Source organism: Anoplopoma fimbria, chromosome 13 (genome assembly GCF_027596085.1).
Source record: "Anoplopoma fimbria isolate UVic2021 breed Golden Eagle Sablefish chromosome 13, Afim_UVic_2022, whole genome shotgun sequence".
Classification (NCBI taxonomy): Eukaryota; Metazoa; Chordata; class Actinopteri; order Perciformes; family Anoplopomatidae; genus Anoplopoma; species Anoplopoma fimbria.
This window is the reverse complement of record NC_072461.1, coordinates 28,081,178-28,135,903: the sequence shown is the minus strand read 5'-3', so window position 1 is coordinate 28,135,903 and position 54,726 is coordinate 28,081,178. Positions and strand designations below refer to the sequence as shown.

At 39.2% G+C, this 54,726-nt stretch overlaps 3 protein-coding genes and 3 non-coding genes across 7 annotated transcripts; 3 read left to right on the top strand and 3 right to left on the bottom strand.

Moving 5' to 3' along the window:
* Nucleotides 1-7,230: 7,230 nt before the first annotated feature.
* Nucleotides 7,231-10,023, bottom strand: LOC129100883 (GTPase IMAP family member 8-like). Its single transcript, XM_054610423.1, has 3 exons — nucleotides 10,005-10,023; nucleotides 9,850-9,909; nucleotides 7,231-9,599 (listed from the first exon to the last, which is right to left on the bottom strand). The coding sequence occupies exons 1-3, from the start codon at nucleotides 10,021-10,023 to the stop codon at nucleotides 7,231-7,233; spliced, it is 2,448 nt and encodes an 815-aa protein (XP_054466398.1).
* Nucleotides 10,024-15,079: 5,056 nt separating this feature from the next.
* Nucleotides 15,080-20,854, top strand: LOC129101541 (RING finger protein 223). 2 transcript variants are annotated; one of them, XM_054611394.1, is made up of 5 exons: nucleotides 15,080-15,167; nucleotides 15,242-15,380; nucleotides 17,925-18,741; nucleotides 19,362-19,607; nucleotides 19,685-20,854. In XM_054611394.1, the coding sequence occupies exons 3-5, from the start codon at nucleotides 18,230-18,232 to the stop codon at nucleotides 19,689-19,691; spliced, it is 765 nt and encodes a 254-aa protein (XP_054467369.1). In that variant the 5' UTR covers nucleotides 15,080-15,167; nucleotides 15,242-15,380; nucleotides 17,925-18,229; the 3' UTR covers nucleotides 19,692-20,854. The 2 variants fall into 2 exon arrangements, with proteins under 2 accessions (XP_054467369.1, XP_054467368.1); XM_054611393.1 differs by having other exon boundaries at nucleotides 15,084-15,380.
* Nucleotides 20,855-25,067: 4,213 nt separating this feature from the next.
* Nucleotides 25,068-39,148, bottom strand: LOC129100882 (cilia- and flagella-associated protein 157-like). The gene is made up of 10 exons (XM_054610422.1): nucleotides 39,138-39,148; nucleotides 31,626-31,730; nucleotides 30,374-30,645; nucleotides 29,451-29,613; nucleotides 29,118-29,364; nucleotides 26,921-27,021; nucleotides 26,536-26,686; nucleotides 26,011-26,156; nucleotides 25,256-25,396; nucleotides 25,068-25,148 (listed from the first exon to the last, which is right to left on the bottom strand). Exons 1-10 carry the CDS (start codon nucleotides 39,146-39,148, stop codon nucleotides 25,136-25,138), a joined length of 1,350 nt encoding a protein of 449 aa, XP_054466397.1. The 3' UTR covers nucleotides 25,068-25,135.
* On the top strand, nucleotides 26,732-26,803 carry trnac-gca (transfer RNA cysteine (anticodon GCA)). The gene has a single exon. It is a non-coding gene; the product is annotated as a tRNA-Cys (tRNA).
* On the top strand, nucleotides 27,407-27,478 carry trnac-gca (transfer RNA cysteine (anticodon GCA)). The gene has a single exon. It is a non-coding gene; the product is annotated as a tRNA-Cys (tRNA).
* trnac-gca (transfer RNA cysteine (anticodon GCA)) lies at nucleotides 27,922-27,993 on the bottom strand. Its single transcript has one exon. It is a non-coding gene; the product is annotated as a tRNA-Cys (tRNA).
* Nucleotides 39,149-54,726: the final 15,578 nt, after the last annotated feature.

Below are 54,726 nucleotides of genomic sequence, written 5' to 3'. Positions count from 1 at the left end.
CTGGGGCTCACAAACCCCTCCACCACGATAAGGTGGCGATTCATTGGGATGATGTTGATAAATAGAGATGAGACACCTCTTCTGGTCACGGTCATATTGACCTGCTCACTTAAAATCAAGTCATAAGGATTTTAATTGAAAGTAAACTCTATTTATGTTTATTTATAGTGTTAAGAAACATAAATTTACAAAAATGAACAAGAGATGAGCACAATGAGCGCGGTGTGTGTGTGTGTGTGTGTGTGTGTGTGTGTGTGTGTGTGTGTGTGTGTGTGTGTGTGTGTGTGTGTGTGTGTGTGTGTGTATGTCTGTGTATCTGTGTCTACGCAGCACACGAGTGACATGTCATCACGGTGTGCTTTGTGGAAATACATTTTGCATATGTTGCACATGTTGTGCTCGTCTCGATCTGTTTTTTTGAGTCCCTGCCCTCCTGGTGGGGCCTGGCACTGTTTATAATGTTTTTGGCAGACAGACTTTACTGACATGTTTTGGGTGAGGATGACCACTGTATTTAACCATTTGTTGACATTAATGTCTTGCTTGGAAGAATAGGAATATCAATTTCCTCATCTGATGGTTCATAATCAGTATCATCATAATCTGAATTGACCTCACGATGGTCCTTATCTTCAGACACATCCTCCTCTATTTCACTTCATGATCAAGGATGTGTTCAGAGGCTCCAGGGCTGTCATCCTTTAGTTTCTGTTGCTCATGTTGTCTTACAGTAAGCTGCTGTACTGTATGTAGCTGCAGAGTGTAATGTTGGTAGGACCCCCAAGCAACCCTTTTGTATGTTTCACCCCTCACCTGCTGAGTGTGGGCGGAGTTCTCCTGTGGGAAAATAAAAGGTTCCCGTCAAAGCCATAATAGTATCTGTATCTGTCGCACAGGTGAGGAAGTGAGAAAGAGAGTGTGTTAGATTGGGATGAAATATGGTGTTGCAAATACATGATATGAACCATTTTTTAGCATTGATAACACTAATTAAGGCAAGTAGAAGAAGTTTCATACTGAAAAGTACGGACAACCTGCAACATAACAGGAGGGTTAACAGAAATGCCAAATATATGTTTGGAGAAATTTAGGAACAGTGCCACTTTATTTCCAGAATCAGCTTTATTTACTAGCAACCATTTATATGTAAAGATTTCTTGTTGATTGTAGTAAGACGTATACACAGGGTTTGCTAGAATTTACCAACGCTGGTGAGTTACAACTACGCACCTGATCTGAACTAATGAGCAGATCTTGTTCAAATTTACCTCCAAGATCATCAACAGTTGTCTTCATCTGCTGCTACATTCTCTTCTCCCTGGTGCTACAAAGAACTGCTCTTTGAATATATAACATGTCCGACATTTTTTCCCAAACAATCAATATGATCACTAGCAATTGCAGTATTGGAGTACACTATTGTCCAAATTCTCAATCCTATAATAATAATAATAATAATAATTAAGCCTTTATTAGTCCCACAATGGGAATTTATTTCTCTGCATTTAACCCATCCCGGAGGAGCAGTGGGCTGCAATGAAGCACCCGGGGAGCAACTTGGGGTTAGGTGTCTTGCTCAAAGACACCTCAGCATGTTGCTGGTAGAGGGGTTTGAACCACCAACCTTGTGGTTACGGGACAAGCGCTCTACCTCATGTACCACAGCCGCACAGGAGATACTGTCATTTATAAGGAAAAATTAAATCAAAAAGCTAGTTGGTCATTTGACCAGAACTGAAACTTGCAGAAGAGTTCTTTATAAATAAGAGTATGCATGTCCAGCTGCACTAATAACATTCCTATTGAAAGTAAGTCACCTCTGTGGTGGAAATTAAACTTAATAATTAACCTGTGAGAAATACATGTGATGAGAATGATGTGGAACTTTATTGATTGTTAAACTTTTCTGATAGTTGAACTTTTATCATGAACAGTGAAACCACTGTGCGTACAGACTGTCCTCAGTGAAGTGAATGAGGGCTAACGCGCTGTGAATGCTGCTTTAAGGTGTTTTACTCTCAGACAGTCAGACTGTTAGTTACTGACAGCGCGGTGGGCAGTGTGGTCCGAGCTCTAATGACTGATGGACACATGTGGTGATGAAGATGGTGCAGCTGACCATCATCATCATCATCATCATCATCATCATCCTCCTCCTCCTCCTCCTCCTCCTCATCCTCATCCTCCTCCTCCTCCTCCTCATCATCATCATCATCATCATCATCATCATCCTCCTCCTCCTCCTCCTCCTCCTCCTCATCATCATCATCATCATCATCATCATCCTCCTCAGCTACAAAAAAAGAAAACTGACTGATAGACATCACATTACATCACATCACTAAAATAAATCAGTAATGATGACAAACATTTCCACTGTTCTGGTTAAAAGCTAAAACAGAACAACAGATTGATAGCAGGTTTATTATAATAATAACAGGTCAAAGTCTGGTAAATCATTTCCATCTGCCCACTCGACTGCAGATAACGTCTACTTTCACGTTGGACCTGAAGGCCATTAAACATGATGTTATCCTCATTTGAGACCTTGTCTCCTGCTGTAAACTGTCCTGATTTCATGGACTTAAAGTAGGTGACATCTTGTTGTTCCTCACATGGATTTGTTCTGGCCCCTTTCAGCACTTTAAAGGAAAACCAAAGACTAAATGCAACTCAAATAAAACCCTTTTTTTAAATGTACATCATAAATCAGTGGATGTCAACGTGATTTTCAAAAAGCTTAAAAAAAGAATCACGTAATGTTTGGGGAAAATAATAACTCTTTGATGTTTGGTACTCGTCCTTTTCTTTAAATTCCAAAACGATGCCCCGGTCATAAAAGATTTTTATGACTGTTTTATATTAAGAGTATTACGCAACAGATTGATACCAGGTTTTTATATTTTAGTAACAGGTCAAAGTCTTCATAACAATAAACTTTGTATTGCAGAGATCAAAACCTTCTCTACTTTCCCTCTGTAATCTAAACTCCTTTAGTCATTCTGTTACTGTCATGAGTTCTGAAATAAGGCCGACTGCTCTTCAGTTTTAGTTCATCTCACACTGTTTTTATTAGAATATGTATAAACCTGAAAGCAGATATGGTCGTCTCGTTCTTCATCTGAATCAGTTTGAACTTGTCTGGCAGCTTTAAGCACTCACTTGTAATAAGTAGAAGATAAGATAAGATAATCCTTTATTAGTCCCACAGGGGGAAATTTGCAGTAGAAGTAAAGAAGTAGCAAACAGGGTTTAGTGGGATAAAGTCTCCCTCTGTATTTATTTACCAAGTACTGTACGTGTACACTGAAGTCAGTACTGTGTACTAGCAATCATCCAAGCAACCATTCATATGTAAAGATTTCTTGTTGATTGTAGTAAGACGCATACACAGGGTTTGCTAGAATTTACCAACGCTGGTGAGTTACAACTACGCACCTGATCTGAACTAATGAGCAGATCTTGTTCAAATTTACCTCCAAGATCATCAACAGTTGTCTTCATCTGCTGCTACATTCTCTTCTCCCTGGTGCTACAAAGAACTGCTCTTTGAATATATAACATGTCTGACTTTTTTCCCCAAACAATCATTATGAAGCTAGTATGCATGTCCAGCTGCACTAATAACATTCCTATTGAAAGTAAGTCACCTCTGTGGTGGAAATTAAACTTAATGAACGTGATGAGAATGATGTTGAACTTTATGATTGTTGAACTTTTATCATAAACAGTTAAACTTGGTGTCACAGAAGTAGGTAACAGGAAGGTAAACCCCACTGTGCGTACAGACTGTCCTCAGTGAAGTGAATGTTGAATGCTGCTTTAAAACTGACTGGTTTTCCGTTAAAGTGCTGAAAGGGGCCAAAGTTGCAAAAATAAAAAACTTTTTTTAAATGTGTCACATTTTCAAAAAGAAAAAAAAAAAATCACGTAATGGTTCTTTGACTGTCATAAAAGATGATTGATATGAAGGTGATTTAACAGCACAGAGGTTAGGGAACAAGGTTTATATCAAGAGTATTACGCAACAGATTGATAGCAGGTTTGTTATTTCAGTAACAGGTCAACAACTGTCTGTGGTGGAACTTCATGATACACTTTGTATTGCAGGGATCAAAACTGTCATGAATCCTAAAATAAGGATGACTCATCACACACACTGTTTTTATAAGAATATGTATAAACCTGAAAGCAGATATGGTCGTGTCGTTCTTCATCTGAATCAGTTTGAACTTGTCTGGCAGCTTTAAGCACTCACTCATAGTAGGTTGAAGTAGCAGTGAAATAAATGTATTTTACATTTTTTTGTTAAAAAATTGCCAAGAAAGTCTTTAGAGTTTAGATGAATCTTATGAAATGGGAAAATCTTTCCACCAAAGACTTGTTTTTAATGGCAGAACAATGAACAATATGACAAAGTTCAGACACATGACATGTTTAAGTAAAGTTAGACTAAACCCACCGAGGAAAACATTTTAACAATTTAAATTTCTAATAAATAAAAATTTCCAAAAGAATGGAGGTTGTGACACAGCTGTCAACAAAACAATCTACTACTGTATCACTGAATGTTTTTACCAAACAGTGTTTAGGAGATAAAGTCTCCCTCTGCTGGTAGTCAGAGTCCTTAAAATATGACCACATAAAGACACAACTGTCTGGTTATCATATCCACGTCATACTCCTGCATGATTATGATTGGACGTCACTGAGCTCAGAGCGGTGAATGAACCAATGGTTGAAGAGGCATTCTGCAAACAGCTGATCCCAGTCAGCCTATGAGAGCACAACTTCAGAGCTCTGCCTGAACTAAAGCTATGAGTCATTATTGAATGCATTAAAAGGATTTGAACATTACAAAAAAATTGAATATCTCAAATAATTACTTCACATTTACACATTGGGACATTTCATTATAATCTGGATGATCAAATACTGTATTTATGAGCAAAATGCCACCTCAAATAATGAATTGAAAAGTTGTTTATTGTAAGTAGAAATGGCTCAAAGTCATTTAATCTCAGCAGTGAGGTACATTTACATGCTGTGGTTTCTGTATTTGTTTATTGGAAATGTAATAGTTATTTTGTGCAGTAGTCACCTGGTGGGATTTATTATGTATGAATACTATTTTATGAGTTATATTGCCTGATAGGTTAAGGTGTTCTTGTTTATTTGTCAAACCCAAGTTGTTGTCATTCACTTTAAATACATCTAAGTCGAAACAGGCCTTTTTTTCATTAAAGCACAGAACACCACATAACATAATTCATTCTGTCTCATAACAGGTTTTTTCTTAAAGAATCTTAGCTCTTGGTTTGCTGATTTCTGGTCTGATGTTAACCTCTAATAACGTTCTTAAGTGGTCTTTCCTTTCAACACTTTTCCCTAACTCTGGAAGACGATGCGACTGACTGAGACTGATCAATCCTTAGATTTGTCTCCACTGTATTTTAAGAAAACATTTTGCCACAAACAAGAACAGTAGATTTTGTCCTCCAAATATTGTATTATGACAGACGTGAGAAAATTCAAACCTTTCCTGTCGTACAATATTCATTAATACAATAAAAACACAAAGTCAGATCAGTTTTAAGAGGATTTACTGAATACAGATAGATAATACAGACATATTTATTTTAAAAATGGTAAATGTCAGAATCATGGTAGATGGAGCATGCTTAAACAGAACATGTTATAAATGCACACAGAAGCAAACAGGGAAATATTGATAGTTTGTCTAACAAGGTACATTTTTTTTTCTTTCAATGTTGTGCTGCACAAGTTAGTCACAGAATTACCGTTTATCTCCATACATTACATTCATTCAGGATACCTTTTTGTATATTGTTTATGTCCTTTCTATGTTTATTTACAGGCCTCTATCTGTTCTTGCTCTCCTCTTTCCATTTTGAATAATTTCTCATGACCTCCTCTGCCTCTTTGAGTTTTGAAGACCTGGTATCTCCCTTCAGTCATTCATCAGTTGTTTAACAAAGTCTTCACACTGTTCAGATGACTATTCTTGTGGAGGCTTTATTGGAGCAGAGCAGAGTAATTAAACATGTAATGTAAGTATTTCTGCTGTAGAGTTATGAGTAAATATGTACAAACTGTTTCAATTATTAAGTAATGAGTAATTGGTTACATTTAAAAGTAGTTTTCTGAACACTGCTCTTCAGTAGTGATGCTCTGATTGTGAAACTCTGGGTCGATGTTCAAAATATCAATTAAGCCGACACCCATGTCTTTGTTGTTGTGACTTTGTTTTTGCTGTTATTTATTACCCATTGTTTCCAGCAAAAGAGATATCTTAATACAAAACAACAAACTGATCTGTTTTATGCTCATTCAGCATTACAATCTTTAAATGAGCCAAAATTCAATCATATCAATTTATGAAACAACCTTTACTAAAACAACATTTTGCATGAATAAGATTTCTTAAAAAAAACATTAGAAAAAAACACTTCAAAAGCCCTTTAAGTTGCTGCCTACTCAAGCCCAACAAATGAAAATATAATTAAATATAAATGTAAAGGCGATAAGCAGCATAAGCAGTGTTTCCACATATAGACTTAACTTGGGCGGGCCGACCATATTAACGGCTGCATATGTATTTTAAGAGAACTATTTTAACTTTTTCCATTTTTTTTTCTCCTCCCTCCAAAAGACCATCTGCTGTTTACTAGTGGACTAGTAGCGGCAGAAAGCCTCCGGGAGGATGGAGAGCTCCTTGTTGCCTCAGCTGTTTGGGTGACAGACTGCAAGATATCTTTGTTTTTTCCAGACAAATTGTCACTGACAAAATCGAGCAGTAAAGCTACTGTGAGGGGTTTATAGTGCTGGAAATCCATTTAAAAAAAGGTTGGTTAAGTCAGAGTGGCTTACTGCTAAATGTCCTCGACTTCCTCATCATCACAGGGCTCACTGAAGAAGATGAACATCGATCGATACTGATGATATCGGTGCATCCCAAAACTTAAGCTCAAAACAGAATTAGATAATAGACCAACTGTTTTTAATGGGTCTGTATCCTGCATGATTTTAAAATCCAGCCATGGAATTTTAAAGTGTTGAATCACTTCCAGCCATTGGGGCAAACTAAAAACATGAAGACATCCATCTGTAAAGTCCATAAATGTAAACCTGCTTCTTCTATCAGCCTAGCAAGTTGTTAATCTATTCATGTGTGTTGTTTGGTCGCTGTGCTGTCTGTAGTGTGTCTGTCTACCTCAGAAAGATCAAACATAACAGAAACAATAGAACCAACAGCAGCACACCTAAACCATAAGTCAATTTTGTCTTTTGATGGAACTCTTCTTGGAGCTTCATGAAGCTCTTTTTCTCCTCCTCCAGGCTCCGTTTGTCCTCCTGACGTATTCGTTCCCAGGTGTCCTTTCTTTCTTTATCCCAGGCCTCTCGTTCTCTCTTCATCTCTTTTCTGAGCTGCTCCAGTTTATCTACAGCATTTTCCTTTTGCTCTCTTTCTGACTGAACTATTTTCACAGTAGCTTCCAGTTTTCTTTTCCCTTCCTGTCGCTGGGTTTCCTCTTGTTTTTTCCGTTTCCTCTCCTCTTCCTCCCGTTCTTTCTTCCTCACCTCACGCTCCTTGTTGACGTCCTCTAGATGTTTTGCCTTCAGCTTTCTCTCTTCTTCTTTGAATTTGCTTTTCAGTGATTTTAAATCTTCCTCATGTTTTCTCCGGAGGTCCTCATCTCTTCTCTTCATCTCGTCATCCTTCTCTTTCAAAATCCTCTCCACTTGTATTTGTGTGTATCCCTCTGTGTTGTCTAACATCTCAGTGTTGTAGCAGCCGCCATTTTCCTTCACCATGGTATCGATGTTGTTCATCAGCTCTCTGACTTGTGTGCGGTTTGTGTCATCTTTGTTATTGAAGACCTGGTATCTCCCTCCACAGTCCTTCATGAGTTCTTTGACAAAGTCATCACAGTCTTTGATATAACTCTCAAATGACTGGTCTTCCAGTGCATCTCCGCTGGTGAATATAATGATGATGAATCCTTCAGACTTCTTACCAAAATATCTCTTGATCAGCTCCACAGAGTCTTTTTCCTCTTGTGAAAAGTGGCCGATCTGCAGCACCAGTAAGATCACATGAGGTCCAGGAGACAACATGCTGATGCTTTTTTTAAACTCTTGTTGAGTTTCTTCATCAGACAGATTCGAGTCAAACAAGCCGGGCGTGTTGACCACAACGACAGGTCGTCCATCAATGTCTCCTGTTGCTTTCTGACAAGACTTCATCGGTGGCTTCGGGAGGATTCGGGGTTTGAAAAGCTTTTTGCCCAAAATGATGTTTGCTGTTGAACTCTTCCCGCTGCCAGCCTTCCCAATCAAGACAATCCTAAGCTCATCTCCCACCTCTGTCTTCTGTTTCACATCCTGCAGTTCAGCTTCAAGTCTTGAAACTTTCTCCATCTGAGCCTTGATGAACATCTTCATTGTGAAGCATCTGGATCCTTCAACCATCACCTTATCCACAGAATCCAACAGCTCTGGGATCTGCTGCTGGTCCTTGATGTTGAGAACAACATATCTTCCTCCACAGCTCTGACAGAGCTCCTGGATGCCGTTATCTTTTTTAAGATACTTAACAACAGCTGGAGCTTTAGGATCTGACTCCACAGTGAACAGAATGAAGGTGAAGTCATTGACTGCAGAGCTGAATGTGTTCTGGATGGTCTGTAACTCTTTCTTGTCTTCATCAGTGAGGGGACCCACAGGTAGGACCAGGATGAAGACATGGACGCCCTCAGGATCACAGAGGGAGATACACCTGAGAGATTCCTCCATCACTGCCTCCTGAGGTTTTCCACACAAGGCAGGCAGCTCCACCAGAGAAACCCAACGTCCACACACCTCTCCCTGATGTTTAACACACTCTGATGAGTTGGAGACTGAATGAAGCTCTGTCTGACCTAAAATGGCCTTGGCTGCTGAGGTCTTCCCTGATCCTGTCCTCCCACACAGAACCAGGTTTAAAGATGGTTTCATTTGGTCAGACTTTGGTGTCATGATCAAACCCTCATCCTCAAATACATCACACCTCAGATGTTCATTGTTCTCTTTTACAGTTTGACACAAACGTGTTAAAAGTTCTGGATGTTCAAGGTTCTTCTGCTTCAGATATCTGTATCTACTCATTCTGATCATGTCTTTTAAGGGCTGGTCTTTCTCCATGAAAGCTGAACTCTCCTCTCTGGGTGTTGATATCAGTATCAATGAATGATCAAATGATTGATCACTGAAGAGTTTCAGGACTCTGCAGAGCTTCTCTTTGAGTTCCTCAGTGAAGTCTTCAGGCTGTAGAACCAGCAGGAACACATGAGGTCCAGGATCAGAGAGTCTCTCACAGTTTTCTACATGTTCTCTTAGTTTGTCTTCAGAGATGTTGGGGAGCAGCAGATCTGGAGTGTTGATCAGAACTATTTCTTTCTCTTTCATCCGTCCACTGACTCTCAGACAGTGATCTGGTTCTTCCTCAGTGTTGAATGCAGTCACTTTCAGTATGAAGTTCCCCACTGAACTCCTCTCAGACCAGCTGTTCCCCAGCAGAACAACCTTCAGCTCAGACACTGAGAAGAAAAACTGAATTGGTCAAAAATGACTCTTCAAATTCAAGACTTGAATGAAAATGAAAACAATGAAACTAGATTCATAACCAACGAGGAAGTCACGGCTTTTTAAAGGTGGACTAGAGTGAATGTGTCAGCTGTTATCTTCAAACTTGAACATTTAGCAGTGAGCTTGCAAATATAAAAAAAAACAATTCATCAGATTATAATAAACAGAAGAATATTTATGACTGAGGTCAGTTAAACTCACTGTTAGGTGGCATCCATTCATTGCTGCTGCTCCTCTTCACAGGTTGGAGATCTTCTGACACTGTAAGAATACAGAACAATGATTAATTGACGTTTTGTCTTTAATAAAAGGGTATTTATCGTAATTGTATGGAATGTTGTCAAGACTGAACTCACCTTTTGCTTCAGTCGCCATGTTGTCACTCTGCTGGAAACTTCACACTGATTCAACTGGAAACCAACTGCTGAGTTTGAGAAGCTAAAGAGAGGATAGCATGAAATGTTCAATGGTTGTTTGTTAACTTGTGTTAGCTCATCTGCTGCTGTCTCATGTTGTATCGGTAACTCCCAACACACACTTACACACAATCACACTAAAGCTTTCAATGCAATGCTTATTTGTGTACTACTGTTTGACACAATAGGTTAATGTTAAACACCATAATAATTATTGGAAAAGTCCTGAGCCAAAGAACCGGCTCTTCGGTGGAGGGGGGGAAGTTTACCGGACAGCACATTTTCCAAAACAACCACATAGTCTTCATCCTTGCAGACTTTTGTCTGGCAACAGCTGATAACACCTTTTTGAAAATACAATAAAGTATTAATCTCTGCTTTACTTTGTTGTCAAAGTTTGATTTTGAAGGAGGCGCGTCACTGGAAAACAAGACACGGACGAAAAAGGGAGATTTATGTTTCAATGGAATTATTAGTTTAAGTGGTTGTTTGACAAATGTTCGCCAGGTTAACTTGCCCACCTGCATTACAGAGCAGCGTAGTGACTAGGGCTCAAACCCTTATCCCTGCGACTACTATGGATATGTAAAAAAAAAAAGAAAATCTTGTTATAAATGGATTTAAATGTCCTTTAAATTGCCTCAAATCCCTGTGTGTGTCAAACAACCTCCCCCGCTCCTGTAACAGTAGATGCCGCTGCCTATTGCCTGCCCAAAGCTAAGGCCATTGAGTCCCAGCCTGTCACATGACCCGGCCAATAACAAAATGGCGTCTCACAAGCGAGGGGCCGTACACTGAAGAGCGGCGCTATATGATCCTGGCTCATTCCTGCCGACATGTGATGTGTGAAGCAGTGTAGTGCCCAGGATCTACAAAGAGTTGACTAAACGTGTCTGAACATGGCTCCCCCTGCAGAGAGAGCAGCCCTGATGTCAGGTTTAGACGACCACATAGCACATAATGATCATTTTCAAATATATATTTTAAGTTTGAAGTTGGGTGAGCTATAAAAAGCATGCCATGTAATCCACCCCTGAAACATTTGTTTTATGGTAGCTTGTACTTTAATTGGTAGCAGTAGTACTAGTGTTGATAGCGGTAAAAAGTTAATGTTTTATCAACGCCGTCGTTTTACAGCTGCTGTAAGATTTATCAAAGAATGATTACATTTCCTATAATAAAAAGGCATCAATACATTTCTCAGAATAAGTGCACATTCTAGACACTGTAGAAAACTTAACAGGATTTAAAAGCAGAATCTTTAAAGAATTCACCCTAATTATGAAACAATTTATTCAAACTATGATTTCCGTGTCATCACTCAACCGTGGTGGCTGTTGCTGTTGTCGTTGGTTGACGGTCTCCCAATATGGATTTTTGGAGAAGTATATTTTAAGAATGAATATATTCTTTTTAGGTCAGGTCATGTGGTTAGTTTGGTAACAAACAGTGATTCTGTTCCAGCTAATCACCTGAACGGTCAGCAAACACCTGAGGATTAATAATCAGTTTTTACTCATCAAACTAGAATGTTGACTGTTTTACCGTTAAACATATATTAGTTTGTTTGAATTTATATTTCAGTTGTTTCTACTCACCAGGTGAGATCTTGTTTGCTTCCATCGGTGAAATTATAAATTCCAGACTGAAGCCAAACTCACCTGAGTCAACCTTTGCTCTCAAGAATGAACAGGACACACCTGACATCGCCTGATAACTTTACAGCTTAGTTAATGTTTAACAATCAGAGAAGCTAGAAAAGCCTGCTGCAGATCAGTATGTAACATGTCTACTCAAGTTAAGCATAGAACTACACCGTGTTCAATCTGACAATAACAACAAGTGATAATCATTTCAATTAAGAATGTCCCAAACCGAGTCTTTTTATATTGTATATCTAACAATGTCGGCCAGTTCTTACTGTAAATACTGCATTTACCTAAATAAGTAGCTGCCCAGTGAACACTCAAATCAGTGCCACCAGTCAAACTGTGAGATGGAAAGTTGAATAACATCACAGCTTTCTGCTTTCATTTAATTTCATCCCACTGATGAATATAAACTATCTATACACCCTGTTTAAAATCCCCTAACCTCGAAACTATGCTACCTACAACATTAAGCAACATTTGAAGGAGAGGATCAAATGTGTCCCAGACTTTCTTAATACAATACTCACGTAAATACATTTGGTTATTGGTGGTGCGGTAATTCTTCTTCTTCTTGTCCATACTGGTTATGATGAAATGTCTTCTTAACGCATGTTTGTCGTAAAAAGATGGGAGTCAAAAAAACGTCCGTCCCCAATCACATGAGGAAAAATCAAGTGTCTATCTTCTATTGCTATGGCAACGGTAGCGGATGTTCATGCTGTGGTCTATAGCTCCAGTGAATTACGCTACATTTCTGTCTTTTTTCTTCTTCTTTTTTTGTGTAAATCACAAATACATATGACAGAATACATTAATTGAACTGAACAGGAAGTGTTGGGTGTTTGACTTTGAGACGGTCAAAGTTGATGGACAATTATTCTTTTATGGGAAGATGTCGACCATATTATCTGCCCAGAGAATTGTTTTTGTTGCTGCCGTTTACATTCCTTAAAAACATTAAAAAAATACTACAGGAATGTAGACTTACCTTGTGAATCCTTGTGTTGCATAATGACAATAAAGTATTCTTGAATCCTTTTCTAAAGTTATTGTCTTTTCATTACTAAATTCCAACTTTTGAGTTTCCTTCCTTCCTGTCGTATGCATATTAGTAGGTGAAACAAACTTAAGGTGTACTGACAATATAATTCTGTGCAATATAAAAATATGTGCAATACAATAATTATTCTGTCTGTATATATGATATTTAAGTTATTGTGGATTTTTTAGCTTTTTTTACTTATTTAAATTCTTTACAGTGTTATTACTTATTTATGAAACTTGTTTTGATCTTGTTTTTTTACTATGTCTCTTGTTTGCAATACACTCTCTGCTGCTGTAATCCTGCAACTCCCCCCTGCGGGACTAATAAAGGATTATCTAATCTTATGTTATCTTATTTTAGTAATCCTACACAAGACAAGGACAAATGTTCAATTATTACTTTTGAATTCTGTAAAGGAAATAGGAAAGTGGGAAGATTATATTTGCAGACAGTTATAGTGTGACAGTGATTAATGTAACAGGTTGCTATGAGGTCGGTGAATATGACAGTGTAGTGTATACAACGTGCTGAGATTTATATTTCAACAGATATGCATGTTAAAATACAGTGTGTTTAAACAATAATAATAATATATATAATTTACAGGGAGAGTGGATGTTAAGCGTAACTGGGTTATTGCATGGGGATTTACATTTACTCATTTGGCATCAAGTTTTGTCCAAAGAGACCTAAAAATGAGGTACAATCCAAAAGAAGTGGTGTAATGTAACTAAGTATGAAGTATTTAATTTAGTATTTAAATTTTATGCCACTTTATACTTTTACTCCACCACATTTATTTGACACTTAGAGTTCCTGTTTACATAAAAAAAACATGATATGTGTTTATGATTTGACGCAGATACTTCTACGATAATCTAACCAGTAAAATAAAAAGTATCTACAACACTAACATTTACTTACATGGATCCATTGAGTGATGAAAACAGAATAATGTAATATTCTATAATAATATAACATTGTAAAAGGAGCCATTCTGCATAATGAGTACTACATTTAACCGATAACACTTCTGTAAGCAGGCATTTCACTTGCAGCTTGAGTAGTTTCACACTGTAGCATTGCTACTTTTACTTAAGTTTACTTAGTAAAAGTTCTGAGTACTGCACAAAGGTTGACAACTACTGTGCTGTAAAGTTTAATGTAACAGTTCTTTGTGATTTTTCTGCTTCCTGAATTGTAGTGAAATCACTTTAATATAAAAAGTGATTGAATTTCTCAGGTTATTTCTTTTTTTTAAACCCTCATTCTTTATTTAAACATGAATGTATTAGCACTTACTGTTTATATGATGGAAAACAATGACTAGAATAAGCTAGATACAATATAGAGTAATATCATTTCGGGGTCCATAAATGGATTTCTTCTCTGCCATCTTGGTATTAACGCATATTTTTGGTGTGGCAGTTGACATTTTTAGGCATTTTGTTGACAATTAAACAACAGTTGAAGCAAAAATGATAGTTAGGGACTGTAAAAAAATGAAATAAACAATAATATTTCAGTTATTGTGGATTTTTTTACTTTGCTTATTTGTAATACTTTTTATTTTCATTTTCTTTTATCTTGTTTTTCTTTTACTGTGTCTCTTGTTTGCACTTTACCCTATGCTGAGACCAGGGGCGCCGCTAGGGATTTTGGGCCCCATGAAAATAATCTTTACAGGGCCCCCAACACAGCGGCAAAATTTTTTGATGCTATTTTACATACAATTATGCATTTTAATGGTATTTTTGACTATCATTACCATATTTGTGAAAGAAGAACAGCATGACAGTTGACATGTACAGTAGGGGAAGAACTGAGCACTCTGAATACAATGGAATTCATTTTGAGTCATTTATTTGCTGCACCACTGATTCTTAAATTGGAAATAAACTCTTCCATGAAAAAATAGCAATTATAATCAGTGGAGAGAAAAAAATCTCAGCAAAAACAAAAACGCCATCAGAATACAAAATGGCCATATATGATTTCTCATCATTTAAGTAGAACTTAATATATGAAAGAATGGCAAATATATATATAATATAACGTTGCCGACTGAGTCAAGCTTCCTTTTGCAACCTTTCAATCACTGGTCCTTGCTCAACTCTTCTCACCAAAAGCTTTTTTCTGTATTATAATTTCATCATCATTAGGGGCCTCTCTGGGCCCCCCTCCATCATGGGCCCCTAGAATCCGTCTCCTTTACCCCCCCTTTTCGGCGCCCCTGGCTGAGACTAATGCAGGGTTACCTGATCTTACCTGATATTAAGGGGCTTAATTGGCGGTGGCTGGGCTTCAGGGTCATCAGTCTCTGGGGATCAGTCTCTGGGGATCAGTCTCTGGGGAGAAGGCCCAGCTTCTCTTCGGCTCCCCGTTAATCAGCATCACTTTCTTCAGGTGTGTTCATGCTGGAACGCAGCCAGGAGCACAACAGGTGAGTTGACTGATCCGTTTCCTCGTTTTTCTCCCAGCTACTCAAACGAGGCAAACTACCAGGCTGCCGGCGGGGAAAGAGAGACGTTGAGGCCGGGATACCAAGCACCGAACCCCGGGGTGATGATGTCTCAGAGTCGGGTGACAGGAGCCATCACTCACCGGTGGTTTTAAAAGGTAAGAGCAGGTTCTTCATCCACACTACTCCACCAGGACACGGGTTCCTCTGCCCATGCTGTGCTTATCTGTGACTCTTCTTTAAGTCAGTTCATGTATATATGTTCTCAAACATTGTTATACATGATGAGTTGTCTGAGTTTGGTGCCCCCCCCCCTCGAGAAATAGTTTATTCTTTGTAATTGCGCACATTTTAATAGTACCTGCTTTGAAAACAAACATATTTATGCTGATTTTAAACTTTTTCTTTTATGTTTTGAATCATTGACACTGGTGTTTCTACATTGGATTCCATAGAAAATGCATGGGGGTCATTTTTGACCCACTTATGGAAGCTTGGGGTAGTAAACAAAAAACTACAATTTCTTAAAATGTATAGAGGGTAAGTTAAAAATGTTAATGGCATTATATCAAAAACATGTTTTTTGAGGAATACCTGGAACATGAAATGATAACAATTTTTCATTACAAAGATATTTCAAGAAAACAACCTCACCGGGTCATTTTTGACCCACTTATGCATCTAAGGGGTATTTAGACGTTGAGCTTCAGTGACTCTTCATCTATTGGTATTTAAAGGGGTAATACTTACCACTTAATATTCTGGTCTGGTTGTGGTGCCCTCTTTAATGGTTAACTGATATAATATGACGGGAAGCAGGAACTAACAGGAGGTCAGCTGGTTGGATGTCATTTACATGAGGATGCAATACTGAATACCACACACATGACCTTTTATGTGCAGCCGTTAGTACTCTGATACCATTCTGACACTGTGAAATGCTTTAATAACGCCACACTTCTTGAGTTGTATCTCCTGTTTGACGTGGTAAAGGATGTCGTTGTCACATCTCCAGATTGGCTGGTTTTGTGCAGATTAATAAGGAAGCCCAGATGTTCAAGAACATCAGAAGAGCGCGTTTATCGGCCATCGGATGTAAAAGATACAGAAGCAAAATATACTTTATGGCAAATTTCATTAAATAGTTCTGATGATTTGGACTTTCTATGATTGATCAGGGTTTCAGGTGAGGATGCACCTACAGTATTGATTCCGCATTATATGTTCTGATAGTGCAAAACATGAATAAAAAAGAGTCACTAACTGTTCTCTGAATCGGATTTAATTGTGCTAAATCTTGACAGATATTCAAACTAGATTATGTTAAGTTTATTGGCAATTTTTCACAATTAATGGTCCAAATCACATAGAATCTGATCAAACGGCAATGTGTGTGTATATATATATATATATATCAGTCTATATATATCTCCCCCCTGTGAAGATAACAATCTTGTGAGGGAGGTGACTCAACTGTTTTTGGATCCGTTAAGAGGACAGACGCAGTGTGAGCATTGTAACCAGCTGGAGGTGATCCCTGCTGGGTGTTCCACAGCATCACAGCATGACGGTCGGCTCGTTTTGCATGTTATTTCCCTTTTTAAGTAAAACAGACGATGCAAATGAGGTGTTGGAGCCAGTTAGACAGGAACTGTGCCACTCGATCGAGCTAATGTGACAGACATGACTGCAGGAGGTAAGAACGTTCTGTCTTTTTAATACGTATCTGTAAAGCTTTGGAAACATATTCCAGATGTCTTGTGAATCTTTTTAGACGGTTAAATCTGGTGTCTTTGAGACGTCTACTCACATTTTAAGATTGATTTATGCACAACTAAACAAAGTTGTAAAGTTAAGAGCCCGTGGCGGGTCAGAAGGGATTAGTTTGATTTGAATGCGCTGCACAAGGCAACATTTTGTTTAACTGCTTTTTATTCTTTAGTGATGCACCTTGATGGGCAAATCCAGGAAGCAACCAGTGTCAGTGTAGTTTCCTTTTTGTCGACGTTGAGCCTTGCTTTGTTGGCGATAATCCTCGCAGAATTTACCTTCAGGTCTTCTTGATTTATACATCTAAAATATATATTTGAATATGACCATAAACAGTTATTTGTCTGCAGAGTTTATCGTCAGGAAGACATTGTTTAGATGATGATGATGATGATGATGATGATGGAAAAGTGCAGTCAAAGTAAGTTGTTGCATTTCACTTTTATATATCAGCAAGTTTAGTTTGATTGACCTTCCAGTGATGGGAGGAGCATAAATAAAAAGGATTCATTGTGGAAGTTGTTGGTGGTTTTCCATGAAATCAGTCGGCCTGTAGAGTCTGTATGATACGTAGTTCCCTCTGTGCTGTCGGAGGTTCAAACTTGACCAGATGAGTAGTGTTCTTCTGACTGTGGATGGGGTCGAGGTCAGGACCAGTTTGACTGTAAATGGAGCATCATTTACTAAATGAACATCATGCTGTATTGAAGAAGACTTGAAACTAGAGATTGAGACCATAAACTCATGTTTACAATGTTTACTGAGGGAATAAATCAAGAGAGAAGTAGAGTCATTTTCTCATAGACTTCTATACAACCAGAGGAGTCGCCCCCTGGTGGACAGCAGAGAGAATGCAGCTTTGAGACATTTTTCAGAACCGGAGGATTACTGTTTGCTTCCTGTGTATCGATGTTTTCTTTTTTGTTTTAAAGACTGGGGCTGCACCTGAAGCACCTTCATCACTTCGTCATCATCGTCCATGTGACGGCTGAAGACTCCACATCCTCCATCTGTTCATCGTCTCCTCGGAGCTTCACTCAGTTCTTCCTCCGTCGAGTCATGAATCCCCACGAAAACACACAACCACCACCAAATTCACCTCCTGACCTTCACGATATTTCCCATGATGCCTCTCTGTCGGCCTCCTCTCCGTCTCCTGCGCTCATCCAGACGGGTCACAGCTCGGTGACGGTTCTGAGCCGTAACGTCCATCACTATCGGGCCTCACCGGACCAAGATGGAGGTCACGACCCGGTCCCATCAGCGTCTCCATCCTCAGAACCACGCTTCGTCTTCAGATCCAGTCCTCAGTCCAGCCTCGTTTCAGTCCCGTCTCCGGTCTCGGCTCCCACACCGCCACCTCGCCCCACCCCCCTCCTGCCAGGTCTCCATCATCGTCCCGTCCCCAGACCTCCACCCGTCCCCTTTCCCGACTCAGTGCTCCGAGGACGACGGCCCGGACCTGGAGTGCTCCGTCTGCTTCAGCCAGTTCAACAACGTCTTCCGCTGTCCCAAGATGCTCCAGTGCAAGCACACGTTCTGCCTGGAGTGCCTGGCGCGCATCAACGTCAAGTCGTCGGAGCCCGGCGCCATCCAGTGCCCGCTGTGCCGCGGCCTCACGCCGCTGCCGGCCCTCGGCCTGCCGCGACTCGCCACCAACTTGGACATGCTGTCCTACCTGCCGGCCGCCATGCAGAGGGTCTACAGCATCCGCTTCCAGCGCAGCAAGGGGAAGCTGGAGGTCAAAAGGTAACCGGACCTCTGCGCTTCTAAAGGACATGGGATCAGTTTAAAAACATGATTCCTATTCTCAGTTTCTATGACTTTTTTTTAAAAGCTTCATGTTGATGATTTTAACTCCTCTGTGCTCAGGTAATTTTTTTTTCTTCCATGGCATTTTTGTAATGCCCCGCTCCATAAACTTTCTTTATTAAATATTCAATATTGTGGAAATTGGTAATAAAAAGAGTTATTTTATAGAAATATTATCAATAAAATAACTAAAAACATACAAATTAAGGCTCTACAGCCACACTCACAGTGAACTGGAGGCAGATTCTTATCTGAATGTGTTTCCTTGATAATCATTACCTGTTACATTTTTTAGTCCAAATAAACTTTTAGACAAAAAAGCTTTTTTCAACACAAATCTGATTCATTCTGTTCTGAAAAGTTAAAATGTTCATTTTTCTTCTTACAGTGATTCAAATTCTTCAGACTCTTAAGGTTATTTTAAACATTTAATTCCTACGTTTATAATATTTCCCACAGAGACATTTTTGCCTTTTTATAGTTACTGAAGATACGTTTACTTAAGCATAAAATTCACAGCTTCACCTGATCAATGACGCTCTCTGTTTCTCTTGAAGGTCGTCTGAAGGTCAGAGGTCGCTGACATCTCTGAGTATGACGAACCGCTCCCTGGACGTGGGGCTTCCCAGCCCGCCTTCCAGGGCCATCGGTGAGGTGCCCGGCGGCGGCGGCGGCGGCGTTGGCGACGCTCTGTTCAGACTGACGGGCCGGCCGGCGTGCCGCGCCGTCCTCCTGACGTCCGTGGTGATGATGATGGCGCTGCTGACGGGCATCATCATCTTCCTCATCCTCTTCAATAGAACGTGAGTGACATCACGTCCTGTCTGCTTTTGCATTTTCTGTGGCGGAGAAACTCGAGCTGTAAAATTCCATCTTCTAGTGAATGAGCAACATCTGGCTCAGTGCTGGTTAGAGGAAGAGACGATCCAGATGTGTTGGAGGCTCTAAACCATCACCATGACAACGTCCTGCCCAGAGTCACAAACAACACTGTAAACTGAGACGCAGTCGACTTATGACGTTACCGGAAGCTTCAAATACGCAACAAGTTTTTTGGGGGAAAAATGCAAAAAAATCACCACTTTTTAATGTCTCCAATTTCATGTTGCAAAACGTCATCCTAGTAAAACGAGACGGCAGAGAAGAGTCGAACAGTAGACGTGTTGTAAGACTATGAAACAAAAGATTAATGGATGGTTTATTATATTAAAAGCTCAAAGCCTCTGGGTTAAACATGAAGGTATTAAAAACATACTGTTACTAACCTAAAATAATATTTATAATAACAATAATAATGTATATAAACTCTTCTTCAAATTCTCTGTTTAAACTTTCAGCACTTTAAAAAAAAGAAAAAGCCAGCGACTGGATGTTACATGTCAGTGTGTGTGTCGGTGTTTACTTCCTGCAGCTCTTTCAGTGTGACACAGATCGAGACGCTCTAACGTTCACGTGACGCTGGAACAACGTTTCTGGAGAACGAAGGGTTAGGTCACCTCTAGAGCGGACGGTCCTGCTTTTATGCCTCCAGGTTTTCAGGTGATGTTGCATATGAATCATCAGAATGTCTCTCATGAAAACTCTTGGTTCGGTTGACTAAACGATTGTCTGCAAAGGTTTATTTATTCTTTTTTAAACGTTCTTTTTCATTACCCTCTAATATTTTTGTGTGGAGGCAGAAATCTGATACAATAACCTAAAAACCTGGAGGGATAAAAGAGAAACTATCTGCATGACTGGACACAGGGAAGAGTTTTTGCTCTGGTGAATCGACCCTTTTAAAAAAAAAAAGAGGAGGATGTGTTTTAACGGAGCGATAAAGGTCTCATGAATTTACCTTTTCCACAAAAAACACTTTGACTTGCAAATCAAACAAGCCGTCCAAAGATCACAAAAGATCTTTCTGTTACAGTTTGAGAGGGAAATAGTTTTAATCCCATGTTGTTGTTTTATGTGTCTTCTATGTTGTGTACTTTGTGTTTTTAGGCTCTGACCTGTTTTACTTGGAAATGTAAAATAAATAATTTTTATATATTTATACAACAGTTTTAGCAAAGCTTGCACTTTCACCATGTTTGCCTCCTGTTCAACTTCAATAAATTCCTATTTTTTAATTGTTCACTTTGTGTTTTTTATGAAGCAGCTGAATCTTTTTAGAGGTGAACTGATATGAGTTTAGTTTTCTTTAGAGTTTAGAAAAAAACAAATGTGGATCCTCGACCCAGATCAGGATAAACTGATGAAAACATTTCACTGGTTGTGTAAAAATGTTTTGTGTTCAGAGTAAACAGGAATAAAAAATAATAGAATAAAAACTTTTTTAGTAGAAAAAGACAATATTTGTTAATAAATTTAACTTTAAATTGAATTTGTATATTTGGTAAGTATTGAATGATTGTGTTGCAGCAGCAGGTGGCGCTGTAGCATCAACAAACAGAAAAGGAGACCAGTGTGTTTGGAAAGTCCTGAAGGAAACCTGAAACCTCAACAAAGAACCAACGGAGTCCGAGTTCCTCAGGTTTACAGAATAAAACAGAAAATCTAGCCAGTGAGATGGATTACGTCTCTGACATGACAACAGGAAGTGAAAACTCTGGTGGGTTTATTGTCTGTTAAATTACTCATGATTGAATATAAATTTATCAGAGAATTTTCATTTATTTTACCAGTTTATTTGACAGCGAAGTCAAATAGATCAACAAGGAAACACTGAGCCCAGTTTCTGAATGTAAATGAACAAATGAACTTGAATTCCAGTGTTTATGTGAATCAGCTGCTTAAATGACGTAAACTTGTTTTTTGCCATGCAGATGCTAAATTAAGTGGAGATTGAATTTCAATTTACAATAAATATAAATTTTGGTATGAGGCAAATTAGCGACATTAATAAACTTTAAACTGAAAAACCATAAAGGTTCCATTTTTCTAAATTGCAGTTAAATTACTGGGATGGTTAGTGAGAAATAAACACTTTTCATATTTGATCCCCGGACAGATAAAGTTATACACTATTGAACCTTGGTGAGGACGCACCGAACACACCTGTCATCACAGAGGGGCGTGGCCACGGGAGGAGAGGACGCAAACGTAGGAAAACAAGTCGTCAGCTGATTGATAAAGTTTCCTAAGAAGAGGATGTGTGAACGCCCAGGCAGCAGAGGGCGGGGTAAATAATGTCTTGTTGATTAATTAGTTTAGACCGCATGACGTGAGCGCTGATTACACAGACGTGGGACATTCATTAATGAGCTTTAGGCCTGACGGTGGTTTATTATGTCGTTGTGTCAGCTGGAAGCTTTAGTTTATTTAGTTTCACTCACACTAAAGAGTCACTGAACTAAATGTTGTGGCTGCACTGTGATGAATCAACGCTGGTGTTGATGATGACGTTTGGTTCTGGATTTATTTAAATCAGCATTTCATGGTTTTAATTTGTCTCAAAGCGCCATCTACTGTTTTAATACAGCACTAATCCTTCAAGGCTAATCTGAGATAAAGTCCACTGAGATCCTTTGAATCTGTTATTCACATTTTGCACAGCAGAATGTGAAATATCAAAATGTCTTCCCTTCTTTCTTTGGGAACATTGTTTTTTAAACATTTCAATGATTTTTCTCACGCTTCTGGTTGCAAACTTGCGATCCTCAGAACACCTTTGCTCCTAAAGGACGAGGCCTTTTCCCTGCATCCAGCTTTTTTTAAGACGTCAAATCGTGATTACGTCATCATTTACTTATTCTACCTCATCAACAGCCCTAAATTGCCCCTCGTGTGTTGCAGGCCTGAACGTCAGATATGGATGTATATTTACAAATGAAATGAAGAAGACCAGACAAAGCGTGTGTTCATACTGTCTGCAATAAAATACAAGTCAAAGTAAATCACTGCTTTCTTTCTTTATTTGCTTTTTTCCTACTTTTTCAGAGTTGGGTTTGTATTTAGGTTCAATCTTTTGACTTTGAAAGAAGCAGAAACTCCCTCTTTTAGTGACCAAAGTGTGTCGGTTTCAGTTTTTGAACTTCGTATCATCTTTTACCTGCAAAGTTCAATCTTTTCAAACTCCTTCCACATTCTTTCTCTTTATTTAAAGGACACGTTTGCACTTTTTTGAATGTCCATTGTGAACAGGAGGAATTATTTAAATGTACGTGCAGTACAGCGGACTTATCCTCTGATGTGGAAAGGACAAACTCTTCAGCTCTTCTGATGCTTTATAACTCTACACTTTCTCCTCCTCGCTGTGTTTCTGTGCTCAGATTCTGTTCATATTTCTATAAATATATCAACATGTTTCTGTTGAATGTAAAAACACCTGTGTGATGACGCAATACCGGTTTCTCTGATCCTGCAACACCCTTTTAGATCAACCAGAGAAGGGATGATCTCATTATCCTCAGTGAGGGAGTGCGGTTTTCTCCAGTTCGTTGACCTCATTCAGAACACACATCTTGTTGTTGTGTGATAGAGGGCTTGTTGTTGAAACAGGAGGGAACATCCTCATTGTCTCCTGACGCCAGTTTCCCAGGATTCCCTCCTCTGCGTGGGCATGTAGGCCCAGAGAGTCTGGAACCAAACAAACAGCGTTGGTTAGTGGGATTATTCTGCTGGTCAGCTGATCAGAGAACCACAGAGGAGAGAAACGTTACGTATTCTCTGAAATCGCTCTGCAAGTATGTAATAAGTCATAAAATAATATAATAAGTCACTAAATAACACACACCCAAACCCCACTGCATCAAAGGACAGCGGAATCTCCTTCTCTTTGAGCTCATGAATCCAACACTTACCACATGATTTATTCATATCAAAATAAACAACAATCAAAGTTAAGGAAATTATCTTTAGGTATTATTCATTAAGAGTTCAACAGTCAGAATGACCTGCCTCAGACTGTGTGTGTGTGTGTGTGTGTGTGTGTGTGTGTGTGTGTGTGTGTGTGTGTGTGTGTGTGTGTGTGTGTGTGTGTGTGTGAGAATGTGTGGTTTCATCAGGTTTTGCTGGTTTTGCTGGAAACACTGAACCAAAACCAAAACCCGGAGCTCAAAGAGGACACAAAGCTCCGTAGAGCTGCAGAGATGGAGGTCATTCTCTGAGACTTCATCGACAGAAGTGACCGCTTCCATTTAATGTTCAGTAATAACTGAAGATGTGGAAGGTGTTTATAACTAGACCTGGAGAACTCTAAAGGGTTCTGCCTCTCTGACAAGCTTCCATATGAAAGGATGCAATTCTGCCCCCATTTGATAGGTGCTAGATTAAAAAATTCAGAGTTTATATATGACTGAGGGATTTACGTAAAGCAGCTCTCAACATGACCAGAAGCTAACGGTGCTAACAGTGCTAACAGTGCAAACCTATGGCAAAGAGGAATATTACTCCTCTTTATCTTTACATAGATAACAGTTGCTTAATGAGATTATAAAGCTCTAAATGTTGAATTTAGCACCCTTAAATAAAATGTAAAATATCCAGCGCTCTGAAAAGTTAAAACTCATCTAGAGTGACAAACTTCCTGTTGACTGATCATGAGTCTGATTTGGAATCTGGAAGCAGAATGACTTTCTGCAGGAAAAACACAGCTTATTAAAACCAGATGTAACAATGACTGCAGCTGTTTTTGTAGACTTTCTGCAGAAAAAATAAAATCCACCTAAAATCCACCAATGAATCAGAGCTTCATCAGTCCGTGTTACCATCAGGTGGATTTTCCAGGCTTGCTCCAACTTCCTGTCTCTCCAACACACACAAACACTCTCCTGGGAAAGCATTGTGACCAGAGGATAAATCATACAAGCAACTAAACAGCCCCTGAGTTTGTGCTAATGCTCTGTGGGTTTGTCACTGCAGATGAACAGTTTTTCCAAAATCCCATTTTTGAGCCTGAATGATGGATGAATAGTTCAGGTTGTTTGGTCCAGCAAACAATCTGTAATAGAACGCAGCATTTGGTGTCCTAACATGTGGAAGAAGAGTCCTTTAAAACATCTTCGTAGGAGCCATCAGAAACTTCATTCTCTGTTCACTTCCAGCTACGGTCCAAAGATCAACCTTCAAATATCTGCTCTCTTCTTTTAGTTTTTACTTAAAGTTACTACAAGCAACTTATATTTTGTGTTGTGTAGTATCTCAAATGTGAGGATTTCCTGCTTTTCTTTGTTTAAATCACTTTAATTAAATATATTTGAGGTCTTTGTAGTCAGAACTGAAGCAGGATTTAAGTGGCTAAAACTTTTATTTGGGATGAAAAACATTCATCCGTCTTACTGTTGACTGGTTCTGGTTCTGGTTCTGGATCAGCGGTCTGCGGTCTGCGGAGGTGAAGGCCTCTGGATCAGAGAGTTTTACTGAGGGAGGGACAGAGGGACAGCTTTTAAAGAGAGAGCAGAGGTGTGGATGGAAACGTGTCCACTGTGATGATGTCTGCTGTATGAGGACATTCTTCCTGACAGACCTGTTGGGAGGCGGCTGAGCTCCGGTCCTGGAGAAGACTGGTTGGTGTTTCCACGAGGGCCGGGGTACGAGGCCCAGGTCTCCTGGTCTGAAGCGGGCCATCAGGAATGACGGATCTGTAGACAGGTTCAGGGTCTCTGTTCTGTGGAGGAGACATGGATGGATTACTGAACGGGTTTACATGATCAGGGGCCCAAGTGTCAGGGGCCCCACTTCACCTACAACATGTCACTCAAAGAGACACAAACAGATCAGGAAGAGACTCAAGATAACTACAAAGTGACATAAAATGAATATAGAGAGACACAACACAACTACAAAGAGACACAAAAAGACAAACAATGACAACAAAGAGACACAAAAAGACTACAAAGAGACACAAAAAGAATACAAAGAAACACAAAATGACTACAAAGAAACACTACAAAGAAACACAAAATGACTACAAAGAGACACAAAATGGCTACAAAGAGACACAAAAAGAGTATAAAGAGGCAAAAACGACTGCAAATGGACACAAAATGACTACAAAGAAACAAAATGACAAACAATGACAACAAAGAGACCACAAAGAGGCATAAAACGACTACAAATAGACACAAAAAGACTACTCAGAGACACACAAAAACTACAAAGAGACACAAAAAACTACAAAGAGACACAAAAAGACCAAAAAGAGACACAGAATGTCTACAATGCATTGTTATTTAAATATCTAAATAATCCGATGGAACCAGTAGACGATCTTTCCAGTACCTGGCTGGTTGGGGGTCAGTGGTCTGGGGTTTCTGTCCTCCACTGCTCCCCTCAGGCGTGGATCCTGGTCCCTCGTGGACGGAGCTCTGCAGGATCTCCAGCAGCCTCAGCATCTTACCCTGAGTCTTGGACGTCTTCTGTGAGTCCTGAAGAGGTTTGATAATCAGATGTTTGGATCCACACAAGTCGTGAAAACTTTTCTCATTCTGTATTTAATAATAATTCAAATGGTCTAAGGTCAATAAGGTCAATAAGGTCAATAAGGTTGTCCTGGCCCGATTTTCATGAAACTTGGATGAAAGGTAGATTTACAAATGATTATCAGAGAGAGAGTGTGTTCTCTTCTAGTTTTAAATGTTACACATCCTTAAACTGCTTTATGAGCTTAAGACAGTTCTTTAGTTCTAGTTCAACCTGTTCAATACAAGACAATACTTGAGATTCTATTCCTATAAACACAAAGTTCAACCTAAATAAATGACATTTGAACACACGTCTCCATCAGAATAAGTCAGTGTTTTTCACCGTCAGGATGCGGCTGAGGACGGCGGCTGCTTCCTGCATGGCGGCCTCCAGCTGCCTCCTGCTGCTCGTCTCCCTCTGGAGCTCCGCCCTCAGCCGATCTGACTCAGCTGTTTTCTGACGTCCCTCCTCCGACACTGAGGTCAGGAGCTGTCTGAAAACACGACACACGTGATAACACTCTGTTAGTTTAGGGAGCGGGGGTGTAGCTCAGCGGTAGAGCATTTGACTGCAGATCAAGAGGTCTCTGGTTCAATTCCGGACGCCCCCTGAGCCACATTTATGATGTTTACCAGCAGCCTTGTTTACCTATATGGATGAACCTTGGGTGTTATGTTCGTCAAATACAGTCCTAGATGTGGACATTAGAAAGAGCCTAAACCTTTACCTGAGAGACTCTTCCTCCACCAGCAGGCTCTGGTGGGCGATGCCACAGTCCTTCAGCTCCACCTTCACCTGCTGCCTCCTCATCGTCAGCTGCTCCACCTCCTGAAGGAGGGAAGATGAAGAACATTTGTTTTTAAACTCTTACAAGGTTAAAAAAAGAAAGAAGAGGTTCTGTTGCTAACCTTGTGTGTTTTCTCAATCTGAATGTCAGCTGATTCCATTTTCATGATGATTTAGTTTTTTTTGGTTTTATTATATCAAGGATTCAGCTTTTTGTTTTAAAGATATGTCAACTCATTTTGCTTCATATTAAGATACTGACCTTACTGAAAGACACTGAAGGTCCTTATTTCATCCTGTTCTAGGGTGAACTGTTCAGTTACTATTGTAAATTATATTCTATTCAGAAATCTGAGATGCTGATTTGTATATCATTGATAAATAATAATCCTAAACCTACAGTCTAGTGGCAGTGCAGGCAGAGAGAGGGGGTGTAGCTCAGTGGTAGAGCATTTGACTGCAGATCAAGAGGTCTCTGGTTCAATTCCGGACGCCCCCTCATAGACAGCTGTGACATTACCTCTGTCTGACATATTCTCCACAGTGTTGGCAATGTTTATGTGACAAAAATATTACAACATCTGAAGTTGTGTTAATTTGCCAACTAGAAATTGGCTAATTAATATGATTACACTTAATACATAATATGATACAACTTGGAGCAAAATTGGAACTTGGACTATATTTATATCACAATTTTGAGCATAAATAAGCTGCATTTGTTTTGTACTAGAACCTTGTGTCATGTGCAATTATGGGTCCTAATATTAGAATATACCTTTTGTATTTTTACAGCTTCAACACAACAAATAAATTCAAACTCCTTCTGCCTGCAGAATCAGTAGAGGTTTTATAGTTCGAAGGTTGAAATCTATCTTAGTATGTAGCTTATGTATTCATTAGATAACCATGTAGAGTTTAGAAGAAGCATAAATGTGGCTCAGGGGGCGTCCGGAATTGAACCAGAGACCTCTTGATCTGCAGTCAAATGCTCTACCACTGAGCTACACCCCCTCTGGTGATGGTCCCATTGAGGTGTTCACAAACAACGCAGCCTGCTGCTGGACGGCTGGAGAGCATTCCACTGGTTCAGGTCCAGTCACTGCCTGTGTCAGCTTTGTTTCACTTCTCTACTGACATTCAGTGGTGGAAGAATATTCATGGATGTCATTTATGAAAGGAGCAAATGATCCAAAGTAAATACTTGTGTACCTAGACCAACGCCTGTCAGTGCATCCATCAGTGTCACCACTACATGTACTCCTTTATAGCTGACAGACTGAGTGTGAATCAGTGAATGAACCTGGATATCATTTTTACAAATATAACTTTTAGATCCCTGATCAAGTTTTTTTGCCGCCTTTACTAAACTGATCATTGATGATCCATATTGTCAGATACAGATCGTGTTTGTTGTTTGATTATAGCAGCTGCTCTACAAGGATCCAGAATATATATATTATATATATATTATTATATATATCATTTTTTTGCCACTGTCCCAAAAATCATTTCAACGCTCTGAAGTCAGTGAATCTTCAAAAATACTAAATGTTATTCTTTTACTTTGTAATAGTAATTTTTTGTGTTTTTTTTCTTCACACAATTCAAATGATAAGGAAATAAAAGATTGTATTTTTATTGATAAAAACAGATCTTATTATCAGTAGTTTAATGATGTATTATAATCTTAGAGCTAGTGTTTGGAAGTTAAACAGCTCATAATTCATCTCTAATATCTATTTTATATTAATGTGAAAACATCTCCTTCAAACTACTGGATTTATTCTAGTTCATCACCAACACTACATTTTACAGATTACATGTGAACACGTCATAATTTACCTTCAGACAATACTCATTTTTTACTAAACAGAACCTGAACGCATCGTAATGTAACTGAATGGAACCTCCGTTCATTAGCGGTGCTGCTAACGTTACTAGCTCTCCTCCTGTCAGTTTAAATACTGATTAGTTGTTTACAGTGTAACATTATCAGAGATGGTTTGTGGAGTAAAAAGTACAATATTTACCTCTGAGATGTAGTAGAAGAGAAGTAGAAAGGTGCATTAAATAGAAATCCAAGAACCTTGAATTTGTAATAAAGTAAATGTACTTAGTTACATTAACCCTCTTACCATCTTGCAGCTGAAGTTCTTCTCTGTGAGCTCTTTGGTGTTTTCCCTCATCTTGTCCATCTCTATGAGAAGAAAAAGTTTCTGTCGTTGCAGGTAGCTCTTCTCTTTCCACAGAACCTTGTTCTTGTTCAGAAGGACCTCGACCTTCTCCTGAAGCTCTCCATGCTGAGCCCTCTCCTCCTGGATGATGTGCGACGTCTTCGTCTCGATGTAATCTACCTCCGTGGACCACATCTTCCGTAATACCCTGATGTTGCAGGACAAACATTTCTGATATGGTCAAAGGTCAAACCTTAAAGAAGGAGATGTAACGCTAACAGTCCTCGTCTTTACTTCTTCCGCTCAAACTCTCTTTTCTCCTTCAGGGTGCTGATGACAGATCCATACGCTTCACTCTGCCGGAGAAGCTGCTTCTTCACAGACTCCATGTCGGACTGCTGCTCCGTCAGCTGCCTCAGCTGCTCCTCCAGCTCCTGCTGCTCCACAAACTTAGCCACTGAGGGAAGGAGGAGAGGAGAGTAAACAAGGAGAGGAGAGTAAACAAGGAGAGGAGAGTAAACAAGGAGAGGAGAGTAAACAAGGAGAGGAGAAGATGCTTCACACAAAGTTCTTGGATCAGCGTTTGAACAAACTATGGCTTCATTCATAATGATTCTAAATCTACATTTGAATGCTGCACAGCTTCTTTTTTTTTCATGTCTTTTCAATATATTTGAAGCCAGTAATTCTGCAGTAATTATTATCAGTAGTTATATTATTAGTATTTTATGATATGTGGAATCCAGTGATGGAAGCGTAGGATAGTTCATGACTGGTGTGGATCCAAACATTTAGAATAACTCCGGAGTATTGTAAAGTCTCTAATCAGCATTTATTTTAACAAAAGATTTATGGAATATTTTCCAAATTAATATTTGTTGGCGTTAACCCTTAAAATAATTGTTCCAGCTCACAGCACATAAACCTGTATTAACGGGGCGGTCTAGCAGCAATCTAACAGCACCATGAAATACATTTATACATCCAAAATAACACAAAATGTATCTTTTGTATCAAAGTTGATGGACAATGTTTTTTGTCGGCCATATTATCTGCTCAGAGAATTGTTTTTCTTTCTGCTGTTTACATTCCATATGATAAAGATTTTAAAAAAGCACTAGAGGAATGCACTACTGTGACACCAACAGATCAGGAAGAGACCCAAGATGATGAATGAATAAACTGCAGCCCTGAAGGTTGGTATATGAAACTCTCACCCAGCTTGATGTTCTCTGAGTTCTGCTGGTCGGTCCGGTCCTGCAGCTCCTTCAGATGTCCACTCAGCTGAAGCTTCAGAGCCTCCACTTCCAGCTCGGCCGCCTGCGGCTGACTCTCCAGCTGCTCGGCCAGCTCCTCCAACTTCTGATCTTTTTCAACGAACGAGTGCTTCAGGTACGTGGCGATGTCGGTCTTGTCCGTCTTCAGCACGCTGCAGCCGGAGGACAGGTCTTTGTTCTGTTTCTCCAGCTGGTCACACTGGAGCTGACGTCTGCAGGGCGAAGACATGTGATTATTATTATTATTATTATTATTATTATTATTATTATTATTATTATTATTATTATTATATGTGAGAATCTAGTGTGGTTTTTGGTGTAAATACTGTATTAAAATATAATGGTCATAAACATATCAAAGTAAGGTGAATCAAAGTGATAATTCTAGGAACCAGAAGCTCACAATAATTCCATAAAATGCTTTATTTTGTAAAACATAAATAAAGTAGAGGTAAAGGTAAAGGCTTGTAGGGTGATCCACCACATACACTCTTTTATATATGTTAATTTTAAATAAATTAGCTGATACACAATGTGGAATGATCTGAAAAAGAAGTGGAACTCCAACTTAAGTCAACATTCAAATAATGAGAGATGAATGTAAGAGATCAAGGTTGAGAGCTGGAAGACCTGAAACAACAATTAATACAGATTCAATAATTAATTGGCAACTATTTTAATAATCTATTAATGTTTCAGTCACTTTTCAAACAACAATGCGACACATTCACTTGCTGCAGCTTCTCAGAGGTAAAAATCTGCTGCTTTTCTTTGTCATGTTTGATAGACTATATATATATATATATATATATATATATATATATATATATATATAAATCAGCATCTTAATTGACATTAAAATAGCTTATTGTTAGTTGCAGCCCTTAATGTGTCGTATTGTGTTTACTTTCATAATTTAATTCAGTATTAATTAATTAATTCATTAATTAAAGTGTCCTGGTGGATTTAAAATGTATTTTTCAGTGAAAACATTGTGATGTTTTGCCTTTGTGTTTGTACATAGCTTTAAGATTTTATAAAAATATGTGTTTATAGTTAAATTTGTGAATACTATAATTATTTAAAATATTTTCCTGAAATATATTTCTAGCACATTTAAGTTAAGTTTCTATATATATTAAAAAACAAACAATAGAGCATATATTCATACATGTATCTACATGTATCTCACCTCTCCAGCTGCTTATCCAGATATTGAATTTGTAACAAATATATCGACTTCTCTTTGTCGTCAGAACTGATCAAATCCGCCATGATTATTATGTATATTTCTTGGCTTTTTGTTGTTAATCTTCACTTTTTTAATACTTTCTTTTGAAGCATTTTTTAAAGAAAATATTGTTGAGACGCTGACGTCAGACCACGGTGTTGCTAGGGAGTGCTGCCTTCACGAACTGCTCGAAAAGTTCGACCATTTCCACAAATAAACTGTAATAAAACAATTCTAACATATAGATCATTTAATATGATATGATGTATTACCATATAATGTACTGTAATGTTATATATTATAGTAGTGATTGATTGTTTTTGTTGCAATGGAATGCTGCCTTCAGGGACTGATTACTCATACTATTACTATTATTATTATTACCCTCACTTTAAGCATGAGTCAATTTGTAAATAACATTATTAATATTATTACTAATAAATTAACAATAGCATGACAGTATTACATCTTCAACATAAGAAATGTTCACATTCAGTTTCAGTCATTCCACTAATTGATTAATGGACTAATTGATAAATGGACTAATTGATAAATGGACTAGTGGTTTCAACTGTTGGAAAGTTTAATTTAAACAACAAATATTTGATAAACTCTTCATATGATTGCACCTCCAACTCCTTTACAAGGTTTTACATTAAGTTTTATAATAAAAAATGGTCTTTTATGATTTGTTTTATTTTACTTGAGCATACTTCTTGTGCAACCTGCATATGATATTCATATTCAAATGATATATATTTAAAAAGCAAACAGACATTGTTCTTAAGGGGGAGTTTTACCCTGGTTTACCTTATTAAATAAATGTAATTAGTTACTTTCAACGACAGAAATCTGTTCTCTGAATATAAGCAGAGGCAGTAATACTTTTATTTAGCTTTGACAGAGTTTTAATGTGTTGCTCCACCTGAGGTTGAGTAAAGAATGAACATTTTTTGATGTGAGTCACACACACACACACACACACACACACACACACACACACACACACACACACACACACACACACACACACACACACACACACACACACACACAAACCACAGTGGTTATGTTCTCGGTTTGGTTTGTTTGTCTGTTTGTCAGTAGGATTACAGAGAAACTACCGGCCTCATGTCCATGACACTTTGTGGAGGAATCTGAATCACTGGATTGGAACAAGCATTATATTTTTAATCTATACATAAAAAAACCCTAATATATTAGTCCTACAACTTTCACAATGCCAATGCTAACATGCTGATATTTAGCAGATGTTATGTTTGCATCAAGTGATGGGGGGGGCAAAGTCTTCCATCATTTTACTTAAAAACTAGCCAAAACTTCTGTTTAATTAAAGCTGCATTCTCTCTCCTGTCCACCAGGGGGCGACTCCTCTGGTTGTATAGAAGTCTATGAGAAAATGACTCTACTTCTCTCTTGATTTATTCCCTCAGTAAACATTGTAAACATGAGTTTATGGTCTCAATCTCTAGTTTCAAGTCTTCTTCAATACAGCATGATGTTCATTTAGTAAATGATGCTCCATTTAGAGTCAAACAGACCATAAAGCAGGGGATGCTTTAGGGCGGGGCTACACCAAAAACCCAAATAGCGACAACCAAAAACCAAGATGGCGATGGCCAATAACCAAGATATTGACGGCCAAAATGCCAGATTCCAGACTTCATAACCAGGCAGAGTTCTGGGAGTTGCTTTCGTCTTACAACTTTAACCCTTTCACGGTGTGTTTTCAGTTCATGAAAGGTAATGTAACATTGTTGTCCTATAAATTCAGCGTTATGTTGAACTTAATTTGGCCAATGACCAAAAAACAAGATGGCGACGGACAAAATACTGTACCCCAGACTTCAAAACCAAACAAACCAATGGGTGACGTCATGAAGACTAGGTCCACTTCTCTTATACAGTCAATGCAAAAACTTCTTGTATCACTGTGCAGGTTTTTGAGGAAAGGTTTAAGCATCAAACAAGAATGTGTGGAATAAAAAGAGAATATCTGGATCTACTGCATCGATTTAATTCTGCAATGATACACGTGTTGTTGTTTAAAATAATCGTCGAGCACCAAAGTTCAGTCAAACTATCAGGAATCAGAAGCTCAGCCATCGTTTCACAATCGGAGCCTCTTTGACCTCACTGAGAGTTGAACCTGAGGTCATTGAAGGCAGCGTACACCTGAGGATACCTCCAGGTACAGTAAGTAATTTTCATAGCTGAGGTTTCTCCTCCGCTCACTTCCTGCACGCTACCTCCACCTCCCACATGCTCTGAGCCCGAGGCCGGCCTACTGTACCTCAGCTGTCTGTGTGTCACGGTTTGTTTTTCTTGGCCTCTGCTTCAGAGTTCAGCCCGCGAGGAAGATGCCTTCAAAGAAAAACACAAATAATGTGCTCTTTGCACGGAAAGTGAGAGGGGGGAAAGCTTCCTCAGCAGGGAAGGATTAGACGGAGGGAGACATGAGTAGAAAGGAAAAGCAGTTTGTGGTGGAAAGCGAGGGCGTGGAGGTCGAGGAGGTCGAGGGGGTCGAGGAGGAGGAGGAGCAGAGAGCTTCATCTCTCTCCACAGAGAAGAGAAAAATATGGTTTCATTTAACCAAAACCACAAACTTTAGTCCTGAGATGAATTAAAGACGCTCGTTTCAATTTCATTTACTGAAGTTTTCATGTGACTACCAGATGAACACAGCTGTTGTCACATCATCATTTCTTCTGCACATTATTTCAGCTTTTTTTTATTAATTCAACAACATCGTGACATTAATACTTGTGGAACAAAAGATCATACAAAAACACAACAACTTCAGCAGCATGAAAGTATGATAGACTCAGAAACCAGAAAAACGAAGATAAAAAAAGAAAATCTATAACGTCCCCCAGAGCAGCCAGTATTTATAATTATGTTTCAATCTTTCAACAATAAATTACAAATAAATCATAAAGCAAATGAGGGTTTGGTGTCATTCTAGTTTGACTTCAGCTGCATTGACTTCATGTCTCACAATTTTGAGTTTTCTGCTATTTTTGGACTCCGAAAATGAATATTTGGCTGACTAAAGGTTCCACAAGAATGTGCAGATAAAAGGAAATTTAGAATCTTTCCACCGCGGTTTTATTCCCGGCAGTATGAAGAAGACGTCACGCAGGAAAATAATAATGAATTGACTTATGAATAACTTTCTTTTGGTCTCTGTGTGGGGTTCAGTGAAGGACTTTAACTAATGTAAAATACGAACGTAAAGCTGTAGACATAATAGTCACAAAAGAAAACCAGTCTGGAGGTTTAAGTCACCCTAATGCACAGCTGACATTCATTAGTGCACTAATTACTAGTTGGGGAGACACAACACACACTTTCATATCAGGAGAGTCTTCCAGACTAGAAAAAGTTCTGAACTTCATTAAAACGGAATAAAATAATATAAGTTTGTGCTTCTGATTTAATCGCATGTTTTGCTTTTTTGGCTTCAGACCAAAGTCTCCTGCAGCAGATTCCTGACGGTGTCCTCAGAAAACCTTTAGTTGCGTGTTTCAGATCCCAGCAGAGGTTTGTGTGTGTTTGAAGCAGCAACAGATCAACAGATCCGGAGAACAGAACCAGAGCTGCTGCAGGCCTCGGGCTGCAGAGAGCAGGGGAGAGGCACGCTTTAAAATAGTTCCCTAAATGATGCTATTAACAATCTGTAAGCAGATATGTCAGCTGTTTGTTTCCCCAGTTGTCATGTCAGTCTGCAATTATACCTGCAGACACGCCAAGTATTCCTGTTACTCAACAGATTCAAACATCCGCTCCTCCTCCTGATGGACTCAGATGGTCTGTAACCAGCTGTTAAAGTCATAAGAAACTGCTCTTATTCTTTATATTTTTTATTGTCAATGAATCCCATGAAAAGTGTGAGGGCATCTTTCATTACTGTCTGACTTCCTGTCTGTCTCAGCTCTATCCTATTGGTTCCTGTTGAAGACGCACATCTTTAGTAACACAAATGTATAATTTCATTAAAAGACTCAGTCATTTCCTAAAACAGCTTCATCAAAAGTTAATGTTCATGATTTATTGCAGATGGTGTGTCAAAAAGCCTTAAAATATTTGACCATAAAAATATTTTTACAAAATCATGTTTTTTTTTACGCTATATGCATGATTAAACTGCCCCACTTTTCATCAACCATGAGCTTCCTGTCTCAGTCAGTTTTTCATATAGCCATCACATCTCATGTGCAAACTTAAAACCAATAGTGTGTTCTCACAGTTAGGTCTCATCCAGCAAATGTTTAGGTATGTTATCCATGTAATCTTGAGCGACAACATATAAATACCACTTAATTAGTATAAAAAAAGACTGATGTTCGTTTCTAATGTGAAACCAGACGCAACATCGATCTATTTGTCTCGTAACTTGCGTATTTAAGTAAAGGCACTTCTGCAGCTATCGTAACCCAAATGACAATATTTTCCTAAACCTAACTAGTTTTCTTGTTTAAACCTAACTGAGTCTCCTGTGAAGAAGGAAGTTTTTTTGGAAAGACTATTTTCATGTAACGAGCAGAAATTGACATGTGTTTCTGTACTTTTGTAGGAAACCGCACGCATTATAAGGTGGAGCATATCAAACTAACCGTTGAAAGAGGATACGTTGGTTCTCAACGCTCTCTTTCCATGGCCCATTTGTTCCTAATGAAGACGTAAACCACAAATATATAGTTCATATATATATATAGTTCATCAGTAATTCACTGTAGTTTTTATCAAACAAACAGGAGGAAATAGTGCGTTTGTTGGGGTCTATTTTCCACATTGACTATTAATCCTCATTTGGCGCTCTAGTGAGTGTTAGTATGTGGTGTTGAGTCAGAATAAACTCCAGTGTGTCGATGGTGATGGAGGAACAACACTGAAGCTCATTGGTGTGTTTTAATGTAGCTCTATGAGACATCAGTGTGTGATACACATGTGGAGACAAACCCTCTTTAGATCCACCCAAACATGCTCATTCATACAATCCACCTACAGCAGTAATTATCATCTCTGCAAGGAGGGTCATGCAATCCGTCCTGTGTGTGTGTAAATATGTGAGTGAGTGTGCACCTCTGTGTCTGTCCACGCTTAATCTCTCATTCTGCTGAAGCAAAATGTCCTACTTTGGGCGTCCAGCTATGGCCGCATGATCAAGGACCTCTGGTGGTGGAGGTTACTACCACTGTCTTTCAAAACTCACTGCTCTCTTTACGTGTTTTGGATGGTGTGTTTGGCTAACAGCTAACAGCTAACAGAGCTACCTGTACACACACTGCTGAGTACCTCTCGGCTGCTGCTCTGTAGCTCTAGTTTTATTGGTTTTTTTGAATGGTGTGTTTGGCTAACAGCCAACAGCTAACAGAACTACCAGCGCACACACTGCTGGTTATCGACTGATTCAGCTGCTGCTACTCAGCTTTGATAGACAGATTTGTGATATAAATGTAGTTTTTGGTGTGATTGTATGACGTGTCTTACGCAGCGACTTCAAACTGATTGCCTGCGTTCGTCACTGCATGTTTCTGAATTTGAATGAAGAGTGTTTCACGACCCCTTACAGCCTAATGGTGTCTGTACCAAGGAGATAGCCAGTTGTGGGTTGTGTTCATTCAATCAGAGCAGTGGTGGTGCACTACTGAGTACACCTCTGGTTAACATCAGAATCAACATGACAAAGTCAAACAAAAACGGTCAGGAGGTTAACACAACATGTAACACGATCACTGAACACTGAAGGCCTCTGGATTCAATCTTATGCAACAATGAAAACACCAATCACATAAATCCAATTATGTGTGCAAATTACCTCCAATTACCATTCCTAAAAATGACTCATTATAGATATATGAATATCACTCCATCTAAATACCTCTTCTTGTTAAAAAAATTAAGAATAACTGTATGAAATGACCTGCGTTATAACCAACAGTATCCATCAGGTTAAAACATGGTCCGGAGTAAACCCACAGCCGGTTTTCATCATAAACCAATTAACTGTTCATTTGAAGAAGGGAGTGGCTCTTCAAAACCTTGTGGGCGTTTAATATCTCCTGGATGAAATAATTATCAAGTTCCTCAATTTAAAGTCCTGAATAAGAATAATTGGTTTAACAAGCAGGAATGGTGCCAAAACCACAACACCCAGGTAGAAGCAAACTGTAATTTTCCTGTGAGGCTGAATTCCTTCAGCAGGGTGTTCACAGCTCTTTGAAAACGCTTACCTGTGTTATTAAGCTGTAATAACTTTGAATCTCAAGCCCCAACATGTGTCCGCTTCGTGTTTCATGCAGCTGAGAGGCCGAGCCTTTTTTCTCGGAGCAGGAATAAACCGGCACATCGGTTATTCTGTTACCATGATGACAACAAACAACAGACAGCAGCTTCCTGCAGCATCACGCAACATCGAGAAACCTTGGGGACGTTTTGGCAGCAGAGTGAGATGTTACCAGAACAGGGACGATGTTACATAAAACTGGAGTGAATAAAGCTTTAGAGCTTCTATATCAGAACTGTCCAGAAGGTTAACTGTTGCATAACAACACCACCACCATCCTCTGAACGAGTCTTTGTCTCCTGCTCTGACTCTGACATCCATCACCTCAGGAATGAATCTGACTCATCTTTTGATATTTAAAGTCATCACTTTCTCTTCGTGTTGGATGTTGGTCATATCCGCTCTGACAAACTGACTTCCTGGTTGCTTCTATGGGTCAATATAGAGATTTCAGATCTTCCTCTGCAAAACCTCCAGCAGGACTCTGGTCTGTTTATCTGGTCTGCACTAACTGATGTCTTTGTATGTAAGAAACCAGGTTCACTATAGCAAGGTTTATACATTTACAAACATAAATGAGAGTTTGGACAGTCAGCTTAATGAATTGTGGGGGTTTTTCATCAGGAAATCCGAGCAACGACGAGCCTCTTCAGGACTGTAGAGGAGAGTAAGACTCCCCACTCCTCCCTGAGACCAAGCTCAGTATTCTGCCTGATTGTTCATATCATTAACTGTTTTGCCATTTCAGATCCAGCCACAACTTCCTGTCCTTGGATCACCTCATCCCGCCAGTTCGTCCACCTGATCACCTCCCTCCCTCAGCGGTCTCTCTCACTTTTTATACTTCATTACTTCCGAGGGTAGCGTTTTCTCATGCATTGCCGTCAGTTCAGACTACATTGTCTACATGCAATATATTTTACCATCTGTCGTGTCACTCATTCGCCAGTTGAGCATTAACCAGGTTTATTGGTTAAATAAAGTCTGCATAAAATCTTTATGAAATGGTTTTCTTCAGTGCATATATAGATGCATTCTCCAAACATTAACGCTTCAACACAACTCTAAACTTCACTACTGTAACTCCAGCAAAACAAACGGCCGTTACCATTGGCTCTAAGCAATGGACTGCGTCAGCAAATGTGTACAAGTCTGCTGTTTACCTCACGATCATGGTGTCAGAAGGCAAAAAGACCGTCACCATAACAACGAAGAGTTGGGAAATCCTGCCTCATGGACCACTAGCATCTGAGAGTTCTTCACTCAGATTGGATTTCTGGATGAGTATTTTGTACCTGAAGCTACACAGAACAACACAAAGGGCTGTTTTTTGTGTCACAGCTTTGAGTTCCGGCAACAAATCCACCTCAAACTTCAGCTGTATAAAGTTCCACGAGGCCTATTGTGTGAACAAAAGAGTGACTGTGACTGCTGTGAAAACACGACACGCTGACGTACAACAGTTCTGAGTTATGTCAGCAGAGCGTTCCTCCGAGGGTACAACATAAAGAACAGAAGCTGCTGCTTTAGTGAAAACACCCATTGAAGCAGTGATGTTGTTAATGTGATGAATTGTACTCGTGAACTATTTAAGTCTGTATGAAACACTCCGGGTGTTCTAGTCACTCCAGTGTAAACCCGTCTACGTCACTATCAGGGCCCGTGGGAGGGGAGGACCGGTCATACAAACACAGGACTATCACCTTGGAGACCGCTGTTCATGTCCTGTGTGAAACCAAATCAAAGCTGATTTATAAGTTAGTTTTCTTTATGTAACTCTACTTTACTATTGCAACTCACGTAACATAAACGTAGTAATTTTAACCCAAAACCTCGATCTTTTCCTAAACGTTAAATATAATTTATTAGGTTTTACATGTAGAATTTTAATCAGAACTGTTTCTACTTTGAATGTTACAATGATGTTGTTATCATCTGATATTGCAAAAAATACCCAACACGTAAAAGCCTTTAAGACACTTTAAGGACACTTGGCGGCAGTTAGTTTTGGCTGTTAGTAACATCTGGAGCAGAGTTTTCAGACTGTGTTGTTGTAGATAATGTTGTTGAACGAGTCGTGGATTAACCTGTGAAACTTTAGAGCGTGATGAGATAAATAGCAGCACTTTTAGGAAGAAAATAACATGTCGTTTAATTCAAGTGAAAGAGTCAACTTAAGGGTTTACACTCTAATACAAGTTTTGGACGCTACATTAACCAAGTAGTTGTGTTGTGAAAGTAAAGCTCACAACTAGATTAACCTACTTTGTAAGTTTATTTTGCATGAATGAACTGGAAACTGGCACGTTCAGAACTGACGCTTAAGCAAGTTACAGTGTTTGGGAGTCGGAACGTGTTTCACCCGTCCGGTTCATATTGGTGGTTTTGAGTGAAACATGTCAACAACTGTTGGATGGGTCATTATGAAATATGGTTCATCACCTTCAGGAAGAACTGCATCAACTAGATTAATACAGATCCGGCTTCACCACAGCCTTCGACCTGCAGTTGGAGTTCCGGAGGGAGAAGGAGAACTCAGCTCCTGGTAGCAGCAGCGTCTCCTCCTCCTCCTCCTCCTCCTCCTCCTCCTCCAGGAGCAGAGCTTCTCCTCTCTGCTCCTCTGGTCTCCGCTGAGAGTCAACACCAACACAACGCTGCTGGAGAAACCAGGCCGTATTTCTTGACCCAATGAAGGGAAGGGAGGCACTGGAGACGAAATCAACACAAAACCAATTTTCTTTTGTAGTAGCATAAACATTTTGAGAAACTAGCATGCTGAGGTTAACTGAATCATGGCGTATCGTACTGTTAGATGTTCATTGTATTGCTTTGTATCAGATGTTGGAACATGAATTAAAAATAAAAACATCTGAGGTGGTTTGAAGCTTTAACGCTGTAATAGTTAAATCCTCCTCTGATCTCCTGCTTTTACATCTTGTTCCTTTTCAATTGCTGCCCATTAACTCACTCTGGGTGTGGACAATCCTGCATTCCTGAACTTTATTACAAACAGGCTCAGGGACAAAGACAACACTCAGGTGAAGTATGTGTTCCCTTTGGCCAGAGCCTGAAGCGGTGACACTCCCTCAGTGAATCACGGTCAGTGAACTCATGGAGGATGAGCTGAAGGGGATTCAGAGAGTTGAGATGAAGCACAGAATTCAACCAGCTTCATCTTTTTGTTAATTTTAGTGCAGCAAGAATGTGATGGAGACGATCCAACATCATGTTAGCCTCCTCTTCTTCTCCTCCTCTCATGTGCCACGTGGCTGTCACATTGATTTATCTCAAAGCAGCAGCAGGAACGATTCAGTTCTTTATTCAGGATTCTGAACTCTGCAGTTAGTTACCTCAAGAATAAATCACTATGCAGAAGGGTTGTCTTAGCAATTTCATTATGGACACGAGTTGAGTAATAGTGAAAATGATTAAATAGTTTTTTTAGTTGCAGTTAAACTCTCTGCATGATCAGCCTAAAGTATTAGATTGGACACGTGTTGTTTAACAAAGTCTTTGTAAGAAATCAATGAAATGGAATTCTGCAGCTGCTCCTGTAGTGGGCCTTATGTTTCTATGTTTTAAGCTGCAAAAGCTACGAAAACTGAAGGATGGAATGCATCCAAAAACACGTCGATCATTCAGTCAGGGAACCACCCTTAGAAAGGAGACGTCAACGTTGATTTATTTGTTACCTAATTTGCATACTACAGGCAATTATGTAGTTATTATTTTAATTACCCAAACCACCCTAGTTTCCTAACCCTAACTAAGTATTTCACCATATTTTCATTAACATAACTAAGTATTTCACCATCTTTAACCAAACCTAACTTGTTTTCTGTGAAGACAGAGGTTTATTTTGAAAAGACTGTATTCATGTAACGAGCAGAAATGAACTTGAGTTGCTGGACTTTCCTAGAACAATGCACGGAAAATGAGCAGTAACTTCTCGTATCATACAAACTGTTGTTGAAGGACACGAACAATTGCTCTCTGTTGAAGGACACGTTGCTCTCTGGAAGGCGATGGTAGTTTAAACATCTTTTAAACTTATTTCATGTGTTGAGTTGAAACGTGGTTCATCATTCAGGATGAATCAGATCCCCACAGATCAAACTGTTTAACTAAGGAGGAGCAGACATGAAAGGATTAGAAGTGAAGATGAGGGGATGTTGTTTGTGTATATGTGTGTTGGATTCATGTGTTGGCATCCAGCACATGTAAGTGTGTGTTTGTGTGAGTGGACACACAGTTTACTGGAACCAGTGTGTCATCACTGGTGTTGTCTTTCTGCATGCTACACGCAGCTCGACTTGACTCTCACTTCACACTCTGTAACGTTGTGATGATGATGATGATGATGATGATGATGATGATGATGATGATGATGATGATGATGATGGACTGGGTGTTGCGTGCAGAGAGAGTAGCAGGCAGATCAAAGCAAATAAAAAACATTCCAGAAGTTTCTTTGAAAGTTCCTGTGGTCGGAGCCTGAGGAGAGACGAGCAAAAAATAAACCAAAATCCACACGCAAGGAGGGGAGAGGAGAGGAGATAAGGAAAGGAAGGGAGTGGAGAGGAGAAGAGAGTAAAAACAAAACTAAAGTCCACACGCAAGGAGGGGAGAGGAGAGGGGAAGAGGAGAGGAGAGATAAGAGGGCAAGGAGAGAGGATAAGAAACAAGGAAAGGAAGGGAGTGGAGAGGAGAAGAGAGTAAAAACAAAACGTCCACACGCAAGGAGAGAAGAGGAAATGAAAGGAAGCAAGGAGACAGATGAGAGGAGACATAGAGAGAAGGGAAGGAGAGGGGAGATGATAGGAGAAGAAACAAGAAAAGGAGATGAGGAGAGAGGAGAGGAAAAACAAAACAAAAGTATGCACAAAAAGAGATGAGAGTATACAAGGAGAGGGAGCAGAGAGGAAACAAGAAAAGCCGAGGAGAGGAGAGGAGAAATTGTGAGGAGAAGAAACAAGGAGTGTAGAGGAGACAAGGAGAAGAGTTGAGAAGAAAGAAAAGACATAAGGAAAGGAAAGGAGAGGAAAAACAAGGAGAGGAGACAAGGAGGGGAGATGGAGCCAGATTTAATTATGACTTATTGAAAGTAAAGCGATGATGACACTCAGAGACAGAGCTCCTGGAGCCGGTGTTCAGCTGAAGGGATTTCCCTGCAGCTGTGAAATGTGATGCAGACAGAAGAGGAGTTTCCTCCGGTGTGGAGAGGGGGTGTAGGGGGAGGGGGGGGAGGAGGGGGAGGAGGGGGAGTGTTTGCGTGCGTCTAAAAATAACTTCCAAATCACAATAAATCTAGAAGTGGGCGGGGCTTACCTGAGGCAAGCTGACGACACCTACTCCGCACATATTTAAAGAGCCTGTGTGCAGAATTTAGCAAGAGATTGACTTTAAGAGCAAGAAAGACAAAATCTGACCGAGGAAACTAGAAATAAAAGAAAGGAGAACAGGAAGAGAGAGTGAGAGAAGAAGGAGCAGTAGATGCTACAGCTGCTATAGAGGCACTTTAATAAACCTCCAATCATCAAACATCAACCATGTCCTCCTCCTCCTCCTCCTCCTCCTGCAGACTGCTCCCCGTGGCCCTGGACTGTTGTTCCTGCTCCTCATCTTCCTCCCTGCGTTCCTCTCCCCCCCGTGGGAGTCGGCCCCGGCGGGTCCTCTACCCGGCGTCCCAGAGCAGGAGGCGTCCCCTGAGGGAGGCCCCGGACCAGGCCCACCGCTGGCTGATGCTCCTCTCCGCTCTCGTCTTCCTGCAGATCTACACGGAGGAGACGCACACCTGCACAGGTTGGTTCACATCCACAGATCAGAGGTTCACACCTGATCCGTCAGAGCACAGAGACTCACTACTGAGGGAATCTTGTACCAATGTAACGATAGAGCAGATGATGAAAATATTGTATTTAGAAAAAGATAACAGCTTTGCAGTTAGCTTATTTAAATGTATATTGATTCAATTTATTTTAGCTTTATTGGCATGAACAAAGATTACAGCACTTTGCAGAATATTACATATATTACATATTAAAAAAACAGGTGTCAATGCAGGTTATATTGAAGGACATTATGTGTTATTATATGTTAAATGTATACACTAATTCCAACCATGTATACCAGTTTATTTTGGCACTCGATTTTGATTATTTTGAGTCAAAGTTTTTGTAATTTTACGTTTAAGATTTTTCCGTAACTTCCTGTTAACACCAGAACTGGGAATGTTGACATCTGCTGATTAATATAAGACATACATATTTAATATTTTATCTGCTGTTCTTTCTTCTGTCCAAAAGTTCAGTTTAAAAAAAAGAAATCCCTTTTTTTGTGAACTTGCAGAGCTCCAGCGCCAGTATCCAGACACGGTGGTATCTCAGCCCCAGGAGGGTGAGGGGTGCCTGGGCACGGTGCAGGGATGGAAGGGGGAGGAGCCCTGGAGGGTCCAGACGGTGGACGGAGCTTCAGAGACTCAGATGGAGTGTATGGTGGCGTGATGGGGAAGCAAGTCATTTTCAATCAAGCTATCTTCCAACCCCTAAGAAAACTAAGGGAGGTAAGCAAACTGGACGAGACTGCAGACAGAAAGTGACGATGACGTCAGTCGCGGATCGACAAGTTGAGACGACTTCTTCTTTCCATCAGTTTAACGGGGAGACACAGAGTCATGTGGAGTGACATTGAACACAGAAAAACTTTTTCTCTCCCTAAAACGATCATGATTCTCTCAGTTCCATCAGTGGTTGCACAAATATGTTTGGAGGTGACCTCTGACCTTTGACTTCTGTGCAGCTGGGTTTTTGTAATGATGCTGATTTAGAACATGAGGCCATGCTGACATTTTAGTAAAGTTTCACCTTTGAGGAGAATCTAAAAACATAAAAGTGCAGCAACTGTCTCAGCTGATACGCTGACGATGACGTGCTTTATCTTGGTAAAGGACTGGATATTGAACAGAACTTTGTAATAGTTGCAAAAATGCCAACAGAAACATGTTTTTTTTTTAATTGTCCAATAAGTTTTGCATGATGTGAATGAAACCTGGAATGCACATTGTTGAATATCTGTATTACTTGTGAATTGTATTAATACCAATAAATCGGTTGTTAACTGTGTTTGTGTGTGTTTGTGTGTGCGGCAGTAGTGTAAAGTACATTGAAGTACTGTCCTGAAGTACAATTTTGAAGTGCTTTTACTTTACCTGAGGTTTCAATCATATTCTACTCCATAAGTTCACTCTTCATCATTTCAGCGGGAAATATTGTTTATTTATCTAACAGATCGAGTTACAAGCCACTGATAATGATTTAACACACAAAATATATAATCAGTTTAAACATTTTGATAGATTGTTATAAACTACATGAATTAGCTAAAACAGCTGCATCCATATTGATGATCTAATCATATAAAGTATATTAATATAACACATACAGGAACAATTTTCTAGAGACCTCTTACTTTTAATACTTTAAGTACATTTAGCTAATAATACTTATTTTTAATTAAAGGAATTGTACTAGTAATTGAGTAATTTAGTATTGCTTTTTTTATTTAAGGTAGAGGATGTGAACACTTCTTCCACCACTGGTGTGCAGTATAAACTCAGTATAATAAGACAATGATCAGTTTCTGGTTCAACCTCTTTTCTGCTCAGAAACCCGACAGCGACATCTGCCAATAAATACACTGATGTTTCCTTCTGCAGTCTGGGAAACTGTGTGATGCCTGAGTGTGTCTGTGTATGATAGTGTATGTGTGTGTGTATATGTGTGTGTTGGGGGGGTTACTTTGAGCACCGGGGTCTTTGAACTGAGGCAGTGACTCAGAGAGTCGAGGTAATCCCTCCTTCAGTCCAACAGGCTCACAAAACAAACACACACTAATCTGAGACTTTCGGGATTGGCTGGTTTCACTGAGTGAGAAAGTGAGCGTGTTTGGACACGCAGCGGTATGTGTGTACTCTGTGTGTACTCTGTGTGTACTCTGTGTGTACTCTGTGTGTACTCTGTGTGTACTCTGTGTGTCTTTGGACTGGAGCAGTTTTAATATGCTATGTTCAGTCATATAAGATAAGACTGTATTGATCCTCAGGTTGTAAATTCATGTTAAAGCAGAAAAGACAAAAAAAACTATTAACCACCAAATAAATGTCATAATAAATATACCTGCAAAACAGTAGATTGAAATGTTATGAAATACTTATTGAAGTAGTGAAGGTATATGTGTATGTTCAATACATTAGTATAGGTCTGAGTAGTATAAAGAGGAGTCATGTATAAAATAATGTGCATAAAATATATGAAAATACATACAGCTATGCATATTTAAAGCTATTCTGTGTTGCTTTATGTAATGTATTACCATAAAACACATCATAATAGAAATATAATATTTTTAATGTAATGTACGATAATATATCATAGTTGTCCAAAATTCATTCATAATTACATTTTTTTATTAAAATACTTCTTTAAGTATCCAGTATTAAAGAAATACCTGAAGTAAAAGAAGTAAAAGTGAGCTGAAACTCAAAAACTAGAAAAATATAACATTTTTGGATTAGCATCCCCAACAAATTAGTCAATAACAACAACAATAGCAGCAACAACAGGTCCCAGACAAACAATACATAAGAAGAAACAAGACAGGAGGTAAAAAAAGACGTCTGAAATCATGTGAAATCATATATAAAATTGGAAATTAACCAATTAAAAAAAGCTTGAATCCTCGATGAAACCCGAAGAGACGTCCACAAACCATCGGTGAGAATATTTTGGACCCATCTAAAACTATGAAATGATAAATTAAAGACACAGAACATCAGATTATGACTCTCAAAACACCTGCATCAACGATTGAACTCCACAGAACAAGAAGAATGTTATATATCGTGTGAGAAAAGTTGGAACAGACAAATAAGTGACAGTAGAGATTCATACAATCTGCCCTTGAGGCAAAATGATGTCAATATGGATGTGTAATATTTCAGTCACATAAAGTTGTTGATCAGACTGAACCAAAACACAACGTCGCTGCAGAAGAAGACGTGATGACTGACTGACATCATCACTTTAGTGTCTGAAAAAAAAAACCCTAACCCTAAGGAAACCTCTGCAGCTAAATACAGTATGTCCATCACAGTCTGCCTACATGTACCAGCATGCATTGTGCATGAGGAATTCCCTCGCTGTTGTTGGAGAAAACATGACAACTGAAGATAAAAGTTTAAGTCCCTGTCTTTACTGTGTGGGCTACTTATAGATGTCTATTTACAACCTTTTTTTTTAGCAATAGAGACATCAAGATATATTCTCAATTATGTATTTTTTTAATATTACCAATGACTACATTTACATGCACACCCATTATTCCAAATATGACATTATTCAGAAATTGTAAACATCATATTCCATTTAGATTTATTTATTCTGAACGGATCATCTTCAGATTAAAACATGTGTGATATGTTGATATTGTTCAGGTTTTAGGAGCATTCTTTGTTCATGTATACAGCGCATTCACTATATGAGTCTCTTTCCTGTTTTTCTGTCTGCTTCTCTCTCAAAAAGCTTTTTTTTCTTCTAATAGTTAGATGATATTCCTTTAGGGAGTGCAGTTAGTGACAGTGTGGGCTCCATGATAACATTGAGTAGCAACAGGGGAGGCGGGGCTTAGCCAAGGGACAGTTACTTTCATTTTAATATCATCAAAAAGTAGAGTTTTTCATTTTAATTTAATTAACCAGCTTTAGCTTTTTAAGTTAGCAGTAAATATAATGATTGATTCTTTGGTAGGCTTGTGATGCAGAGAACATATAAGTCTTATTTCAATCTTTGAGAGTTTAGTCATAGATGTTTTTGAATGTACATCAGCTGATGACATCGATCCTCACCGTTAACCACCACATGATCTCCTCCTGAGAGAATCACCCTGCTTATAAACAGCCATATATAGATATATAGTGTTGTGATGGATGGTGTCACTGTGACAGAGTGACTCCTGAGGTGACTAAAGGTTAAACCAAACCGTTTGACAGAGAAGAAGTAGACGTAACGTCACCTCCGGGCTGAGTGACAGTTTGATGAGCTCCACTGTCAGTTTCTATAAACCTGTGTGTGTGTGTGTGTGTGTGTGTGTGTGTGTGTGTGTGTGTGTGTGTGTGTGTGTGTGTGTGTGTGTGTGTGTGTGTGTGTGTGTGTGTGTGTGTGTGTTTTGTGATTCACAGCTATGTTGTCAGAAAAAAGATGGCAGAACAATTAGGACGCATACCCACTGTAGGTGTGTACAGGTGTGTCTGTGTATGTGTGTGTGTGTGTGTGTGTGTACAGGTATGTTTGTGTAAATGTAGTTCCCACGGAGCTTCACATAAATTTTTGTCTCTTTGATGCTTTTTGTAATCAGTTACAACCCCAAACAAGAAACACAGATTTTCTTCACAGTATCTGATCATTATAAGAAACACAGAGTACCATTGGTATCAATTCAATTCAATTCAGTTTATTTTGTATAGCTCAGAATCACAAATTACAAATTTGCCTCAGAGGGCTTTACAATCTGTGCACATGCATCCTCTGTCCTTCCCTCACATCCTCTGTCCTTCCCCTCACATCCTCTGTCCTTCCCTCACATCCTCTGTCCTTACACCCTCACATCCTCTGTCCTTACACCCTCACATCCTCTGTCCTTAGACCCTCACATCCTCTGTCCTTACACCCTCACATCCTCTGTCCTTACACATCCTCTGTCCTTCCCTCACATCCTCTGTCCTTACACCCTCACATCCTCTGTCCTTACACCCTCACATCCTCTGTCCTTACACCCTCACATCCTCTGTCCTTACACCCTCACATCCTCTGTCCTTAGACCCTCACATCCTCTGTCCTTCCCTCACATCCTCTCCATCCTCTGTCCTTACACCCTCACATCCTCTGTCCTTACCCTCACATCCTCTGTCCTTAGACACCCCTCTGTCCTTACATCCTCTGTCCTTACACCCTCACATCCTCCTCTGTCCTTACACCCTCACATCCTCTGTCCTTAGACCCTCACATCCTCTGTCCTTACACCCTCACATCCTCTGTCCTTACACCCTCACATCCTCTGTCCTTACACCCTCACATCCTCTGTCCTTCCCTCACATCGGCACAGGAAAAACTCCCCTAAAAACCCCTTTATCAGGGAGAAAAAAGGAAGAAACCTCTGGGAGAACGACAGAGGAGGGATCCTTCTCCCAGGATGGACAGAATGCAATAGATGTCATGTGTACAGAATGAACAGCATAACAGTTCTTAGATACAACACATTCAATGTATATGACATAAATGATTCATATAATAAGACTACTTATAATAACAGCAGCAATTATTACAGTAGAATTATAGCCATGAAAATAGGGATAGTAATGTGATTAATAATAATAATCGAAGTAGCAGTGGGTGTCAGTCGGCTCACAGCAGGAGGCACGACTACGGTCCAGGTACCACAACGATTCATGGAAACCTGCAGAACGAGAAAGCAAAAGGGCTTCAGGGTGGAAGTAAAGCTAAAATGCTTAATGGTACAGGTAATAGTAATAGTAATGTGACTAGTAATAATAATGGTGGTAGCAGTCGGTGTCAGCAGGGCCGTAGCAGGATGCACATCCACGGTCCAGGTACAGCCACGATTTATAGAAGCCTGCGAAGCGAGAAAGCACAAAGACTCCAGGGTACAAGCAAGTCAATAAGCGCAATAGTAAAGGCAATAATAATAGTAATGTGACTAATAATGATAGTGGTAGTAGTAGTGGGTGTCAGCAGGGCCTCAGTAGGTGGCACGATGACAGTCCAAATATAACCCCGATTCATGGGAACCTGCGAGGCGAGAAAGCACAAGAACTCCGGGGAAGAAGCAAAATCAGTAATGTGCATAAATAGGAGATTAATACATAAAGAAGGAGGGAGAGAAGAGGAGAGAGGAGCTCAGCGTATCCTAGGTAGTCCCCCTAACTATAAGGCTGTCTAGGCATATAGCAGCATATCTAGGGGCTGGACCAAGGCGAACCTGAACCAGCCCTAACTATAAGCGCTATCAAAAAGGAAGGTCTTAAGCCTGCTCTTGAAAGTGGTGAGTGTGTCTGCCCCCCGGACTGAAACTGGAACCTGGTCCAGAAGAGGAGCCTATGTGATCCTACTTTTATATACTCTAGGATAACCCTGATTGATTGAGTGTTGGGTAATATGTCAGAAGAGGAGCCTGATAACTGAAGGCTCTGGCTCCCATCCTACTTTTATATACTCTAGGAACCACAAGTAACCCTGCATTGATTGAGCGCAGCTTTCTAGTTGGGTAATATGGAACTATAAGTTCCTTAAGATAAGACGGTGCCTGGCCAGTTAGAGCTTTGTAGGTAAGTAAAATAATTTTAAATTCTATTCTTGATTTAACAGGGAGCCAGTGCAGAGAAGCTAATACTGGAGTAATATGATCTCTTTTCTTAGTTTTTGTTAGAACACGTGCTGCAGCATTCTGGATCAACTGTAAAGATCTAAGAGACCTATTAGAGCAGCCTGATAATAAGGAGTTACAGTAATCTAGTCTAGAGGTAACAAATGCATGAACTAGTTTTTCTGCATCTCTTTGAGACAGGATTTGCCTGATTTTTGCAATGTTACGTAAATGAAAAAAGGCTGTCCTTGAGATCTGTTTTATATAAGAGTTAAAAGACAGATCCTGGTCAAAGATAACTCCAAGGTTCTTAACGGTAGTGCTGGATGCTAGAGCAATGCCATCTAGAGAAACTATATCGTTAGATAATTGATTTTGAAGGTGATCTGGGCATAGTAGGATAACTTCTGTTTTTTCAGAGTTTAACATTAAGAAGTTACAGGTCATCCAGGTTTTTATGTCCGTAAGACATGCTTGAAGTTTAGAGAACTGGTTAGTTTCGTCTGGCTTAATTGATAGATATAACTGGGTATCATCTGCATAACAATGAAAGTTTACTGAGTGTTTTCTGATAATATTCCCCAAGGGAAGCATATATAAGGTAAATAAAATAGGTCCAAGAACAGACCCCTGTGGAACTCCGTGACTAACCCTGGTTTTCATCGAGCTTTCATTGTTTACATATACAAACTGAGATCGGTCTGATAAATACGACTTAAACCAGCTAAGTGCGGTTCCTTTAATGCCTATTAGATGCTCCAATCTCTGTAATAGGATTTGATGATCAATGGTATCAAATGCAGCACTAAGGTCTAGCAATACAAGTACAGAGACAAGTCCTTTGTCTGACACTAAAGTCAGTTGCATTTTTCTTCTTTGTCACACAAACACATTCAAACTCAAGATGCATGCAAAGATTTTTCTATAATGAGGAAGTTGGGAAGTCATGTTGACAGACTGGTGTGGAAATACTCACATATTTTACTTCAGTAACAGTTTTAATACCACAGTGTAGAAATACTTTGTTAAAAGTAAAAAATCCTGCCAATAGAATTCTGTTGCAACATGTACATGAAGGTTTACAGTTAAAGTCCTCACTATGAAAAACAGACACTTTCAGAGTATTTCATGATGGAGTCCTCAAGGACTTCAACTGTTGTCCTGTTAGTTTTGTTGCAGAGCAATTCACAATTATTTTTATTAGTACATGGAGACTTCATGTAAATCCCAGCAGATCTTCAACTCATCTCATATTTCATAAAAAATAGAAATGCAGTTGTTTTTATTCTCCAACACTTTTTGTGCTCAGAGGCCCCTTGGTGTTTGGTTAAAAAGTTAAAACGTACATAAACACATTTTTGTTTTTTTGGCTATGAAAACTAGACATGAACCATGAGGTCGAACATATTCATTTCATCTGTGTGTTTGTTGTTCTCGTTTCTCTTTTTAACCAACAGAAACCTGAACCTCTGCAGCTTCTCTATGACCTCACTGCAGCTAATCCAGCTTCATCCTGCCTTTGCTACAAGTCTCCAAACTTCTACCTTTTCTCCACCATCATCGCACCACACTGACAGCTCAAACCGTTTGTAAAAAAGGGCAAAATTAAAAACCTGCACCTGGAGGAAGGAAACACAGCTGAGGTGACCTGAATACTCGCTAATGAACCTGAACGTCGGCACAGGAATGTGTGTGTTCTAAGATGATGGACGTTCATAAACCTGTACACATGCCAAATGTTTTTTCCCTCCTGATTTGTTTCCTGGTTTGTGTGTGAATGGATCGTCTCACCTCTGGAGAAGTTTAACAAACAATCATCATTGTTATTAGTTTGAGGTCTCCTGACTGGAAGGAAGAAAGAAAGAAAGAAAGAAAGAAAGAAAGAAAGAAAGAAAGAAAGAAAGAAAGAAAGAAAGAAAGAAAGAAAGAAAGGATGTTTACGTACAACTTAAACAGACAGAAAAATACTTTTATGGATTATGTTTTTCTATCAAAAATTAATGAATGTATCTGATCATGGAGCTAAATTCAAAAGTTGGACAATAATAGTTGATTTACACTTGCAAAAGGTTCACTTACAACATATTATATATAATATATATAACATTTTGCAATCTTAAAAAAATGTAGTTACGTATATCAACTCCTGTTTATTTCTGGTGTTTTCCTAGCAGTTTTGTATATTTGTATGTAATTGTATAGTATTCATTGTTAGTGAAGGAGCCCTTTCCCAAGAACAATTTAAATTGTGTAACCAACAAACAAGGGATTCACCAGAAACAATGCAGCTCATACTGGACATGATGTGTGGAAATACGAGCGTGAGTTTTGTTTCAGGAATGCTTTAAGTTTTTGTTTAATTCATTTGAAGGCTCTTTAAAGCCAAGATATAATGTTTCAGAGTGGTGTATTATTAAAAGGGCCGGACAAAACATGTCCTCACTTTGAAGGAATAAAACGTAGTCCCCACCACGATAGGAGGACAAGAATTTCACACACACACACACACACACACACACACACACACACACACACACACACACACACACACACACACACACACACACACACACACACACACACACACACACACACACACACACACACACACACATATTGATATAAATCACACAAAACGGGTAACTTTTCCAGAAACACAAAACTTAATTAGACTGGTTCAAGGTTAAAACATGTCGTTGACTTTGTGGAGAAAACTTCCATCAGCCCAGAGAGAAAATAATCCATCATTTCTTTTATCCATGTCTTTTATTTTGTTAATCTCCTGACACTGTTGGCCCCGCTAGTTTGACTTATTTAAACCCAATTCAAAATAAAATCAGTTTTTAGTATTGTTGCATTTCTAGGTTTGTTAATTACATTATTTTCCATTTGTTGCTGTATGTATTTCAAAATCAAGCTCATTAAGCTTCATTAAATAAAGTCGCCTGCTTTATGCATCATAATCTACATTCTGCATCCAGAGATTACAGGCACAGGGAAAAATCTGATGGAGCATCACTGGAAAATGAGTTGAACTCAAATATTTTCTTCTTGTTTTCATTGTGAAATAAAAAGACACATAACAGAGATCGAATAGAGATCTTTATGGTTCTGTCTAGTTTATTTTAGATGTGAAGAGGTTCATAATACAACCATAAACTATGCATTAGTTTTAAAAAAAGTCACTCTTTTCTCTTTGCGGTCATAACGTTAAAATGCAGCACCTGCATCAACATTTGAAAGCTTGTTTTATGTTCATGACAGGAATCTTTTTGTCAGATAATCGTTCAACTTCCTCGAACTCAGAGGCCTCTGGGTTTTTCCGGTTGAGTCTGGAGGATTACAGGAAGAGAAGGAAAACATAGCAGTGACACGGCAGCGTGACGGGAGACCTCCTCCGTGTGTTTTCCTCTCGGAGGTGACCCGTGGGCATCGGGCTGCCGGCGCTGACGTGGAGCAGCGGTCACGAGTTACTCATCGGTTTAGTTGAGCTGTTAAAGGCAACATGTTTCTGGACGGTTCAGAGGCTCCCAAAGAAACACTGCAGCTCTCCTCTAACCAGACACAGCTGGGATTAGTCAGGAGCCCCCCCCCCTCAGACCTGCTCGGCCAATCACATCGAGATGGAAAATTACAAAAAGCAGAAGTAACTTTCTCCTCTGCAGCCAAAGAGGCCCGAACCGTCTGCTGCTCAGATTTAACCCGTTAAAGCTCAGAAGACACAGAGTCAGAACAGAGACAGAAAGTTATGGCATCAAAATAACGTTTGGTTTGAAAAACATAACCTAGGCCTTAAAGGGAAGTTTATTTTGATTTCTTATGCACTCTGATGTCTTTTTCTTTAATGTCACTCTTTTCAATGTTGTTTTTTTTGCATTTGTAATTAACAGCAACCTGCAGAGAGTTGAAACTGAACAAGAAAGATTAACCAAAGATCTGATATAGAGACATTAAGAAAGAAATCTGAAGATTGTCATTGAAAAACAAATCATAATGCAAAAATACGTCAAAATAGAAATAACACATTTTTTAGGCATGCGTTTTATTTTTCAGAGAAACTTTTTACAAAGTTTCCTCTTTCAATTCAATTCAATTCAGTTTATTTTGTATAGCCCAGAATCACAAATTACAAATTTGCCTCAGGGGCTTTACAATCTGTGCACATGCGACATCCTCTGTCCCTCTTTCAAAGCCAAATTTTATTATCAATGCCAAACTTACTGTGTTACTGTAGCTCTTCTACCTACTTTTTATAAATGATATTTATGTACATTTTATACAACAATGTATCCTCTAATACTTACGTTTTTTCATAGG

Coding starts and splice junctions, on each gene's coding strand:
- LOC129100883 (XM_054610423.1), bottom strand. Junction 9,600..9,849: donor TGAATGGATGCCACCTAACA/GTGAGTTTAACT, acceptor TTTTCTTCTCAG/TGTCTGAGCTGAAGGTTGTT.
- LOC129101541 (XM_054611394.1), top strand. CDS start 18,230: ATGGAGGTCACGACCCGGTCCCATCAGCGTCTCCATCCTCAGAACCAC. Junction 18,742..19,361: donor GGGAAGCTGGAGGTCAAAAG/GTAACCGGACCT, acceptor TTTCTCTTGAAG/GTCGTCTGAAGGTCAGAGGT.
- LOC129100882 (XM_054610422.1), bottom strand. Junction 29,614..30,373: donor CTCAGAGAACATCAAGCTGG/GTGAGAGTTTCA, acceptor TCCTTCCCTCAG/TGGCTAAGTTTGTGGAGCAG. Junction 25,397..26,010: donor ACTGACCCCCAACCAGCCAG/GTACTGGAAAGA, acceptor TCTCCTCCACAG/AACAGAGACCCTGAACCTGT.